This window comes from Strongylocentrotus purpuratus, unplaced genomic scaffold (genome assembly GCF_000002235.5).
Source record: "Strongylocentrotus purpuratus isolate Spur 01 unplaced genomic scaffold, Spur_5.0 spur5_scaffold_21, whole genome shotgun sequence".
NCBI classification, from domain to species: Eukaryota; Metazoa; Echinodermata; class Echinoidea; order Camarodonta; family Strongylocentrotidae; genus Strongylocentrotus; species Strongylocentrotus purpuratus.
The window spans coordinates 28144651-28216739 of NW_022145607.1; the positions used below are offsets into that span (position 1 = coordinate 28144651).

The following is a 72089-nucleotide window of genomic DNA, read 5'->3' on the forward strand; positions in this document are numbered from 1 at the left end:
TGCTTAACTTCGGCCCCTTGGGCTTTACTGTGATTTTAAGCTGATTCGGGTCATTATTTAAAAAATACTTATTTTGGCCAGATTTTATTTCTTCAAATTGTCACCAATATTTCTCTATTTTTCATAAGTTACTACAATATCAAAGGACATTCACGTTTTATGCTCGATACTTTTAGTGCAGCAATGGAATGTGTACATATGCATATTGTGTATAAGCCAACATAAAAACTGGAGAAACATTTAATAGGGGAAGTTTGGTAAATTGGGACAAAGAATAAGGTTTTGAATCTTTTGAAAATATACGTCACGAAGAACGGGTGTACCGTCAAATCGCTAATTGGTCGTTTGACGTTGTAGTCGAGCAGCTGTGTAACAAAGTGACACATAATTTCCTGATAACTTTGAGTATTTAAATAAAAGGCAAAGTTTTCCTGACATTTTGAAAGACACTATTTGAGATTCTCATTGTGATCTCTGTTCAAACCGTGTGAACCCCTTTAAAAAAAAAAATGATTTTCTTTTTTTTTCAAATTTTTACGAGCCTGTTTATTCCCCCTTTGCTCCTGGCAGTTGATGCAATTTGTTGTGAAGATATTGAAAGTCACACAACCGTGCATCATGTTTCATTTCTTCTCATTACAGAATAAAAAAAGATCAACATTCAAATAGCAACGGAAGTGCAATATCAGGAGAACCCCACGATACGAGCAAGGACTCACCCTATGATAGAACCCGCATACCCCATGCCCTTGTCAATCAACCCAGGAAGTGCAAGACGACCCGAACAAGATGTTTTCAAAGCTATTCTTCGGACGACTTTTTCACCTCTGCAGAGGACACTGTTGCCGTCAAGGACCACCGTGACCAAGAAGACGCAAGCGAAGAACGGAAAAATACAAAGCAATCGAGACATGAAATCACCACATCAGCGACGGTAGAAGCAGATCACGGCAAGGATGAAACGAGCCATATCAGAGACAAGGTCCCGAGGACTGGTGTGCAAAAAAATAAGGACACAGTCACAGTTGAGACGAGGGTATCGGACGAAAGGAAACCAGCGAGCCTATCATTTCAGGCATTTACCTCTCAGAGGAGCCAACTCAGACATCGACGAAAACGACTGAAGACGCTAAAGGTGGAGCTCGAAGAAGCTGGGATGCTCACCAGTGAAGATGGAGAAACCCAAATCAAAGCGGAACACGAACCACAGCTGGAGGAGAGTTCACTACAGCGCAGTTGCGATGGTACCAACACGGAAATGCGATGCGAAAATGTATATAGAGATCAAACGAGTGAATTACATACAGTTCACAGTGAAATCATTGCAGGAGAGAATGGCACCTTAAGTAACTCGCAAAGCTCTCGTGATGCCTCCTCGATGGTGACTGGAAATCTGGAGGAACAATCATCACCGAGTGAAGAACAGAGCAACGGTTATCCAAAGGAGGATGGGAATGTAAAGATTGTTAATGCATTCGAAAGAGAAAATGACGGAGCATCTAAAGATGCCGGCACTGATAGTCATACGGCTGACGGTGACGAGGCACATCTTCCACAGGAACCCATTTGTAGCTACGACAGAAGACCCAATGTAGATTGCTTATCTACAGAATGGATAGATTCTCTTCCAGTTGATGCAGGAGATGGCATACAGGATCAAACTAAGATTGAAAATCAACAGAGCCAAGAAGGCGCCATTTCTGAAACTGGGGATTTTGGAAAGCCAACTGAACTTGATCCTGAAGAGGCCGCTGTAGTGAACGTTAATTTGGGAAAGACGACAAGAATGAAACACCGGTCGCAGAAGGGTATAGAAGACAAGCTCTTATTGCATCGAAACATTCATTCGGAGAATGATGCCACCCTGAAGAAAAGTCTGAAGATGAAACACAACCATCAGTAGTCCTTCGGACCCACACAGCCAGGAAAACCACCATTCGATATGCAAACGATGCCTATTCAACTGTACAAACAGGTAGCAACTAGCAACCTTTCCAGGAATCCGAGGACCATGAACAAATTACTGACCCCAAGATCCAGCACTGTGGATTTAACTGACGCACTTGATCGGGTTGTCGCTAGGTTCAACGACAGCGATGCAGAATCGGACACACTGCAGGATTCCGGCCTACTGTCGGGGGAGCCTGACAGACGAAGCGACGAAGAACGCAAATCATTAGAAGAATCAGACAATGCCAAGCATGTCGAACTTGATCTTGACAGTGTATCCGAGGATTTCGAGCACTGGTGTACTATTACTGAAATTTCCACATTTGATCCAAAGGAGAACAAGCGAGAGGTTCCACATGTAATCGCGTCTTGTCAAGATATTGTCATAAAGAAAGAACTGAATGGATTCTTCGATGATTTTAGTGTTTTTGATAGCGTACATGCGTAGAACCAGAACAACGACATCATCGTCATGGCCGTAGAGAACAGTGGCCAGCAACGAAGGGGGGGGGTGAATAAACGTAATCTTAAAGAAAGAATCGCTATGGCAACGTGTCACCTGGCAACCATCGACAACGAGACTGCGAAAGAAGAAGGCAGATTGTTAGACCTCGTGCAAGAAGTAGGGGACGCCCGATTGGAGAGTGAGAAATCAAAACAACAACTACACGAGGAACAGAATCGTTACAGGTAAGAATGTGGGCGGGGTACAATAATCTTGAAAATAAAAAAGTATCTTGTCCAACCTGGGTTCCACCCTTAAATGGTGAATGATCCGAAAAAGCTCACAATATATACACTTGACTATTTGTATCATGAATATCTTGTAACACGCCACCGTGAGTGGTGGTGTTGGAATACTATTTCTACATGTACTTTTGTTAATGGTCATATAGCATGGATGGAACCAAATGAACAAGGCAATTGACCAAAGGTAGGGGGTTGGAGGAATCATCTTCATTGTATATTGCCCCCTTCATTTATCTAATTTATCTGTTCCTTCGTCTTTTTACGTCGTTCCCCCTAGTACGTTAAGCTACGGCGTGTTTCATAATATTTATAATCAATAGCGAATTACCATCACTGATATCCTGAGGGGCGTTTCACAAAACTTGTCATCCGTGACAGATGACAGTTTTTGTTATAAGCTACTGAAATCCTTGCTTCTGATTGGTTATCAACATATTTGTCACTGATTTTTGTCATTTTTCATTGAAAAAGGGCTTTGTAAAACGGGTCCCTGATGAAATGTTTTATGACACAGAGCACTGAACACTTATTTATGATCAGTATAAATCTCTTCCGTTCAATCCCGACAGAGAGTTCCTCCTTGGCTGCTGTAAGACCGCGGAAGACGACAAAGCTCTAGATGCCAGATCTCGAGCGGTCGAGTCAGCACTCCAAACCTTGAGACGTCGCAAATGGAAGACCGACATCATGCTGAAATCAGCCACGGGCGAGATCAAGCTTCTCGATCACCGCATCATGAAAGAACAAACTCTACAGAAAGAGCAACGAGACAGGTGAGAAAACAAAACAAACTTGGGGTTTAGAACATACATGTAGTAGTTCAGAGTTTTCTAAAGGTCTAAAGAAAACACCACATCTATCTACCATCTGTTTTTTTTTAAAGAAAATTCTGTAGAAACAGGTCACTGAAATGATTTAGGATAAAGATGATTTATCAGTTCACCGGTTTAGCCAACGGTTAACCCAAGTTTCTTCCTTTAAAAAAAAAAAGAAAGACGGGGAAGGATAAATTCTTCGCTTTACTTTGAAGTATGTGACATAAGTTTTAAAAGAGGGTGAGCTTGGGCCGCCTACCTTCTCCTTCCATAACCGCAGCAGGTTTTCTTTTCTACGGCAGTTCACCGCATCATATCTGAACGCGCCTTTAAGGGGACATTCGCCTTTTAAAGCCCCTCTGCACCAGTTTTGCCAGGAGACCTCCCTGCATGGTCACCGACAGGTGGTTATCTCATCAAATCAGCTCTAAATTAACATAAGAAAAAGGGGATCATGGGGGACCAATGGTCACCGATTAGGAATTGTTTGCTATATCAAGGGCGCAAGTAGCTATAACTCGTGCAGTGGTGTTTTAATATGTTACATCATTGTCCTTCGTTTAAATCAATTTAAGACGTGTCATGATCGATGAATTGGATTTTGACTAAACTTTCTTTAGGAGACTTGGCGACAAGCGACGTCGTGTTCAACGCACATCACTCAAGGTCAACACACTCGTGGTCCTCATCATCCTCCAGATCATCCTCATCGTCATCATCGCATTATGGCGCCTCTGATCTTAAGAAGCAAGACGACGTGCAACGATTTACAAGACCAGTGGCCTTGCTCCAAAAGATCACTCAAGGCATTGGATCCTAGACCTGCGCATTAGCTTAAATCGTTGAGTTCGACAGCTTCCTTATAATACAGACTGATTTCATCGTTGAGTACCACCGATTATATCTTTCATAGACAGACTAGTTTCATCTTTTTCATGATCGGTAACATGGCATCAGCCCTTCAGTATAGCCTCCTGACGGTTTCATCAAATCATGTGACGTATTCTGAGAGTAAACAAATTGGAACACTTGTCTTTGCTTCAAAAAGAGCAGTTTATCTGACGATATTGAGATAAACAGCGTAATGTAATAATTATGATAAATCACTTTGTACACGTTTTCCTGTTTACAGGCTATGAAGTTTGTATCAAAAATTCAGTCTCAAAACCATTTTTCTCTTTGAAAACTTGTAAGTGTCAATTTTGTGAAACTTCACATGAAGTTAATAATAATGAAACACATTGTGATTTACTAAATCTGGCTGCTATTTTGTTTAAAGAATAAATTAATCATGACTGTACAGATACATTTTAAATGTAATATGCGTACCATTCTCACCTCATGAATTATCTTTTTATCAAATCTTTTTATGAAATCTATTTTCACTGGGTAGCATTTTTAAAACAATACTGTTGGTCTTCTTGTTACATTATAATCTACGATAACATAATGATGAACTGTACAAGACCTTTTCGAAAGACGTGAATACATAAACAAATTGACCATTATATTTTAATTATTTAAAATGTCAATAACAGTTGAATTCCCACTGCAAAAAAATCGGTATCTATTCATCCATTCCGTCTACTAGCCTTGAGGCGTCGTGATGTAAAGTCAATAAACATTTGCAGTAATTATTGAATACATAATATACGCCGATCGTCACAAAATTAAAATCAATAGGCTATTTCCGTCATGTAACCAAATTTGACGCATACGTCTTTGTGAGGTGCGTCGATACAAATTATTTTCATTCACCTGTTCGTATGTTGATTCTGAATAGTCAGAATACGAATTACATTATGTTGCTAGGTAGGAAGAACATTGTGATTTACCCTACCTTACAACACGCAATGTTATTGTATGTTCATTACTTTCTTTCTGACCGTCTCTTGTTATTCATGGGAAACCGTTGTTGTCTTTTACGTTAGCAAAAAGGTGTTAAATGTAATAATAAATCGAAATTAGAACAAGCCATCGGTTAATTTCTGCGCAGAGTTGGCCATATGTACGTTTGAGCAAGCACCAATGGTAAAACTTAGTTCCCCACATTTTGAGTTTGCTATGAAAAATAAAGGTACTATGTCCCATTTGCAGGCCAAAAAGATAAAAAGTTTAAATTCCAACGGCATTTGACAGACAATACTAATTTAGAACTTCTCTCAAAACGAAAGGGCTTGAAAATTGATTTTAGTGGGAAAATACCGACCATTAGTTGTCGAATCGATTTAAATGATTGCAATCACCTAAGTGATAGTCTGATTTTCATTTCCTTTTACCGAATAGTCGTACGTTTTGTGCTGCACAAAGATTCAATCACTTTAATTTTGGCCATTACAAGTAGTGGGTTATTGATGTAGACAAACGATCGCGTATACGTTACAGCTCATTTTATGTAGGCTATGTTTTTACTAAAGATAAAAAGATGTCAGTCAGTCACTCAATTGCATAATTTTAATACTAGGACACTGTTAGTTTTTAAATTTCACAGATAGGACTTACCAAACATCTTCATAATTCCTGCAAATTTCTACAGAATTTGACGTTGGCTGCAAAAGGGTATCTTTAAGATAATTTATCCGTAACATAAAAGATAACATATTGTTTTCAGGAGTTGGGAAGATCGTATCTTCTCTTAATTGTTTCACATCAAATTCAATCTGAAGAAGCCTGGTGGGGACGAAAGCTTAAAGACTTTATCCAATGAAAATACAACTTGATATGAATGAAATCCAATGAATTTAGGCTGCAAATAATTATAATGAAATACAAAGTATTTCCCCTTTCATTATTGCGCAAAAGCAAATTAAAACCTAATTTTAAAACCTAACTCCAAATTACGGGTCAAAAGGGGTCAAATTTGCCGAAGTTACAGTGACGACATAACATATGGACCCGAAGGGTTCACCTATATATATAGCTGAGGCGATAAGCCGTACTTAATTAATGCAAAATCATTGTGAATATGCGTACTCTACATAAGATGATGTCATCAAGTCGATTTCAAGTTTTTAGGTCGACAACTTCAGATTTTCACAGGTTTAGATACTCCTCTGACGGACACTAACATGGCATATGATTGATATTATTGTAACCTATGGCTTATAAGCTTTCCGTTGATATATAATTCATCTATTTCATTGTTCACTTCGGATAGGCTCTTTAATATAGAGATAGCCTGAGTCATCCTTTACTGCCATTATAATTTCACACTATAAAATAATAGCTTTCTGGGCTAATTTGGTTCAACGACCCCTCACCCGTCAAAGTATTTTGCTCCTGCCTCACACGCCAAGCCAAAGAAGAATAAACAAAATCATGTATCCTAGGCAACTTATTGGATATCATGACGATGTGGTCGATACATTTAGCCACTGAAATATGTCACATGATAATCGATGGCACGAAACACCCAATTTGACATTGGTACTAAGAAGAATGGCCTCGTCGGGTTTTGTCCTCTCAAAAAATCAAATCAAAGGCAGTTGAGTCGGTTGACCCCCTTTTACCAAATGTATTATTATTGTCATGCTGAAATACAAGGCAACTTGAATTGTTGGTTATGTGAACTTCCCGGGAATGTGATTTTCTCTTTGAAATGCAGCTAATCGAAATAAACCGGTGCCCCCCCCCCCCCCCCATGCACCAGTGCCCTTCAATGGATAGATTCATACTACGCCACTTTTAAGGCATTTATATTATTCCATCGACTAATCAGCACCAATCTCATTCCCTCTGCCTGGATTTAGAGGTAAAGAGCGGACGATATTGATTTCTGAAAATTGTCACGATCAAAATGAAATTATGAAAACGGTTGTTTGGTTCAGAGAAGCCGTTCCGGCAGGCAATTTTCATTCATCTTCATTACTTGTATCACTCGCTCCCCCACATTTTCCACCCTGGTGGTTTTGATGAACCTGTTAAATGCCGACGTTGGTAGTGAATTGAAGTATCGATGATTAAGAAAAACTAGACTAGCGCTGTGGTGCAATCTACAAACGAAGGTGCGACCAGATTAGAAATTGAACGAAAGAAAATAAGAAGGAGAGAAAGAGAAGAGAAATATATATATATAGAGAGAGAGAGAGAGAGAGAAACGTCGAAAGTCAATGCTCCAATCAGGTAGGCTCTGCTTTGATTCCATTCCTCTCTGTGTGGCTCTCTTTCTATCTCTCTCTCTCTCTCTCTCTTTACCTCCTTACTGTTTTTCTCCGTTTCTTCGTCTCTGTCTGTCTCGCTCTCTCTCTCTCTTTCTCTTTCTCTTTCTCTCTCTCTCTCTCTCTCTCTCAGTCTCTACTTTTCTCCTTCTTTCTTCCTTCTTCCTTCATGATTATCATCCTCCTCCAACCCCTCCTCCGCTCTCCTCATTTTTTTTTTATAAAACACTGAATGAAAGAGAAAATGATGGGGAGCTAGGTTAGTCAGTAACTATAACAATGACAAGCTTAGCAATGCATAGTTTTTATCACCAGCTTATTTTTAGTGACGGAAAACGTAGGCCTTGATTCCTAATGTATACAGATTTGTATAGATTCTTAGCTATTTATCCCACAAACCCCGAGTCAGATGGTTGTATGTACGTCGTCAATGGTCTCTTATCTGTGAATATGATTATGTCTGCTACTTTTACATGAAAAATGCTTCCTCCGACATGGGTAGGGAGAGAGTTCCGATAGATGGACAGCAGTTGGAATAAGACTAATGTCTAGTGTACAGTCAAAAGGAGGAGGCACGGGAAGGAAAAGTATTATCAATATTATACAACTCATTCCCAGATCCTAATCAAATGATTGGTCATGCGCGGTCACGTGTGATTTATTTCCTGAGATCATTTAAGATGATGACGTGGATCCCAATCAAATGATGGTTGAGTGCGTACACGTGGCTAGGCATTTATTGTGCCTAACACGTAATTTTGATAATGACCAGTCATTATCAAATGCTAATGACCGGTCATTAGTAAAATCATGTTATAAAACATAATTTTATAAAATAAATAAAACATAATCTTATAAAACAAATAATACTCATCATTTTGTGTGATGTGTATTATTTGTTTACTATTTTACCCCTAATTTCGTTGAGGTGAAAATGAAATCGACAAGAAAGTTCCTATCTCTGAAAATATAATTTTTCTATTTTTTAAAAAGAGTGTAGGTCAAACTAAAAGAACAACATTTTTGAAAAAAAGTGATTCCTTTTGATTGCTTGTAGGATGATCGATTGGTTCATTTTTTTTTTTTATAGAAATCGTGAAAAAGCCGCGATCAGTAAATCATGCGACTGTCACATTCCCCTTAGACTGGAGCGATCAAACCTCTATCTATCTCTATGGTGATGATAAATATTCATGGTGAATTATTCAAAATGCAGTCGGACAAATCAATCTTGTTTAATGTTCTGGATCATTTGAGTTGACAGAATGAGCGCATATCGAAATCAATCCCTCATCAAGTGTTAAATCGAGGAGGCGCGATGGCTCAGTGGTAGAGCAGTGGTCTCGTAAACGGAAGGTCCCGAGTTCGAAACCAAGACAATGCGCTCGTGCCTTTTGGCACTTATTCTCATTACAAGTCCTCAGAGAGGACCTAAAGCCGTCGGTCCCCTGGTTGTTAACTTTACTAGCATATACATGCTTTCTTAGCAGTCAGGTAAAACAATCCTCGTCATTATTATCGTCATCATCTTGCAAAAAAATGAACAACTTCGTTTAAGAATTTCATACCGCATGATTTATTATGAAAATAAGGAAATTGACCCATACACACTGGTCAAACAGCAAGATTTTACTAACATCGTGATGTTAAGTTGTTATAAGCCCGGCACTGGCGTCTTTTGGCAAGACGCTAATCCACGTTTGCCACTCTTCACCCATGTGTAAATGGGTAAATGTTAATCGCGCGGGGGAGGGGGGGGGGCGGCTAATAATTACCCAGGGCCCTCAGGAAGAACCGCATTGAAGCTGATGAGGCTTCCGTGGATAAGCAAAATCCAATTATTTTAATTATCCTCATTATCATAATTAGTATTAGTAGTAGTATTGATGTTATTGTTGTTGTTTTTTGGAAGTTGCTTGTGCTTCTCGCAAGGATAACGATCGTGTCATCATTCAGGAAAAATATCTAGTGCCAGTAATATTGTTTTTAAAGTAGAGATGAACGTAGTCAGGTCACACATTTTAAAGGTTCGTTCAAATATTTATTTGTATGCTTCTTATACCAATTCACTGACGAAGACACAACTTATATAACATATAACCTCATGCAGACCTTGTGACAATATTTACATCATTGAAGTAGGCATTATTATGAATTTCTATCAGTATAAAATGACCTTCCATTTTAAAATGATTTTTTACAATCTTCTTAATGTAGAACTATGATATTCAATTTCAACTCATGTCTCGAATAGGTTCTTAGTTTCATCACGTAAGGCGAGATGTAGTCCATGCATACACCCCTCAGACTAACTTCAACTGTTACAGTGGTGTTTGTGATGCAGGTAGCAAAAAAGCATCATTTCGATTTCGTTAGTACCTACGGCTTCAGTAATCAAATGCATGCATTATCATGAAGACAATTGATGCGAGTTCTGCTAATTCAACGCATTGTTGCACTGTGCGATTCCATTCTCACAAGGCGCGTCAAGAACCGTGACGCAGTGATAGACGCAGTACTACAACATAAAATGACACGCTCTTTGTAACAAGCACAAAGGATCACTGGGGTCTATACGAGAATATCATGAGATGTTGCGTTCCGAAGATCTGCTAGTGAACATCGCAGAAAACCTTTCAGCAGATTCCGCGCTAAGACACGATAGGAACGTTTCGTCACCGAGTAGATGATCACATTACACAGAGGATTGAGAAGGAGTGGCCAACACACCAACGCCCTAATGATGATCGAAACGTCATCGGTAACCATGGCAACATATATTTGGCATATTGTGAAGGGTGCCCATGCCGCGACGTAGGTGCCCGTCACCAAAAGTGTCATGCGTATCGCTCTGTGGTTGACACTCTTCTTGGCCTTGTGGGGCCTGTCGTCCGGTAAGCCCGGCTCGTCGCTCCCGGCTGCTTTGGAGACTCGAGTTGTGAGTTCCTGGGCTTGAATACGTCTCACGTGTTTTCTGCTGATGCAGATGATCCGTGTGTACATGATGGCCAGGATGGGAATGAGAGACCAGATACAAACAGAAAAGATGACCAGGGAATACACGATGAATTTTGGCTCGTTGAAGGACATGATGCACGCGCCGAGTCTCGTATATTGGACGATTCCCGCGCCGAACGGGTTCACGAATGTTATGATGAGAAGGAACAATGCCTCGACGATGCACGAACTTGTGGCGATGATGATAGCTTTTCGCCGGTCCATGATGGCCATGTAGCGGAGCGGAGAGGCTATACTAAAGAAGCGATCCAGATTAAGGAGCAGCAAACTAGCGGAAGATAGACCGGCGACTAGCGTCATACCAAAACCAAAGATCTTGCAGACGACATCTCCAAAAGGCCAGTCGCCAACGATGGCCGATGGCAGAGCGGGAAGGAGAACGACACCGAGTATGAGGTCGGCGAAGGACAGGCAGTTGTAGAAGACTTTACTAGCGTCGTTGATATCAGGTAGGCGGGGGATGACGAAAAGGTTTAAAATGTTGGTAGCGATGATTAGGACGGCGAAGACGAAGATGATCAGGCCTTGAAGAATGAAAATGAGACCGGTAGTGTTGTCCTCCTCTTCTGGTCCAAGGGTGTCGTTCAGTGTCTCCATGACTGACTCAACCTGCAGAAGGGCAAATCACAACAAGAAGAAAAAGTTAATTAGCTGGATACGTTATATATACATTCATCGAAGGTTATTGGCTTCTGCATTTTCAACCAACAGCACTCAACTACTTCCGCATACTATTGAAATCATGCCCCTATGAACCCTTAAGGTATGGGAAGCCGTCGGAACCCCTCCCCCCCCCCCCCTCAAAAAAAACACGCCGCAGTTCTTTAAACAAATAAAATGAATGGCATCTGTGCGCTACAAAGGACGTATTCACTGAACTTTGTGTTATAACAGATATACTAGATTTGGTATACATTTATATAGAATTATTATTTTTCTTTTATCATAACTCATATATCATTAAGATATTGATTTTTTGTTGATCTCCTGAAAATTGTATGATGATTTTTATTTCTTTCTTTCAAGCTCATAGATTCGGGGTCAATCGAGATTATGACTTAAGAGTATAAAAGATGACGGACAAGGCTGCCGTGATGGTGAAGACAATGCTTTTTTTTTAATAGATGATACCCCCCCCCCCTGTCTCTCTTTCTCTCCCTCTCTCTCTCTCTCTCACTCTCTCTCTCTCTCTCTCTCTGTCTCTTTACTTCTCTCCTCTCTCTCTCTTCCGCTCTCACTCTATTTCACCTCTCACCTAACTCGTTATACCTCATATTCTTCTCTTCCCCCTTCTCACACTTTTCGGTTAGCTCATCTTTGTGATTCATCTTCTATTTTTCTCATATTGTCACCTTCCTCTCTGCCCTTTTCCTCTTTCCTCCTCAAATTAAGTTCATTTTTTTTCATTTTTCCAGCACCACTGATTACTTTCCCCTCTACTTCTATATTGATCTATAATTTTGTATATACATACCCCTTTTCCACGCTCTTCTCCATATCATACTCTATATATATATATATATATCTTTCATTGTAAAATACCTTTTCTTTTCTTTCGCTCCTTCCTTCCTCTCTCTCTCTCTCTCTCTCTCTTTCTCTCTCTCTCTCTCTCTCTCTCTCTCTCTCTCTATCTTTCCCATTCTCTCTCTCTCCCCTTTCTTATATTTATACGATTTTTTTCCCTTTATTTCATTTTTTCTCTCTCTATCTCTCTTTCGCCCCCATACATCTCTCTCTCTCTTTCACCCCTCTCTCTCTCTCTCTCCCTGCCTCTCTTCTTCTCTCTCTCTCTCTCTCTCTCTCTCTCTCTCGCTCACTTCATTCCTATATTCTTTTCTCTCTTCTCTCACCGTTACCATCGCTCTATCTCTCTAAAGAGCTACTTATTTCCATCCCTTTCCATTTTTACTTCATCTTTTTCGCTTTCCATTTTCTGTCATTTTCTGCCTGCATATTTCTTTTCCCTTTTTTGTTGTCGCTTTCTCCCTTCCATTCTCGTTCTCCCTTCCAAGTCTATTTCTTGCTCCCCGTCTTCCATGTATTTCTCATTTCTATCAAATCTATATGACTTGTATCGTTATCAAAATCAATTAAAACGGTTGGTTTTTCGCTTTGAATCGGCTTTGCTTGGAATCGAAATAATTTAGGTGTGTCAATAGGTCCCTCTCTTTTAAACGTTGCTGCGTGCGGTTCAACGGTATTCATTACGTCGGTCAAAAGCAAAAGCAATGCGGATGAAGAAAAAAATGCAGGGTTTGGAGAAGATAAGAATACATACTTGCTATTGAAAGCTGATATTTACATCGTAATGATCCGATTACATTCTGACGTTGATCCGATCCAAAACAAACAAAATACTTAAAAGTCGCTCTCCGAAAGCACATACTCTGGCACGAAAATAAACCCCCATCCATCAAGCATCTATTAGCGTTAAGTTTTAATCAAATACGGACTGCTTGGTGGATCGAATTCAATTATGACTTGTTTTATATTCACGTTACAACATGACTATGCTGTGCTCCTCCCAATGTTATCCATGAATTGATTGAATGATTCAATTGAAAGGGACAAATTTACACATTTGTGAATATTCCATGTGTTTAAACCCTATCATTTTACCACACTTATAAATAAGGAAGAAATGAAAAGTACTATCACTGTCTCAGATAGAATCAGTTTTCCTTTTCTCATTTAGATGCTTACTTCTTTCTTGTAGCATCGGATCATTGGGAATTTAAAGATTTTTTTTTTATTTTGCTCGGTCTCCACGCTCCCTTGCATAATAAGCATAATGATTAAATGCTCCACTATGCACCCCACCCCCTTTTTTGGGAGGGGGGCAGTGACCTGTCTATCCTGTGCGCCTCCTGTATCCTGGTCAGGCCGCTGATTTTTGGGACGAGATAGAAATAAACCTCTCAAAAGAGGTTAGGAAATTCAAGTTTGATTGAATATAATCTCTCTTAGCATGGTATAACCATCGCTCTTTTAATATCATTATTAAGTGTGTTTATTCCTCCTTAAAATGATACCCCATTTGTGTATGATATGTCGGTCATGGAAAATGCATTGCATCAAAATAAGGGGCAAAGTCAAACGTGGAAAGTTAAAATGCACTCCTCCTGCTCGGCTGTGCATTAATCTTTCTTTGAAGGTTGTTCGGCTGCCCACCGGTGCAATTTGCAACTTTTTACTGTTGGCACTGTCCCTTAGTCTGGTGTACAGCTCATTCCATTGCTGCGGAATCACAACAAATATGGTAACATTTTAAAGAGAGATACTGATTCTTTCTAATGATACCAGACAAAGCGAGAATTATCAAACGACAAGAGAGAAAAAATCGATCAAACTCGAGTTTTCAAACGGTTTAATGGGGGAGGGGATTTAGATAAAATGTCGATTTATTATCTACAATGTTCACCTAAAAGTCCAAACTGTTCACACGAGGAGACGTTCATGTAATTCTATGCAATCAATGGCAAAACTCGTAAGAGCCTTTCGAGAAAAATCGGAGTCCTGTTTTTTATATTTCTTAATATGTGTAAGTTGCAAAATGTGAACAAAAGCGGCTCACTGCATCTCAGAATGACTAAATGATTACAAAACAGGCAGTACAAAGGAACAAACTAATACCATCTCAAAATAAAAACAAAAGGTTAGGTCAGTGTATTATGCAAGAAACTCTGGTAGCAATTGAGTAAAAGGTTCATTGTTATATATTACATAAGAACCGATGTATACTGAAAGGGTATGGAGTCATCTAAAAATGAAGAAGAATAAGAATTACCCAATCTTGCTGAAAATCACAAACACTGTTCATAGAAAAAGTCAAATGGGACTTTACACACACACATTTTACACGAACATTTTGTTCAAACGTTATCAGCTATAACATTTCCTCATCCAAATATGTGGTGCAATGGTTTTCAGAGGACATTGTTACTACGGTAGGCCTATTCTTCCAAACTGATATAACATAATGAAGACAAAAATCATAAATAGTTTTCATTTTTTACCAGAACTAAACTATCTCTTTAATGATACTAATAATAGTTATAAAGTGCATTTTCCATATATATTTTCAAGTGCGCTTTGCAATTACATTAACGGAAGAGGTGGGTTTTGAGATATTTGTAAAGGTCTTTAACAGAGATTAAATCAAACGGAGACCTTTCCAGTCGTGATCGCAGTGATACACCTTATCGTGACAATTTATCCACCAGCTTAAGTATGATCACGATTGCTTTTAGCTGTCTCCTAAATCATTGAATTCATGTTCCGTTGCTTTTAATCAATACATGACGTCGGTGTATAGAAAACTGATTAAATAAAACCGATTATCTGCCTTGCGTATCTATGACGACGCTCTTATCATAATTGATTCCTATTACTCGACCGAATCGTTAAAGTCCATCATTGAAGCATTAATAATCCAGCTTCAGTAGGAATTTTTATGAGTAATATTTTTTCCTCCCCATTTACTACTTCAATGTATTTCCGTTATTGTTTTTGCTTTTCTGTTTGTCTGTTTGTTCTGATAGACCAATATGGCGTTAGATATATGGAGACGAATGACAATTCTATTTATTGCATTGTGTATCGGTATGATGTGTTACAAGGAACCTAATATGACACCTTAGACATGTTAGGTGATAATGGAAAAAATAAGAGGAGAAAAAAGAAGAAAAATAAATAAATTAGCGATTGACATTCAAGATCAATTGAATTAGCAACTCACAGTTTTGACACGATTCAGGTTACCCTCATTTCATTTTTAGATGATTGATGTCGTTCAAAAATTAACCTTCTTCAATACATTTTTTTTTTTACATGTTATGTTGAGGTATTATCTACCATCAATAATGAGTATTTAAATATTAAACATAGAAGAATGAAGATGTTTATGGATAAAGTTTTAAATAGTTGGGTAAACGTGAATGAAGAAGTACAAGAAAGCAATGACACAATAGTTGCCTGACCACCAGTTCGTAAGGTAAGTTCATTTTGATATCCCTTTTCTTCCCATTAAATCCCAAGCGTTTATACTGACCTGTTTCAATGTTGTTGGTTGTTTTGATTTTTTCGGCTCTAATAGTAACCAACTTCAGGTGTTTTTTATGACTTATTTCAAAGAAATTTTAAATCAGTGACAAATAAAGACCGAAGGAATTTAAAAATATACCGTCATTCCCATTCCCTTTCTCTACCATTACTTCCTTAGTTTTCAAATCCTTTCTTTGACGCCATCCGCGGTTTTCCTGTTTGCCTGCTAATCACCTGTTTGCCTGACCTAATCATAAATTGTGGTCAGGAGAAGGTTACCATTGATGGTAACTTTGCAATCAATGGTAATTTCCATGGAAACCTTGAATTGATTTGCTGTTGACTGATGTTACCATGGTAGTTAATATTGATGGAAAAGTTACCATCAACGTTTTACGCAACGGGGGTCACTAAAGTTGAGAAATTTGCTATTGGAAAAGTCCCACTAAAGACAGCCCTCTTTAAATGCCCTTATCCGTTGTAACATGACTAAAAAAGTACCTACCAAACTTTCAAGTCACGTGTCCCTACCAATACGCCAGTGGTCCCATTTACTCATTTCTGTGTGCAGTGAAAGTGACGTTTCAGCAAGACTAGCTGGGTTAATTTCTTCTTATTTCGGTGATTTTAAAACCTCACAGTACACACAACATTATAATAATACATAATCAACCTTTTGCCTTTTCAATCTGACAGTTTCTTTCACAATGTGATTGCGTGACTAGAGTTCAATTTTATATTTAAGAAAAGGGTTATCAACCTCACTGGCTAGAAATACTTGTTGTCATGAGGAGTGAAATAGATCATTCATAATGCAGTACGATATGACAGCTGAATTTCAAAAAGCTGTTGTGCTGTTTTTTTTTTAACTGGACGGATGTTTTGAAAGGGACCGCCCGAAATAATATTGATCGGTTTGAACTTTGATTTGATGAAGAGAATTGAACAGAAGTGACCCGTATTTGGTAAACCATGGATACAGTTTCTTTGTTCCTTTGTTTTTATGCTTTGTTAATCTTAAAAATACACTGTGCACCTGGTTAGCAAGGCGAAATAAATATTGTAAAGTGCTATATTGAACTGAATAGAATTGAATTTATTTTCTTCTTCAACATACAAATCAAATTGCATTTAAGCGAAACAACAATATATGAAAAATCTAAACATTATTATAATTTTTTATTTAAAACTGCGATTATTTCTTCATTTCAAGAAGGAATAATATAAATACATTCATAGGCGTCTTACAAATGAATAACTTCCGTAAAGTTCATAAATCGGAATCATTAATGTGAACAAAACGAAAGAGAAATTCGTTGGTAGTAATTCTCCGGTGAATGATCTTAAATCGGAATGTTAGAATTTGTGTTTCTTAAGTAATAGTAGTCTTGAATGCTTTAACAAAATGGTCTTGCCATTGAATAAAATTCTCTAGACTTAAATTCAAATCATCTTCCCATTTTCTTAAATGGTTTGTCTTTTCAAAACTCAAGGATATATGTGTCGCAAATACCAAATAACAAAATTGAGTAGGTTTCTTTTTGGACAAAAATGTACTAAGTTTGTTATCTTCAAAGCTAGGATTACAAATTCTTTGGGTAAAAACTTTCTTTCAAGTTGACCTGATTGCGTAAACAATAGCACTATAATTCATAAACTGAGTTAAATTCAGTTGAAAATCATGTTCAACGTCTGTAAATGTTTTGAAGCTACCATCTTCTTTCAAAATATCGTGTGTGTACTTCACTCCTGAATCATATCATTTTCTATAAAAAAAAAATAATTCTACCGTATACTTTGATGGCAGAGTTATTCCATATAAGTTGTAAACACAATATCCATATCGTTAAGACATCAAACCAAAATTGATTTATTGAAAAGGAATGTATATCTCCCGCCTATAAGTAACAGCTAAAAATAATTTCTCCCCCATAATGTTTCATTTGGCTTGGACAAAAAGTCCTTAAAATACCTTTATTTTGTTTATCCAAAACTCTTTTTACCCATGCAGTTTTTAGTGCACTACAAAAGCTCCTAAGATGAGTCATTTCCAACCCAAATCTTCATTTCTATTGAACATAATATTTCTCTTGTTCCGATCTGTTTTTCCACTCCATAAAAAAATAAAGCACATCCTTTGCAATGTAACAAAAACCATCTGGTAGATCTGACAGATTAATAAAGAAATAAACGGATTTAGATCTAACTAGTGATTCAATAGCTGTAATTTTCTCAAGTAAGGTCTGGTTTCGACAGTTCCACAAATTAAACAGTGTTATAACTTCCCTTATCTTAGCCTCAGAACTGATAGATTACATATCTGATAAACAATTAACTGGAATATTTATACCCAAATAATTGATATACTGACCAGAAATCCATAATATACCTGATAAATTTCCAAATCTCACAATTTTACTCTTATTATTTGAGTACAATGATAAAATACCGAAGTAATTCGAGAGATAAAGTTCAGTGGGTACAAGATAAATAAGAGTATCATTTTTGTATTGACTTATCCACACTTCATTGCCTTTGAATTTAAAACCCTCTTTATGAGTGCTTTGTCTCATTGTGATACCTAGAATTTCAGCGCCGATTAAGAACAAGTAGAGGAAAGGGGACATCCTTGCCTGACTCCCCTTTGTAGAGTGAAAACTAATGGCGAGTATCCGTTATTTATCACACAACTCTCAATATCTTTATCAAGTTAATCATGGATTTGAATGTACACCCAAATCCGAATTTGGTTAAACATATATCTAAAAAATTCCATTCTATCGGATCAAAGGCTTTCTCAAAATCAATCGAGAACACTATACCCCTTATTGAATATTGTTTGCCCAAATCAATTGAGTCTTTAAACAAATAAATATCTTCACCTATGATTATATCTACGTTTAAGAAATCCAGTCAGAAAATAATGTTGTATATAAATATCTAATAATTATCACTACCATAATTATTACGATATCTAAAAAAGGTTTCATCGGTGTCATCATCATCATCATTGAGCATCATTACTATTATCATTATTGTCGTTGTTATTGTTATTATAACGTCGATAAGTGTGAATAATGTTATCATTAAGGAAATGAAAGTCGATATTTAGAACCTATAGTAACCATTATTTCTGTAGATAAAAGTGCGTTTAATCTAAGAAGAAAGGATGTAAAGAAAGGATATGAAATGCGTTAAAAGTGACTGTGAAATGAAAATGGAAAAAATTGTTTTCGCTGAATTTGCTAGAATTATAACACGCAAGCCATTTTCCATGTGCTTCATGCATCAAAATTAATGTACTTCATGGATAATCGATTTTTCTTTTAGAACAAATATATTGAAATTAACCGGGTTGAAGTACTTATAGGAAGACCATATCGTCAAGACATCCAACCAGAATTGATTTATAGCATAAGAATGATTCTCCTGCCCAAAACAAATTCTTTTAGAACAAATTGTTTTGTTTCGTGCTTAGTTTTTTGAATTATTAAATTAAATAATGACTAAATAGTTATGCGTTCATCGAATATCAGCGTTTGGCGGTTGAATTTCAAATGTTTCTTTGAGCATCAGTGGCCTTTCGGAATGACATATTCTAACATCATGTTAAATATTTCTCTCCATGTTGATTTGTTCGCTTCGGGTTGGTTGCCATGGTGACTTCCTGGAAGCTTTATAAGTAGGCAGAAGGCGGGAAAACTATTCGTGCAGTGTGGTGTTTTGTTTTAATGCAGGAAGGTCCTATACCGATCACGCATCTATGTAAATACACGTACAAACAAAGTCCCTGGTAGTCGTGTTGCGCGTGGCTTGAACATAGGTCAGTCTATACATCAGATGGGGAATAATTCGGCCGAGGTGGTGGGGGGGGGGGGAGGGGGCAAGGGGCAGGAAAGATGGCGTATATACCAGAGTTGCTCTCACGCCATGAAGGTTGTCAAATTTTATTTCATTTGTATTGAAGTTTCAGGGGGCTGGGTGTGTGCCGGCTCCACCCTAAATATACTGCGCCTAGAAACAAAGTATTATAGGCGCGTTATAAACGTGATCTGTTATTATTATTATAACTGTATAGGCCACCTACTTGTTCGGGGGTGATTGTCCATTCAAATCGTTTTCAGACAGTCCGGCTATGCGACATTTCATCATACTAATAAACCCTTCCTTCTTACTTCATAGTTTACCATCAGCCTTTGGATTTTCACATTAGCGCGATCGCAACTGTATTCTAAAAATCTACTTAAGGGCAATTTCAATTCCCTTTTGTATACATCCCAAAGAAATCATGATCAGATTAACCCGTTGACTACTACATTATCTAATTCCCATAGACTTAACACAGAGACCACCAGGTTCCAGTAAGCAATGGGTTAAGTAACGTGTTAATGTAATGTATTCGCATATTTCAATGGGTGACGTACAAGCCCCATGAGAATGTCCTGGGTTTATTTTACGAAAATAGTTGCGATCGTGATCTTTAAACTGTTCACATTTGCGATTTTTTTTTAAATTTTCGGATGTATGTTTTTATCTTTAAAAAATATTCCCATCAAACATATCTTGTCTTCAAGCTAATAAGAATCGCCAGATTAGTATACTGCAGCCTTTACGTTTGATTTTTGTTTATATTTAGTTACCAATCTTTATCTAAAAGCCCTGGAGGCATCTGTATTTGAAATTGCGAACCGTCAGAACATAAAGAAAAACATTGCAATACAGAAGTTTGTATGAAATGTATAGCAGCTTTGAATTGGCAGAATGTCTAGAAACGTACGAAAACCGCCTTCAATCCCTCTGAAATATTCATGTTATCAGAAAAAATAATTTGTTTAGCAATACGAGAGAAAGATTTATGTTTATTCATGCAATATGACAGATATGACGAGACGTTCCCAATTGTATGTGCAAATATTGAAGTGGTATATCTATCTCGATACTCTCTTACTGGAATGATAAATTGGGCTGCTCTAAATTTTTAGACAGTTTCTTGATTAGTTTTCGCCGTTGCCTGTTTGAAGAACAGTATACAAACACCTGGAATCGAATAAAACGAAGTTGTAAAATGCGTTCAAGCGATGGAGCTGGCATGACATTGAGAATAATTTTGTTTTTTATTCTGTTTCCAGAGACACAAAGATTGAACGGAGAACTAACGTATACTTAATATGCATCTCGTCTGAATGTTTAGAAAGTAAGCTTGGCGCAATCGTGTGGTATATGGAACATACAGTGGAGATTTGTGGCTTTACGTTTCTCATTCCATTTTCACAGTAACAAAAGTATATAACCAAGGAAACTGGAACCAGCGAACTTCCAAGAGAGGCCATCGGGGAAACTAATTATTCGCGAAGTTCATGGGGGATAGTCAACCGATAATCGGTATCATAATTTGCCTTGGTCATTAAGAATTGGCGCCGATCAATTATTGTATGCAGTAGCTTGAGTGACGTTTACAGATAGCAAATCGATATCGGACTGGTTCTGCCTCTCTGCGAACAAGGGAAGGAATCGATTTATTAAAGTGAAGGGCAATTAATTGTTTATTTAACAACAATAATGATCAAAGAAAATACGAGCTGGGAATATGAGGTCAGAGAAATTCAATATACAAGGAGTTCAAGGCTGTTCATCATCTTTTTTTCATCTCTCTGCTCCTCTAATTTAAAGGCGGATCCAGGATTCTGTGAAAACGGGAGGGGGGGAATTCTTTATAAAAAGGTCTGACAAGCCCTCAAAATAATAACTATGATAACAATGATACTCCTATTATTAATAATGAATATTAATCATTGTAATCATAATTAATCATTAATGATAACAATGATAATAATAAAAGGCTAATAATAATAATAATCAAGAATGATAACGATGTTGTTAATAATGATGAGGATGATAATAATCTATAATAAAGATGACAGCAATAATACAACTACTAATAATGATAATAACATTAACAGTAACGAGAACAGTAATTATAATAATGCAGCTTGTCTTAATTTTTTTCAGATGACCATAGGGTCTCAAATTTAAAAGAGGGCACAATAATTAGGGGGCAATTACCACTCCCCAACCCCACCCCCTCCTCATCCGCTGCCTATCAAACCTCGGTAATTAATAGGTAACGGAAATCGATCGTCAGTGGTCGTCGAGCGATGTTTAAGACACGTAATCAATTTTCTTGCCAGTTCCGCCTTTCCCTTAAAGGAGGGAAAGAATTGATTACACAAATCCAAGCAAAGTTTCTGTGACGGTGTGTACATTAGCTTTCGTATCATAACTTGATACTGCATGAAAACTAATCCCCTCGTCCACATATTTTATAAACATTGCCTGCTCCGGCGTTTGATTTTACAAAATATGAGAACCGATGGATTCAGAATTCCCCGAGTGATTTTTATATTTTTTAACCGCGGCCGCAAGCCGATGTTGCTTTATATCAGCACGAGGGAACTTTGTGACTTTGAACATGAATATATGTTATCTTGAACAACGATGAGGGTGTTTTAACGATCTCATGCCTTGCTTCTTTGGAGTCGAGCCCTCTCATTCAGGTTGGCTTCGATATATATATATATATATATATATATATATATATATATATATATATATATATTACAAACCATAACATACAATTGAATAAAATAAACGTGTTCAATATTGATTGCTTTTACACAAACATAATTAAACAAAAAAAATGATTTGCAGTATATATATAACTTGGCAACAAACTAAACGTAATATATATATGTCAATTGTAAATGTTATTCACAAAAAATTAAACAAATATGGAGGTAATTTTACTGGAGCAATGCCTGCTCCTCACTGCCCCCTCCATGCCCCCCTCCCTCACACAAACACCCCACCCACCCACCCACCCACACACATACTCACCCACCCACCCACTCCCCCCACACACACACACTACTCACTCCGTGGATATCTGCTAACATTCTCAACTCAAGAAAAATATACTAAATAAGTAAGTTATCCAGGCCGCGATATAGAGTTACACTTTTAATAGGCTCACGGTGGAGAAGAAAAGAAATCTTAATTAATCCTCAGCTGCTCCCACTTTAAGAAATGTGATTCCAGCTTTCCCATTCTAATTGCTATTTTGTTTTCCTCATCCCTATACTTAAAAGGCTTTTTTCAGCTTTTCTAAAGTTGGTACTCCCCCCCCCCCCCGATCTTGACATAAATGTATCATTCTTCACCATGAAAATGATAGTATTACAAATTTTTATTCTATATGAACTACCTGCCAACCCAACAAATATATCTCGCCATTCTAAATCTTTAATTTCATCTAACTCAAAAAGTTGTACTAAAGCCTGCCATATCCTTTGAACGCTCCCGCAAGATAAAAATAAATGTTTGTATGTTTCTATTTCCTGCTTACAAAATGAACATAAATAATCACCAACAAAACCAAATCTATGAAGATGCTCATTAGTATATATATGGCTTCATACAATAATTTAAATTGAAATTCTCGTTGTTTCCTATTTCTAATGAGTATAGTAATTCTTGGTCTAACAAATATTTCTTTTAATTCTTTATCTATAAAATCATAATCATTTTGCCCATCCCTTACCAGCAAATCATACGTTTGCTGCAGTGCTTTGATAAAATAATCATAAATTCGTCGCTGTTTTCACGAAGTGACGGTAGTGGGAAAAAATGCATTCACTTTGCGTCACGATTTTCCTCACTACCGTCACTTCGTGAAAACAAGGACGAATTGTTCTTGAACCCACATCCAAAAACTGTATTATTTTACCTGAAATATGGAAATAAGTATTAAAGCTTATAAAATCAACCTCGAGGAATTGTATTAACCCTGAATCATCCTTCCATAACCTGGGTGTTTGGATCAGTGAACAAGCCGAGATGTGCCCGTTAGAATGTATAGTTCCTACTGGTGTAGGTATTTATTCAATCTGTAAAGATAATGCACAAAAAATAACATATTTTGAGTTATCTTGTTCATACTCCGAGTCTGACATATTCTTAATAAATGGTTTGAAATGTACAATTCCTTTTGTGACCTAGTTCTTATTTATGTTTTCCTTATAATTATATACATAGAAAAGAATCTACAAATGCCTGATTAATGAATAACCCATATCCTCTAAATTGCCTAAGTGTATGAGTGTGGCAGACAATATTGCTTGTTATCAAAAACCAATTTTCAAATCACCTTCATATCTTTAACTAAATCACTAACAACTCACTCACTAACACATTACCTTAAATTCCTTTACACAAAAATTGTGCTCCTAACTTCAACCTATTTTCACGTGTACATTATTTACCAAGAACTCTGACTTTTGTTTATAACTTTCCTTTTCCTTCTTGTTTTACATAATCACATCATCAACACATTATTTACATAATTATATCATTAATCCAAAGAACTTACTTCTGTGGCGGGACACAAATTAACATGCCGAAAATGAGCAAATGATGACGAGCTGACAATTCCTTCCTGTCAACGTGTTGAAATGAAAGTGAGTGACAACTGAACATGCCGTACTAAAACCACCGTGAAAGAAATTGCTACGGTATCTTCAGAAAGAAAAATCCAAAGAAAATACGACTCTAACTGTTTGAGCTTACAAAAGTAACGGGAAAAAACGATCTCAACATAAATACCTTCGCAACGATTGAATTTCCTTAATAATATGAAAAACAACAATTTCATACCAAAACATCCTCCCCACCCAATGAGGGAATTTGTCCTCATGATATAAATGAAGAAAATCTTACATCCAAAAAAAAAATGCAAAGATTAATCTGTTCTTAAGTTTACAATGTTTCAAACTTAAAGTTCTCGTGTAACCTAATCTTCGTAACCTTCTGCGGGATAGATTACAGCAATCTTCGTGATCGGGCGACGGTACTCAGAGTTCATAGTCTTTACTTTCACGTTCCGTACTTTACCGTCATCACCCGGAAACACCTTGATTATGCGAGCAATTGTCCACTTGCTACGCACAGAGTTCGCGTCTGCGAACATAACGATATCATCAACGCGTACATTACGTCGATGCACATTCCATTTTCTTCTAGGAGTTAACAGTGGCAATACGTCCCGCGTCCAGCGTTGCCAGAATGAATCTACGATGCGCTGAACCAGTTCTACTCTGTGCCTCGGATTTCGCGTTTCCAAGAATGGACCTTGCGCTACGTTCCCTGATGCTCGTCCCAGAAGCATGTCATTCGGTGAGATGTATCCGCCATCATCTGGATCGGTCGACAGCCTGCCAATTGGTCTCTGGTTGACCAGATTCGCCACCTCAGCCAGACAAGTTAAAAGCTCAAATGGTGCCAACACTTGCTCCCCAATTGCCTTCTTCAAAGCATGTTTGCAGCTTTTGACTAAAGCCTCCGCACAGCCGTTCTGATGTGGTGCTCCTGGAGTGGTAAATCTCCATACGGTACCTCTCTCAGCACAAAAGTCCTGAAGTTCTTCGTTGGACAGTCCCTCAGTCATCTTCCTTAACTCCCGTTCAGTACCGACAAACTGAGTGCCGTTGTCGCTTAGGATGCTGGCCGGTTGTCCTCTCACAGCGAAAAAACGCCGCAGTACCTGCATAAACTCCATGGCACTGCAATCTACTGCCAGCTCGAGATGAACGGCCCTTGTGTTCAAGCAGGTAAAGATGACTCCGTAATGCTTCGACGTCTTGTTGCGTCCCACTCGCACGGTTAGTGGCCCGAAGTAATCGCACGAAGTGAAGTGGAACGGTGGTGTATTCGGAGCTAATCTCTCCCTAGGTAGCTGGGCCATTTCTTGGGTCTCAGTTTTTTGCAGAAAAGCTCTGCATTTAGTACACCTGTACTTGAGCGTTTTGATAAGTTTATGGCCCCGTAGAATCCAGTACTTTAACCTTATCTTTGCCATTGTTGCAGCTACTCCACTATGACTCATCTCATGAACATGACGAGTAATCAACTTGGAAACATGATGTCCATACGGAAGAAGAGCAGGATGCTTGTGCTCGAATGATGTCATCGCTTTATCTATCCTGCCTCCTACTCGAATGACTCTATAGTCATCAATGAAGGGACTCAAAGACTTCAGTTCTCCCTTCTTGATTCGTGATTCCATGCCTTTCTGTACGTCTCTGATGATGTACCTCTCTCCCTCCTCTAGTTCTGCGGGAGTCATTCCTTTACTGGTCTCATTCTCCTGCTTTCCCCGTCTAGCCTTGAGTTTCTTCACAAACTTTAACACCAATGTTGCGACTCTGACCAGTTTCCTCCAGCTGGAGAACCTCTCATAATCGATTAGGTCACAACTTAAACCCACAGCTAGAACCGTCTTCTCATGACGCCTCTCCTTCTCAACGTCAGGTAGATTAGTAAGAACCTTCACTTCCTCAGGCCAATCAGATCTTGACTGTTGTAGGAAGTCTGAACCGTGTTGCCATGACCCCTTCAGTTCACTTGCCTTCAGTCCTCTTGACAACACATCTGCTATGTTGTCTACTCCTGAGATATGTCGCCATTTGCTGGGGTCTGTGTTGCTCTGGATCTCTCCTACCCTAGTAGCAATGAACGTCTTGAAGTTCCTTGCCTTAGACCTCACCCATGAGAGGGCTATTATACTGTCTGTAAAGAGGATGACATCATCTATCTCCATCGTCAGCTGCTCTACTATCGTCTTGTACAGTCGGCTGGCAAGAACTGCAGCCTGAAGTTCAAGGCGCGGAACCGTCAGTGGCTTGAGTGGTGCCACTCGTGATTTCGCTGCCACAAATCTTGTCTTGTAATCTCCATCCTCCGTCTCCCACCTCAGGTATGCACATGCTCCGAAGGCGTGCATTGATGCATCACTGAAGATACATAGTAGTGGCTTCCCAACTACATCCTTCGGAGTTAAACATCTCTCAAACGTTACTTCCTTGAGCTCTTCCATCTCTTGAAAGAATCTCTTCCACTCTATCTGGCATTCCTCTGGAAGAACTGCATCCCAGTCATAGCCAGCTTCCCACATCTTCTGTAGTCCTATCTTTGCTCGGATGACAAACGGTGCTGTGTAGCCAATAGGATCAAAGATTCGAGAAACCTGGCCTAGGATGATTCTCTTGGTTAGCTCCTTATCCAAGAACTTCTCAACTTTCACCCTGTAAGAGAACTCATCCCCTTTTCTGTCCCAGAAGACTCCTAGCACCTTTTCCTCTGCTAGACTCTCCATCAGAGTTTTCTCCATTTCATCTCCTCCTGCTCCCTTTAGCTGTGTGCTTGAAGTCCAGCCTTTCACCTTAAACCCACCATTAGCGAGAATATTGTCAATGCTCTCAGTTAAGGCTTGAGCTTCCTCTCTCGTATTTGTAGATGTGCAGATATCATCCATGTATGAGTCTCTCTTCAACACATCTGCAGCCTCTGGGGACTGAGTGCGTCCCTCTTCTGCAGTGAGCCTCAATGCTGTCTGCGCCATTGCTGAAGCCGGTTTGTCACCGAAGGTAACAACTTGCATCACATAGGTATCAGGCTTTCTATCAACTTGCAAGTCTCTCCACAAGAATCTGTGTACGTGTTGATCAGATTCCGGTATCAGCACCCTATGATACATTTTGGAGATGTCCGCACAGACTGCTACTGGCTTCTCCCGAAATCGTATGATGACTCCAAACAAATTATTCAACAGGTCAGGCCCCTTCATCCAGAAATCATTGAGACACTTGCCTTGGTACACTGATGAAGAGTTGAAGACAATTCGTATCGGTGTGCTCTTTTTCTCTGGTCTCAATACGGCGTGATGAGGGATGTAATGCACAGGACCGTTGTACGACTCCATCTCCTCAGCCGTTAGCTTCCTAGCAAAATCCATCTGAACCATCTCCTTGATCTGATGGTCATAGGCCTTTGCATGCTCCGCATCCTTCATCAGCCTTTTCTCAGTAGCACAGAGCATTTTCTCCACTAGAACCTTATTGTCTGGAAGTTCTCTAGGATCTTTCAACCATGGGTACGGTACCAGCCACTGCTGTCCTTTCTTCTGACAGGCCTTGGTGATTAACTTCTGTTCATCTGTCTCCATAGCTGGACATGCTACACCCATGGACTCCGTCGTCCAGAAATCCTGCAGGTCAATAGGATTTCCAACCACCTGTACATTAAGTACACTTCCACTGCTCTGTCCTGGCTTGCCACCAAATACCACCCAACCAAGTGGAGTTCGCGTAGCCACTAGATGTCCTCTTTCTCTTGACTTGACGTCACCAAGATGTAGTCTTGCATAATCAGCACCGATGAGCAGATCAACTGACCCGTCTCCTCTGTTGAGCTTATCAAGATCGAAAATCCTTGCAAGCTCCCGAACTTCAACACTTGTGATGTTGTCGTTGATCACATCTAGTCCAATAGCTTTCACATTAACAACTCGATGATTGTCCAAAGACTCTACCTTCACCCGATACCACTTAGAATTAGTAGTCTCTCTATCTCCGCCGATCTTTGTGATCACTATTTGAACCGGATCACCCTCCAGGTTGAGCTTCTCTGCTACTCCATTCCTGATGAGTGTCACCTGAGAACCCGAGTCCAGTAAACAGTTGCCAATGACCGCTCCCTTTGGACCACGAACCTTGACTGTAAGAATTGGCAGAAGAGTTTCACTCGATCCGGTGCTTGCAACATCCACAGTAGATTCCTGGATCTTTATGGTTGAATGTAACAAAGGATGGTGAAAGGAAGAACATCGATCACACTTCTTTCTTCTCCGACATGTAGTCATCCGATGTTCCTTGCCAGCCCGTTTCAGACAGCTAAAACAAGCCCTGTTTTCCTTCATCAACTCGTACCTCTCCTGCTGGCTCATCTTAACGACCTTCTGACACTTATCGACCCAATGATCATTGGATTTACAGAGCCAACACTTAAAGTCTGGTTTGCGACCTTCATTTCCTTTGTCCTCCTGTGTCAGATGGTGTATGAAGGCACCCTGCCTTGGCTTGCTATCTGACCTTCCTTCTCGAATCGATGCAGTTGCCCTGATACGAGTTTGCAACTCCTGGCTCAACCATTCCATTAAGCACTTCAAAGTTGGTGACTTCTGTTGACGTAACCAGATCTTACGATCTTCATTCGTAAGCTTTCGCTCTATCAATGACAACATGTGAGAATTGTTCATGTCCTCCTCCTTGTTGATTTCCTTCAGAGTGTTGTAGCTCCTCCTCACTAACCCTGCTAGTTCAATGAACCCTTTATCATCTCCTTCTTTCAAGTTCTTGAACTTCGTGATGTCGTAGATAACAGCATCTGCGACATTCCTCTGATCACCGTAGATGACATTTAGTTGCTCCCAAGCTGCGTTGTAGTCTGTTCCTATGCCTTGAATCACTTCAAGTGCTTTGCCTTGTAAACTAGTACGCAGAATGGTTATACAGTCCCTCTCCGAGTATTTGGACTCGATAAGATGTTTAAAGTCCGATTTGAAGGTCTGGTACTCTCTGATGTCTCCTGAGAAACGTGGCAACTTTGGTTTCTCTATCTGTACATGACATGTTGTTGTGTTTCTCACTTCTGACCTTGGGCTTTCAACCTCTCTTGTGGTGTCAACCGTGTCATCCGCGCCGGTACTATTGCCTACATAGTCCACAACCTTCAACTTCATCTGCATGAAGCTATTCATGCACTCCTCCATCCACGCCTGCTCTGCTTCATACGCGGTGTCATCGAGAACCTCAGAATAGGCATCATGCTTTGCCTCCACATTTTCATACAGTTTGCGGAATTCGTGATAGCTCTCATCTACCTCCTTGATGGATCTTTCAGTGTTCAAAAGGGCCTGTAGTTGGTTCATACCCCTTGTGAGCTTCCCTTTTGCCGTTCTCCTCTTAACTTTCAGCTCGCCTGCAGTTTCAGCCATCTTGTCCGTCTGATTCCAATCCCGGAGTTTCGTGAGAAATTGAATTATGTTTGGATCAGTGAACAAGCCGAGATGTGCCCGTTAGAATGTATAGTTCCTACTGGTGTAGGTATTTATTCAATCTGTAAAGATAATGCACAAAAAATAACATATTTTGAGTTATCTTGTTCATACTCCGAGTCTGACATATTCTTAATAAATGGTTTGAAATGTACAATTCCTTTTGTGACCTAGTTCTTATTTATGTTTTCCTTATAATTATATACATAGAAAAGAATCTACAAATGCCTGATTAATGAATAACCCATATCCTCTAAATTGCCTAAGTGTATGAGTGTGGCAGACAATATTGCTTGTTATCAAAAACCAATTTTCAAATCACCTTCATATCTTTAACTAAATCACTAACAACTCACTCACTAACACATTACCTTAAATTCCTTTACACAAAAATTGTGCTCCTAACTTCAACCTATTTTCACGTGTACATTATTTACCAAGAACTCTGACTTTTGTTTATAACTTTCCTTTTCCTTCTTGTTTTACATAATCACATCATCAACACATTATTTACATAATTATATCATTAATCCAAAGAACTTACTTCTGTGGCGGGACACAAATTAACATGCCGAAAATGAGCAAATGATGACGAGCTGACAATTCCTTCCTGTCAACGTGTTGAAATGAAAGTGAGTGACAACTGAACATGCCGTACTAAAACCACCGTGAAAGAAATTGCTACGGTATCTTCAGAAAGAAAAATCCAAAGAAAATACGACTCTAACTGTTTGAGCTTACAAAAGTAACGGGAAAAAACGATCTCAACATAAATACCTTCGCAACGATTGAATTTCCTTAATAATATGAAAAACAACAATTTCATACCAAAACACTGGGTATCGCATCATAAATATCAATAATCATAAGCAAATTATTACCTTTCATACCGAGGTTCATAAAATATTTAACAGACTTAACATGGCCTTTCTCAACCAAGTGATTCAGTTGAAAAATCCCTCTTTCAAACAAATATCTATCAAATATACTTTTTCCATTTATACATATATTCCGATTATTAAATATAATTGGATTAATATAACCCTCCAAATATCTTAATCTACTTGTCTCTTGCCATGCAAGCAACATTTCCATATAGTATGGTGGAATATCTAAAACGAGTTTAATCTTTTTAAAATCATAATCACATAAAAAAATAAATCTACTACCCACAAACTGTAAGCAATGATCAAAAAAAAAATCCATCCCAATTTTTTTTCTCTATATAAAAGACGTTTTATCTACATAATGCGCTGTATTTTAACAGACGAAATATAGTTTAATTTAGAAAGATATGTATGTTTATAAACACACACACACACGCACGCACACAATTATATAGTGTGTGCTTTGGGCTTTGGGCTGATTTTGTCTGTGTTAGTAACACAGACATATCAGCCCCATTTAATTCTAAGGTATTCCACATATTACATTCGAAGAGAAGAGTCTACTGAGCTCTGAAAATGCTTAACACGAACCCCAACTACCATGACAATACAAATAATCATAATATCCCCCAACAGTAAATACATTTCATATCACACTTGACGTCATCAGATGCATTTTTAACATGTCTAGCTACAGCTGAAGCAGTGTGATAACATCTACATTTACACGACACAGGTCTCTTGTGCATTATGCCGGGTCTCGTATGACTAATGACTCATGTATCCCAGAAACTTTCAGTATATATATACCCATTAAACTCACCTGGGCAGCATTAAGGTCTCAAATGACTCAAGTATCCTATAAAATTTCAGTATACGTACGTATACCCACCAACCTCACTTTGGCGGTATGGGTGGAGTGTAGTAAATGTAAGTAAAGTGTCTTACCAATTGACATTACTGTCGTGGCAGCATGGTGAGGCTTTCAAGCATCCAAGTTATTTTGGGGGGATAACATGTTTAGTTCCCCGTTGCATAAAATTTGCTTTACATAGATGGTAAATTTTCCATTGATGGTAACTTCCATGGAATCCATGATCTATTCTAATTGGTTGTTAAGTGATCTTAATGAGGGCTGCGGGCACGTCAAGCTACTTGGCCTATTTCTGTAGACCTCCTGCATCTAATGTATGCTTATTATGCATTCAATTTGTTTAATTGCGTTTATTATCTGTATAAAATTATATAGACTTAAACTATTGTATCAAACCATATTATGTTCATGAAAATGTATGATGAAAAAAAAGAAGAAAAAAGATACAGAAACCAATAAATCAAATCAAATTAAATCTTGTCATTGTATTTAATATTGATGGCAAAGGTACCACCAGGTGCCTATTTACATCACCTGGGTGAAGGGTGGTTATTGTATTAATATATCTTGTCACAGGGCATTGGCGCCGTGCCAGACAAAGTTCACGCATTCACGGAATTTCCTCTTATCGCTATACTTACCTCACCTGGGTCCTAAGTGGCAAAATATGTAGATTAATGTCTTGCCAAAGGACATTAGTGCCTTGACAGGGATGCGAATCACATACTATGTTATACACTTTCCAGGGACTTATCCACTAGGCCACGACACCTCTGAGCAAAGCCAGGAAGTGGCTTGAGTATGACAATTGAAAAGGAAAGCACCTTGACCACAGAAAATACAGGTCGATAGAAGATTATTACTGACCGCACACCATTCATACTGGTCAATCCATCATATTGACGTTGTCAACATAAGTATGTATATGAGCACCATGCATCGACTCTATTGCATTTCATCAGTTCTTTCTTAATTTCAGATGGAGGGGAAACTGTAATTCACTGACAATAAAATGAGATAATTAAGTCTTCTTATCAACTATGTTCAGTGTTGTTACTCTTGAGATATTAATCAACTATTGTACATATTTTTGACATTTTTTATATTGCCATCAGAATGATCTTTCTAAGATTTTAAAATCGCGCCTGTTTATATAAATCTACACACACCTCTTAAATAATCCAAAGACACGAAAGGTGAATTTCAAAGCTTTACAAAAATGGTGGTAGCTATCATTTTGTTTAAGTCACATCGTTCTTGGAGTGGCTTTTAACGTCTGAATTGTATTTCAAAAGTTGCTCTTGACGTAGGCTCAAAAATGATTTTTATCTACAACTTGTCGGGAGAATTTGTTTTTAAGGACTAAATTTATCACATATTGTTCTATAATTTAGCAACAATAACATTTTTGGGGTCTGTACATTGTAAATGTCTCTGAAAAAAAATTATATGATCAAGAAGGTTGTTGAAAAATTTAAAAAAGGAACAATTACGATCGAAGACTAACAATGATTTTTAATCTCTCAACGTGTTGCCAATTTAAGATTTGTTTTTGAAATTCCTGACGTCACACGCAATGTATTCATGAAACAAATATATATGCAGTGTGTGCAGAATTTGTCCGTCTTTCTACTCATGTATCTAGGATATTTGTGTAGGGATCTGAATCAAAGATATGGTACCCAACCACAAAATATGAAATTTGCTGTCTCGATCAGAAACTTTTGTTTTATGAATAGAAATTAAAATCGATTGATTTCTTAGACATTAAAATGAATAAATTGATAATAAAGTTACGCAGGTGCAGGCGCAAATACATGACGTTGCATGTATATTCCCAATAAAATACTGATAGAAAAATACAGTATATCATTGCATTTTTACCCTTTTTTTTGTTTGTTTATCGGAGAACCTTCTTAACGTAATGTTTTGAAAAGTATCACGAGATATCCGAATTCGAGATGATATAGCATAGGTTTAAACTCCTTCACACTCACCCTAGATTTCAACTTGGAATAAAATTTAAAAAAATTATAACCAACGTGTTTGTCCACTTCAATAATAATTGGGCAGTGAGGAACAACACTGGAAAAAAGTCAACTATCAGATTTTAATAACGCCCAACTGATCACTTTCATTACATTTAGATTTCTTGGGAGCAACCTCTAATACTACTTTCGGCGAGCAACAAATTATCTTTATATATAGTTCAAGGGTATCGTTTATTGAAAGAAAAGTAGAATGGTGATTATTCCGAAGCAGCCGAAAGGAAATTGAATCCTTTATATCTGTGAATAATATGAAAATTGAAGAGCAAGCGAATACGACATATTAAAGATAATGTCTAGACACGATGATTTCAACGATTTGACCTTTAAAGGTATTAAACTCCTTCTAAACAGATTCTAAACAAATTCCTGTATTTAGTTCATGCAGCAATCATTATTATAAACCTTTAGGTCAGTCAGGAATCTCATGACTTTCACAAGCCGATCGCCAGTCTGATTATAAAGATAATTTTGATTGGACATCAAAATTTCAAAAATCGTTTTCACAACGGTTTTTTATAACAATACAGTCTAGTGGGGAAATTGAGTATGGTAAAAGCCGGTCACTAAAATATTTTTTGAGGCACTTCATGATCATTTTGAAGAGCAATTTGTTTAGGTCTTCAATATTACAACATAACATAGAGACTGTTAACACGTACGGCCATGCATCTCAGATTTAACATTGTTAAAGGAATTAATTTACTTCTAGTAAAATTCCCTTGGCCCGTTAAAATTTGTATAATATATGTCACAAGTTTTGTCTTTTCTTTACTCTTGTCGAGGAATTTCATCATGATGTTGTTTCTTTGCTTGAACATCTTTATATTCTCTGTTTGCTTAGTCTACTCTTTAGTCGGCAACTATCACATGACCGTCACGGAATTAACAACATCCCAACGATATACTTCTTCGTAACAAAACAAGTATCAGGACCAGGGGTTCCACTTTCAAGGAAATTTCCCTATTTATTGGAAAAAAATAAGGAATTTCGAAAGTGTGAAGGAGATTTTAAGGCAAATTGATCAATTCAAGGATATTAGGAAATTCAAAGATATCAAAGAAAACTCTCGAAAAATCTAAAGGAATCTTAAGGGAGTACGAGAAAAAGCAAAACTTTTTCCTTTCATATCATCTTTGATAATTGTAAAGTTTTGATCGATCGCTCGCTAACAAAATTTGAAACTAAAACTCGATGTTTCTAGTGCAACGAAGGTCATATGACGTGAGCCTTCATCGAATTCCAGATAATTTGGTGTTTTATTTCAAGAAATTTTATTTAGACGAGTGGAAAAACTGATCAGGAAAAATGAGTTGTGAAATCGAAAACCATATATAACCTAACCAGTGCTGTAAAGTAGCATGATAGATGAGTGACTTCCGACTATCATAATTTGACGTGTAAGGCGTGATCACCGTTGATGGTCCAAGTTAACCCTTTGAATGCCAGCTATGGGATTTCTGTGCAGAGTTTGGCGGGAAGTACCAGGTTGGCACGGCAAGTGTTAACGACTTCTCACGTTGTGAAGTTGAGACTCATCATTCTTAAGAAATTGACGTGATTGTATTTACTTCGGAAGTGCATACATTTATATTACCGATCGAATATATTTGTCATCTGCATCAGTGCTTCAGACTCGATTCCCTATATCCGCACGATCATGCGGGATAAATCAATAGTAGATGTGAAAATGCTCAAAATGAGTATGGCCAGATCATTTTCTTTCTTTTTTTTGCCAATAATTATCGGCTTCCTGCTGATATTGTGACATATCTCTGTACAATGCTCGTAAATAGGAGGACAATGTTTTGAATTATGCATTTGGAAGAAGTTTCTTCCTGCACTTTTCGTGTGCTTAGAAAAGAAAATTACAATCAGCAATAATGAAAAAGTATAAAGGCTATTACTCTTAACACTGTACGACACGAAATGGCTGTTGCACAGAATAGAGTTGCTGAAGTTGTTCAGTATGGCTTACTTCGTTTCATCGGGTATTCGCGTCTTCGGGTTACACGAACTTTCGTGAATCAGCAAGCCTTAATTCCCAAAGGGTCGGGCATTACGTTTGTGAAGTACACCCCTCTTATCGTTAAAGTGTCGGGTCCAGTTTACCCGACACTTTCTGAAATAATTACAAGAAATCTACGAAAAGTCGCGTCTCTACCCGAAATGTTGTAATACGAGACAAATAATCACAAAGAGTATATAGGTCATGGATAGACACATCGTCATTGTCTTATTTCACAATGAAAAGTACATGTAAAAAGATTTGCCTTATCTCAAGGACCGTCATAGAAGAAAATATGATTATTTCCATTCGGTGTATGGTGTACCCGACCTTTCGTGCATATAGGGGCATGTTTTTTGTGACAGGTCGTCTAAACCGGCAACCCAACCCGATGCGAAAACCCGAGGGAACGATAAGCCCTTCATTACTACGATTCAATGTACAATTACCGGAGAGTAATAGCTGTAGAACACCCCATAACAAGAGTGCAGTACGAAAATACATTTTTTGCAACCGTAAGCATTCATGAAACATCATGCCATGATGAGCGGACACAAAGGGGTTACAGAAATATGGAGTAGAAATTGGAAGGGATGGATGATGAGAATTAGAGTAGCATAAAGTAATTGAAACAGAGGGGAGTTAAGAATATTACTTGAACTGAATAAGTTCCTCGAGACATCTGAGGGGATAATTTCCCTATCTTTGCCTAAAAGGCCATCGATAGTTGTGTTGAACCCATTAAAGGGGCACTTTGAATCCAAGATAAAGTACACTGAATTATTTTCATTACGTTTGTATAATTATGTCCTGTCCTTCGTATTGAGAAAGGTTTCTTATTTAACGACCTTCTCACCTGCGCTCATATAGTCGTCCTCTTGTGCCTCTTTCGAATTCAATAACTTTTTGCTTTGCTTTTTAAATTTTCTTTTGCAGATTACCTTCTAAATAATGAGATGAGGAGGCGCGATAGCTCAGTCGGTAGAGCAGTGGTCTCGTAATCCGGTATCCCGGGTTCGAAACCAAGGCGATGCGCTAGTGCCCTTTGGTAAGGCATAAATCCTCATTACCAGGTCCCTCGGAGAGGACCTAAAGCCGCCGGCCGTCTGGTTGCTTACTTTCAATCATTTGTGCTTTCTTAGCAGTCACGTAAAATAACTACCACCACCACCAAAATACAGAAAAACCTAAATAGGGGCGGGTGTGTCAGGAGGGTTTTAGAATTGTGGTATCGTTTTATTCCTTAATTCAGTCTTGTTATATTGACTATTGAAATATGGTTTTGTTTTCTGAATTATTTATTTAAAGTGTATTGGAAAATAAGACATCCGACGAAAAAACCTAGTGGTGTATTTCAAAAAAAAAAAAAAATTAATGTGCTATTATGATAATGTTGGACTCCCTCTTATGGTATATTATGGTGTAACGCACTAAAAACACATTTTCAAGAAATTAAATTTATGTTTTGGCACAATAACCAATAGAGTAACTGGCTAAATCTTTAATTTATACTTTTTCGAACATATTGCAATATATGTTCATGCAATAAAAAGGGTTATTACACTAAAATGCTTAACCCAAACGGTGTCATTCTCAGGTACTGGCATTTGAAAGTTTGGAAATTTCTTGAAATCATAAAACGTTAAAAAAAGACAATAATGATTTTGGTTTGGAAATGAATCAAACATAATGTAATCAAACCATAATAATAATAAGGAATTTTATTCGGGTGGCATTTAGACGAAATTTCAAACCCCATTTGACATTGGTTCATAGCACTGTATTGGCCAAATATAGTGCAAATATTTGATGTGATTTAGTTACTAGAATAAACTGACATGTAACCAGACTTCCTACTGCTAATATTATTATTTCTTTCAATGCCTTTCCATGTGCATTGCATTCGTGATTGACCAAGAATGTCAAGATACATCATACTTATGCATGTACGTTGAAAACAATACTTATACGAGTATAATGAAAAATCCAACCGTCACGAAGCATGTAATTCAAATACTTCTATGATGATTTGATCATATTTATACCAATGTTGTACGGTTGATATGGGTATTGATTCGGGGAGGAAGTGGTGATAGAGGTGGAGGGCACATAATTTTGGAAAACTAATCTATATCTTTCCCTTTTCACTCGCTTTATTTCGCCAAATGTATGAGGGTCCGACGTCTGATGTTTTTTTATGAATACAAATTAAAGTTATTTTAGATACCGTGATACCTAAAATTTTGCTCAAAGATCAAATGGTATGAGGTGTTTCTTTTTGTTTGGGAAATTTTGAACATCACCATTATCTAGCTATACCACGTAGACAATTATTAGAGATGGGGGTGCCCAAGTTGTGAGCATTTCTGAAAATTCTTTTCACCGTAATTTCCCCCACGGTTTCTCCTAAACAGCTCCTTATCATGCATTACCAAAGTATGAATCAATTCCTTAATTAAGCCCTTTTGAGTTTTATTTTGTCTACTGACGAGATTATAAAGCCAGTGCATAAGAGTGTAAATATTAATGGGGGTCTCATGTACATGTAGGCCTAGCAGACATTTACCTTAAATTCTCAGAGTATCAATATTTTGAAACATTTTTTGAGAAAAAAATAATTACCTTTAGGCGATATTGCTCCAGAGGCCATATGTTGTAAACGATATCGGAGAATTCCAGTTTCACTGTGTAGACTATAAAGAGAGCTCAAGTTCACGGCAATGTGGAAATTAAAGATTTTACACCATGTAGGAATGAAAATCGTCTAATACAAAGTGTCGAAGATGATTAGTCCAGGGATTTCATAGTAAACTCAGCCGTACGAAAAATGAAGTGTTGCTTCAAACTCGGACATTATCTGTATGGAAACGCTTAACATCATTACAAAATTAGACGTCAGTACCGTTTGCGATCGAGCGCTTTTACCGTGAAGTTGTAATGGAGGGAAACTTTTGTGATTATTCGTAGGTGATCTTTTTTTTGCGTCGCTTGAAAGATCCTCTTCCGATGAACAATCATGTTGTTAATTGGTTGAAATCTTGAGTACGTGCATCGCGATGTTTCACAATTTAGTCATTGTTTCGAGTCCAAATTGAATAATATTATTCCAAATTCTCGAATGGGAATGAAAATACATGTAGTTTGTGAACGCTTTACCTCGGACGCCAACTGTGGTGATTTTTATCCGTTGATGATCTTTGCGACGCTTCAGTTCAATAGAACGATCCTCTTCTCTTTTGCAATCATGTTGTTTACCTGGTCGAAATTTTGAGTGCGTACACCGAGATGTTTCACAATTTAATCATGTTTCAAGTCAAAATTGAATATTATCATTCTGAATTCTCGAATGGGAAAGAAGTTAATTTGTGAAGGCTTTTATATTCCTCGAATTTATAATGGAGGCCAACTATTGTGATTATTTCTCGACGACGCTTGAGTTCAATTAAAACATCCTCTTCTGTTCGTCAATAGTATATACATGACCTAAATCTTGCGTGCGTACACCAAGATGTTTCACAAGTAATCATGTTTCGAGATGAGTTGAATATTATCATTCTGAATTTTCGGATGGGAATGTAGTTAATTTGTGAACGTGTTTACCGCGAAGTTGTTATGGAGGTCAACTATATTGGGATTATTCAAAGACGGTTTTTGCGACGCTTGAATTCAATTGAAAAATCCTCTTCTGTTCGTCAATCATGTTTCTCGGTCGAAATCGTGAGTGCGTGCACCGAGGTGATTCACAATTTAATCATGTTTCTAGTCAAGGTTGAATATTGTCATTCTGAATTTTCGGATGCGAATGTAGTGAAGTGGCTTCCTTTGTTGCTGTTCTGTTCCAATTTGATTCGCTAGCAATCAGGAATACGTTCATGTGAGGAACTGCACTCTGTGGCGCAAAAGAGAAAGCAAAAGATTGCTCATTTATTTTTAAAAGACAGATATTCGACGAGCAAAAGTGACCTGATAAGCGAGTCTGATGTCATCGTGTTGGCTTCAAGTACTTAGATCACCTGAGCAAAGCGATTTTGATGCGATGGCCAGTTAGTGTTGGTGGTGGTGGTGTTGGTGGGAGAGGTGGGGGGGGGGGGTACTTGACGACGGTACGTCACGAGAGGGTGTTAGTAATGAGGTGAGAATTGTCAACTGAGGGGAGTTTATTGTCATGAAGGTTCGGTATTTGAAGAGACAGTTGTTATTTGAAATTATTCCAACAACTTGAGGTACAGTTTTAAAGCGGTAAAGCTTGCGAGCGTTTCCAATTTCAGCACCCATGAAAGAAATAATGAAAGGGAGGAAAATGGAGGAAGAGGGAGGGAGACAGAGAGGGGGTGGAGGGGGAGACGGGGAATAGGGATAGAGAGGGGAAAGGGGGAGATTGGGGAGATTGGGGAGATTGGGAAGGGAAAATTGAGAGAGAACTGGAGAAAGGGAGAGGAAGGGAGAGATTAAACGTTATTTTTAACGGATCGCATCACATGATGTATTAATTTATTTCACCATCATGCCCATCGTACCGTACCTGCAATTAGTGTGATCGTTATTATGAGAATGATAATGTGAGTGATACAACAGTTAACGTCACGAAGCGTGCAAAGGCCGCTTGTAGACAGAATAATAAATGATATTATTTGCATCGCTCTTACATGCGATAAACAAGCCAGGGCAATACGCCGGTCGCATCAACGAGACTGACATCAGACCCACAACAAAAGACCGATCAAAATTATATTACCCCCGATTGCCCTGAATGACCAAGCGCCGGGTCGATGAGGAGTCGATTCGGAGTCAGTTTGGTGGTGTGACAGGGGCGTTTAGATGATATTCGAATTTATTCAACTAATTATGATTATGAAAAAGGAAGCATCACCTTCAACGCTCGCTTATACTTAGACTTATAACTTGTTCACTGAACCCTCTAACATGTTTTTTTTTCGGTCAAGTTGTAATATTCTAATAACTCGGATAGATTTTGAGTGCTAAACCCGCCGTTTTAACAAATATAGGATAAACGCCTCTCACGGTAGAATGGTCATTTGTAGCGGTGTTGTGATCAAGGGAATGCGTGTTCGGACTGTGAAATACGAGGTACGCGGTTCGAATCCCTGCCACAGCACCAACATCCGTTAAAAAGACATTAATCTACATTTACCACACTCGACCCAGGTATATTTTGTGGGTATCTGGTAGGATTTATTCCTTGAATGCACTGAGCTACCATTGCTGGAGCTTTACAAAAAAGCCGGGGTTATAATATTAAATTCCTTTTTAACCGTAAAGAGACTTTATATCATATGTGATATGCACTATACAATAGCGGTATATCATTGTAATATTTTCATTTCGTATTTCTCCCCCTTTTATTATTTTGCATTACTAACGCCATTTTCACTGTCATCCAATCTGGGTTTGGGTGTAAGGGGGGAAGGGCCCGTGAAAACATCAGTCTGAGTCATTAATGATCCATGTATTTCAGCAAGAAATTCAGCTAATTCTGCTTTAATTTATGTACAAAATGTGTCAAAGAAATAAAAGGTAGTATCTATATGTCCTTACTTACGCTGGAGCATTAGTATTGAAAACAATAACCTGAAAAGTATGTGAAATAGAGTTAAAGGCATTTTGTTTCCCGCTCTCTTCGTTCTCTTTAGATTCCACTCGTTAATTAGTTAATGTCGGCTTTTTGGTCATTCTTGCGTTTTTACTCAAAATGAGTGAAAGAGTCAAATACTTAAGTATGTCTTTCAAAGATAATCTTCGAATTTATCTTCAATTTAACCCTTTTTTCATAACTCTTTTGACAAAGATCACGCACACCCATCTCAAAGAAATGACGGCAAAGAGGAAGTAAATATTTCTCTTTTATTTTCCATCCCATTGTCCACGTGTAAGGAATTTACTTGATGGGCCGGAATATTAATGAGGCCATTGTCTTTCAAGTAAAAGAATAATTGCCGCGGTCAAACTTCGACGTTAAGCTTAGCCGTAAGCCGCGTGGACCTGGGAATATTGATTGCTGGGTATTTGTAGACAGTAATTTTTGCCTATATACGATAGAGTTCCAGGAGGGACAATTTTGTTTTAATGTGAAAAAATTCTAACACTGGCACGAGGGAGGGGGGGGGGGCTCCCTCCACAAGTCATCCCCACCCATCCTGGTGGTCTTAAAGAGACCCCTACCTGTAAAGACACGGGGTCAATCTAGAGCAAAAACATAATTATTCACCTTCTTCATTTAATCTTCTCCTCTTCACTCTCCACCTTCCTCTTATTTTCGTATTCCTTCTTTGTTCACGAGGGGCAGGGCGGGGGTGGATAGAAACGCCCTTTCGATCCCTGGATCCACCCATGAATTGTTTGGCAAAAGGCCAAGAGGTCAATCATCCCACTAGACGATGATATCACATATTGACCCCATTTCAAATTTCCCCTGAATCTTTCTACTTCTTATTTTCTGAATTACGACCTTTTTTTTCTTCTTCATTTTCTGAATTATATTATACCTTTTTTCATTTTTCGGTATTATGACCCTTATTTCATTTACATTACGGCCTTTGGAATTATGAATCCTATTTTCACTCTTGGAATTACGAACCTTCGGAATTAAGAACCCTATTTCATATTCGGAATTACGAACCATATTTCATTTTTCGTAATTTTGGGAAGTATGAACCTTCGCAAAATCGACATCTAAAACAACTCCATCATAAAAACATCAGATTAGAAGTCCCTCTTTCAACTTGACTAGCCTCTTAATCACCCGTCAAAGAACGAAAGGGTCAGCTTGACCATTTGGCATCTTAAAGTTTTCTGTTGGATTGATCAGATAACGGACTCAAAGTACCGGACTTTATACGATCACTGATCAACTGGAAATATAAAATAATTATTCCGTCTAAAACGGTTGTATAATTGGCATAAAGACTTTATGCATTGTTGACTGCTATTTTGTGATGAGAGTATTTCTTTTCCCCGGTTATTCTTTGATTCAAACACCCTTTGAGTGGCTTACTTTGAACCATCGGGTCATCGCGTCAGGTCAGGTTGCCGCGTTACCTGACCTTCTGTGAAAACATTCCCCTTCACTCACGAAATGTCGGGGGTTATGTTCGTGAAATAAACCCCTTTCATCTACAAATGGTCAGTTTGACTATAATTAATTTGACATCTTAAATGTTTTGGTTGGATTCTATACGATTAAGTAACCAACTGGAAAGATTATGACTTATTCCGTTAAAAAACACGTTTATAATTGGCATATGGTTCTTTTTAGTCTTGACTGCTATTTTGTGACGAGAATATTAGTTTATTTCTTCAATCCCTTTTTTTTCTTTCGCTTTCATGTAATCCCCCTCTCTGTGTCTCTCTTTATATCTGTCTGTCTCTCTGTTTCTCTGTCTCTCTCTTTCTTTATCCCCCGATCCTCCCCCTTCTCTATCTTTATTTTCCTGTCTCTCCCTTTTCTTCCAAATCAAATTTCTTTATCTGTTACTTTCCCCAGTTTCCTTCTTTTCTGTCTCTCTCACTCGACTCCCCTATCCCGACATTTTTATGGAACTCTTATTTGTTTATTTATGTATATCTGTCCAAACAACGTAAATAGTCAATTTCTTTGCATTCATAAGTGGGATATTAATATTATACATTTAATGCTTCTACTGTTCGGGTAGGGCAACCATAGTAATTATGCAAATTAAGGAACGAAAAATTTGCTAAAATATGGATAACATAACTCTCTCCTCCATCATTTTATAATATTTCAACGAAACGAAAGACAAAGCTTTTGATTCGATTTGTATTTATTTATTTCCGTTTCAATATGAACATATTTAAACATAAACAAAGTACATATGAATTCAATAATGGCGACAAACATTGTAATAAGATATATATTTTTTTGATAATTCATATTTTTGCAACCTTCAGTAATATGTGAGAACATAATAAACATATGCTTTTAATGAATTCATATGATTAAATTGGCATTTTATAATTCAAATTTAGTGTAAATCCCATCGTCAATTTTTATGGGTTATCATGACACTTATTAAAAATGATAAATCTACTCAGTAGCGTAAATCTTATTTGTAATACACACGTCTATGGCTGGAACTGTATGAGGGGAATAATCCGAGAGACCTTCATTAATGTATGAAATGGAGATAAGAACGCATTAAAATATAGCACATTTGCCCTGTTGTAATTATTTTGAGAGAAACCAGTTTTACATGAAGTCAATGTGAATTGTTTATTACTAAAATGGTGACTTGAATCTGGGAAACATAAACAAATTTAGGAAAACCTGCGAAAATCAGAAACAAAAGAAAGTATCTACATACATGCACATATGCGGTTGATTGTTAAAAAGAATATCAGCGTGATGAATGTATTTTCTTTCCTCATAATTCAGACATTGTTACATCTTCTATCGTATCGGTATAAAAACATCTTTCAATGTATAAAAAAAAATTGTTCCGATATGTTTGTGTTTACTATTTTTGTATTTGCTTAAACTACTATTTTAAAAGATGCCTAATGTAAACAGAAAGAATTAAATTAACTTGTACTCTTTTTATCACTAATTAATTTGCTCCCCTCGTAACAAGTGGTATGTGTACTGCGTCGCCAGATCATTCGTAGAGGGCCGAATCGTCTGCAGTCCTAGGGCGCGTAGGCGTCGAAGTGAGCTATGTTGTGGACGAGTTGAAGAGAGGTAAGCTGGGAGAAGAAGACCTCTTGCGTATCCAGGGAAACGGTTGCTATGATGTTGGCCATGGAGTCGGCCACGCGGAAATTGTAAAAGAGGAGACCGTGGGTTTGGTCAATGTTCACGATAGCTCCTCCATAAAAAGGAGCGAACATACCTGGAGAAAAACAAGGTGATAATATAAAAAAAAGTCATATTTAAGTACAACAAACGGTTGAAGAAGTTACGGTGATCGCATTTTTTTTGCCACATGAAATCAGCAAATTTTGCGAGTTTTATAGACTGTGAATCTAGAACATCATATGAAAAAATAGCTTGATCATGGTTCAGGACTTATACAAATATAGCTAGCAAGTTATACATCATGCAGTCACTCTGCCAATTAAACCAACTTCAGACCGACTCCAACTGCCCGATTCTTGGCCATAGACGTAATGTAATATTATCGTTCGGTCTGTTGTCTGCCATATGTATCATACATGAGGAACGAGTAGAGGGAGAGAGAGAAGGGGAGGGACAGGGAAAGAGAGATGGAGAGAGAGAGAGACAGACAGACAGACAGACAGAGAGAGACAGAGGAGCCAGAGACAGACAGACAGATAAGGGGGAAGAGGGAGAGAGTATAATACAACTGGATCAAAATTATGAGTGAGTGACACGGGCTACGGGGAGGGTTGCTTTGCAGTCAGATTCATACACTACTAGAATTCCTTAATCTGAAATCCCCTCGATGCTCTTTCATCTCTGAGCGAATGTTACCTGAGCAAATGGAAGTGCATGGAGCTAACATTGGGTCATTGAAAGGAAATGTAAAAGGGGCAGGGAACCATTCTTACCCGATGATGCAATCTGGATCACCGGTTTGACGCTACCCGTTACCGGATCGACTACAACCAAATACCAAGGTGGATACTCTTTAGGAAAGAGTCCGGGCGAAACTGCAAATAACTGACCTGTATGATGTGCGTGAGAAAGCAAGAGAAAGATGCAGAGAGGTGGAAAAAGGGGAAAAGGACAAGAGAGAAATAAGAGAGAAAAGAGAGGGGAAAAAGAGAGACAGAGAGTGAGGGAGAGAGAGAGAGAGAAAGAGAGAGAGAGAAAGATAGAGAGAGAGAGGGTGAAAGAGAGAGAAAGAGAGAGAAAATAGAGAGAGAGAGAGAGAGAGAGAGAGAGGGGTGAAAGAGAGAGAGAGAGAGAGAGGTGAGAAGGGAGATCAACATGATTAGTATAATCAGTAAAAAGCTTTTCATATAATTATCTGCACATTATTTTTGTTTTTGGCTAATATCAATCAAAACCAGAAATGTCAAACATTTTAGAGCATTAATTACACACAATTGTTGATATTATTTTGTTCTGCTTACATAGATATCATGTTGACTGGTAAAATCTGAAAAATATCAATACTTGCAAAATGCAACAGTGTCAGTAATTTCGATATTTTGTTCCAATGTTCTAGACTTTAGATGACCTTAATAACATACCTGTCTTTTCGTAGGCCTGGATCGAATTGATGGTGTATTGAGATACATCCACTTCGGTAATGTTGGTGACATTCCTGGAAAATAACAGAGTTATGATGTAAGAAAAATTGATTAAACATTACAATGTAACATGTAGGAGACTATGATGGGATATCCTTCAAAATAATAGCGACATTTAGACAAACACACTCCAATTAATAACTTAAACAGGATGAAGTAGCATTCCCGCAAGGATGAATCGGAAAGTCACCTTCCAAGTGTTCCCCTGAGCATGATGTGTGTTTAAAGGGAGTGTATCATGGCAAATACTGGTTAACGCCGTCTACGTCTTCTTTTGGACAACTGCACGTAAACGATTGGACTTGATTAATTTGGGTCAGCGCGCACTATACTGGGTCAGTACGCGCTAGTGTTGGCGGAACAGACCGAAGTTCTCCTCACGCTTCGGTTTCGCATAATTATGTTGCACGCACGCGAATGCTACGGTCGCGTCGTCCGTAGTCGTACTAAACCCGATTGGCCCCGGGTAGGGCCACGGGAAAGACACATAGTCTCGTCATGACACACTCCCTTTAACAAAGATATTCAGAAAAGAAAGAAATACAACATGGCAGATTACCCCCATCGAACGATAATGCTCTATTTGAGACGATGTACCAACATGACTAAAAGCAGTTTGATTGAAGAAAGATCTAGAATAGTGATCTGATATCCTACCAGGCTACCACTAAAAAAAGAAATAAAGAAATGTCAAGGAGAAGAGGAAGAGGGGTTGGGGGGAGAAAAAGAGGGGGAGTGCTCAGAAAACTATACTTGCCATATTTATGCAAAGAAAGTAACCTCCTGCCACGGATATTCATTTGGAAAAGAAAAAAAAATCTTACTTCGATGTAATGTTAAAGCTGTGTATCCTTGCGGTCAGTGCAGTATGCGCGTTCTCATTGCCCATTAAAACGTAATACATTTGACGCTTGATGTCGACCGTCGCCCATAGGAAGTTCACGTAGAGATTCTCTGACCCAGGCTCGGTGAAGAGGTGAATGTGGTTCCCCATGTAGTCCAGGGTGCCGAACATCAATGTGAAGTATCCTGCCAACACGCAAGGATATTAAACAAAATTGTCATTTTAAAATGACTTGACAAACAAAAAAACATTCCAAAAGCTATTATAAAGAGGAAAGAAACACTACGAAGAGAGAATAAATTCTAACCATACCCAATGTAAAGAGAGAAGATAGTTTTGTTTTTCTTTTCACTGCGTCAAACTCTTAACCTTATTTGTAAGTTTAATTTCCATTGCCTAACGAGGCGGGGGAAGAATTCGAGGTGTAGCCCTGGCAATGAAAAGGGCCGCAAATATGCAAACAACCGTCACCTTACACATCAGGCAGCGGGGGGAGGGGGATGTGTAATTTTGTAATATATATTTTGATTACTGTATCAAAGTGCCAGCAATTTGTGCTTCCCCACAAATTGTAGAAATTATAACAGTTTAAGTCAAGAGACGTCACCCTTTATCAGCAAATGTGTGGCAATGTCAAAGGGTATTGCTTAAAGTTTGATGAACGATGTGAAACAAAATGAGGAAAAATCTCATTAATTTTTTCTCACAATAATTAGTCTTCAACATATCATACGCCATTGTTTTATGTATCCACACTGCACGATGTAAAATATGCAGACATATACCTGTACTGTTTGCAGTCGGTTGGAGCTCAAACGTCAAGAAGTTCGTCCTTTGGTACGTATTCAAGGTAGCGATGTGGATGTTAGGTTCTAACCCCTCGATCTCGTACTCGCCAGCGATGTCCATGGCCTGCATGTCGATCCAGAGAATTTTGTTGGGACGAGCGTCTAGGTCCCCGTTACGATGCTCGAGGAGGAACAGGTAGGGGATATCCCGGGAGTAACAGGCGATCTGATCCAAGACGAATTTATCGGACTGTGCACTAAAATAAAAATGAAAAACAGATGAAAAGGCTTTTTCAGGTATGACGTAGTAAACCGTTACGTTTTTCTAATATTGTTTTTGTTAACGTGTAACTGAATTGCAACTTTGCGCAACAATGGCATTGTGTTATTATACGTTATCATAAAAAACCGCCGCGGTTTGCAGCCTCATATCGGAACAATTAAGCCTCAATGCGGTCAAGTTAGATATGTTTGACCGCCATTAACGCCCTAACGCCAGTCGCACACGAGGCGTCATTTGCCTGACGTTGGGATGCGTCAGCGTCAACGATTGATGCGCGGGTCTTTGGCGCTTCACATGACGGTGGAATGGTACGAAAATTATCGCAAACTGAAAAGTGCCCATATAATTACGATGGCTCGGCTTTCACAGGCTTGATGAGCGTAGCCACAGGCCTAACGACGCAAAAGAAATGACGCCTCCTGCGCAAGCTACATTCCCTGCTGGAAAGAACACACTCATTCACACTCATTTACAGTGTGAATCACAGTGTGAAATCACAGTTCACACTGTGAACACATTGTGATTCACACTGCGAATGAGTGTGTTCTTTCCTTTTCCGGTTATCCACACTGTGAACCACAGTGTGAAACGAATCGACCACAATGTGAAAACGCCCCAATTTAACATTGTGAATCACACTGTTTTCATACAATGTGAATGAGTGTGAATGAGTGTGTTATTTCCTTTTCCGGTTATCCACACTGTGAACCACAGTGTGAAACGAATCGACTACAATGTGAAAACGCCCCAATTTAACATTGTGGAGCACGCTGTGATTCAAAGTGTGATTCGCACTGTGAATGAGTGTGTTCTCTCCAGCAGGGTATCAGTGCAAATTAACGCAAACATAGATTAAAGTGTGACGAAGTATGGTCAGATACGTCTAAATTTCTGGAATCTACACAGTAAAAACGCTGCTTAAAAAAGTGATGTTCACTTACACAGTAAAAACGCTGTTTAAAAAAGTGATGTTCACTTACAGTTGTACACTATCTTAAACAACAGTTGAACAAATTGTAAACAATGTTGCTCGAAACGAAAGTAATTTTGTTAAACATTCGTTGTTTAAAATTTAATGACTGCTATATTTACTATACGAGAGCTTTTAGACAGTGTTGTTTACATATGACGTCATGTGTCTCGTGCCAGTAAAGTGCGCGCTGGCTAAAAGCTTTATTTCACATTGTTATGTTTAGAAACAGGTTCCTTGAAACTAACATGCAATTGAAATTAACATGCCACTTAGAAATGCAGTGCTGCTGTTCAGGCACAGCTCATTGTTATTCATATTAGATGCATACACACAATGCAAGTATATGCAAGGGTCTTCTGTTGACTACACAGATTGATACATATGTAAAAGCACATGGACATTGAGTCTGGATTAAACTACCAAAGCAACCACACGTGTTTCTGCAGGCTCCATATTGTTTGTCTCTATACTTACATTTATTTAGCTTAATAGTTTTTACTTTCCAACCCACAACACAACACACATCATGGCCGACCAAGCTACCGACGCGCTTCTAAGTGACTGGGGATTCAATGTCTTAATTGAAATCACTTTTCTATTAACCAATTTGAAGTTTTTAACTTATAGCGTAAGTTCACAGTTACAATTTTCAGTATCTGTACGCAAATGTCAGAATAAAGGTAGACTTAAAATCGTCGCGTCATGCAGTGCGGCACTGATCGCGCACTCGTTTATAACGTGTGCTAAATTCCTTGCCATATAGATTGCATGTATCCCTATATATGCAGTTTATACGTGCGTGCATGCGCGCTCATGCAAAATGGGCACTGTTTTGGCGCTAATTCATGAATTGCAGAATTACCCTACCATATTGTAGTCTTGTAGTCTTCATATACCTATATAGAGACCCAGAAGTAGTGGTGCACTTATTCAGAGTATCAAACCCAAATTATACCCCATTATACAACCCTTTTGTTGTAAACAACCCCCACTGAACAACAGCTCCTTTTTAAACAACTTTCTTTAAACAACCCAGTTGGTGTAAACAATCCCCACTGAACAACAGCTCCTTTTTAAACAACTTTCTTTAAACAACCCAGTTGGTGTAAACAATCCCCACTGAACAACAGCTCCTTTTTATACAACTTTCTTTAAACAACCCAGTTGGTGTAAACAACCCCCACTGAACAACAGCTCCTTTTTAAACAACTTTCTTTAAACAACCCAGTTGGTGTAAACAATCCCCACTGAACAACAGCTCCTTTTTAAACAACTTTCTTTAAACAACCCAGTTGGTGTAAACAATCCCCACTGAACAACAGCTCCTTTTTAAACAACCGTCTTTAAACAACACCAGTTGTTTAAATTGTGATTTTAAACAAGTTGTTCAAAATGTTGATCAACTAAGTGTTTAAACTTTAAACAACTCGAGTTGCTTAACATTTTAAACAACTCTTAGATCAGGTCACCCGTTAATCAAGAGTTGTTTAAACTTTTAAACAACTTGTTCACAAAAATTTTAACTGTGTACAGTTTTACACTATCTTAAACAACAGTTGAACAAATTGGAAACAATGCTGCTCGAAACAAAAGTAATTTTGTTAAACATTCGCTGTTTAAAATTTAATGACTGCTATATTTACTTATACGAGACCTTTTAGACAGTGTTGTTTACATATGACGCCATGTGTCACGTGCCAGTAAAGTGCACGTTGGCTGAAAGCTTTATTTCACATCATGGCCGACCAAGCTACCGACGCGCTTCTAAGTGACTGGAGATTCAATGGCTTGATTGAAATCACTTTTCTATTAACCAATTTGAAGTTTTTAACTTATAGCGTAAGTTCACAGTTACAATTTTCAGTATCTGTACGCAAATGTCAGAATAAAGGTAGACTTAAAATCGTCGCGTCATGCAGTGCGGCACTGATCGCGCACTCGTTTATAACGTGTGCTAAATTCCTTGCCATATAGATTGCATGTATCCCTATATATGCAGTTTATACGTGCGTGCATGCGCGCTCATGCAAAATGGGCACTGTTTTGGCGCTAATTCATGAATTGCAGAATTACCCTACCATATTGTAGTCTTGTAGTCTTCATATACCTATATAGAGACCCAGAAGTAGTGGTGCACTTATTCAGAGTATCAAACCCAAATTATACCCCATTATACAACCCTTTTGTTGTAAACAACCCCCACTGAACAACAGCTCCTTTTTAAACAACTTTCTTTAAACAACCCAGTTGGTGTAAACAATCCCCACTGAACAACAGCTCCTTTTTAAACAACTTTCTTTAAACAACCCAGTTGGTGTAAACAATCCCCACTGAACAACAGCTCCTTTTTATACAACTTTCTTTAAACAACCCAGTTGGTGTAAACAACCCCCACTGAACAACAGCTCCTTTTTAAACAACTTTCTTTAAACAACCCAGTTGGTGTAAACAATCCCCACTGAACAACAGCTCCTTTTTAAACAACTTTCTTTAAACAACCCAGTTGGTGTAAACAATCCCCACTGAACAACAGCTCCTTTTTAAACAACCGTCTTTAAACAACACCAGTTGTTTAAATTGTGATTTTAAACAAGTTGTTCAAAATGTTGATCAACTAAGTGTTTAAACTTTAAACAACTCGAGTTGCTTAACATTTTAAACAACTCTTAGATCAGGTCACCCGTTAATCAAGAGTTGTTTAAACTTTTAAACAACTTGTTCACAAAAATTTTAACTGTGTACAGTTTTACACTATCTTAAACAACAGTTGAACAAATTGGAAACAATGCTGCTCGAAACAAAAGTAATTTTGTTAAACATTCGCTGTTTAAAATTTAATGACTGCTATATTTACTTATACGAGACCTTTTAGACAGTGTTGTTTACATATGACGCCATGTGTCACGTGCCAGTAAAGTGCACGTTGGCTGAAAGCTTTATTTCACATCATGGCCGACCAAGCTACCGACGCGCTTCTAAGTGACTGGAGATTCAATGGCTTGATTGAAATCACTTTTCTATTTACCAATTTGAAGTTTTTAACTTATAGCGTAAGTTCACAGTTAAATTTTTCAGTATCTGTACGCAAATGTCAGAATATAGGTAGACTTGAAATTGTAGCGTCATGCAGTGCGGCACTGATCGCGCACTCGGTTATATTAACGTGTGCTAAATTCCTTGCCATAGAGATTGCATGCATCCCAATGTGCAGTTTATACGTGCGTGCATGTTTTGGCGCTAATTCATAAATTGCAGAATTACCGAACCATATTGTTAGTCAAACTTAGTCTTCATATACCTAGATAGAGACCCAGAAGTAGTGATGTACTTATTCAGAGTATCAAACCCAAATTATACCCCATTATACAACCCTTTTGTTGTAAACAACCCCCACTGAACAACGGCTCCTTTTTAAACAACTTTCTTTAAACAACCCAGTTGGTGTAAACAACCCCCACTGAACAACAGCTCCTTTTTAAACAACTTTCTTTAAACAACCCACTTGGTGTAAACAACCCCCACTGAACAACGGCTCCTTTTTAAACAACCGTCTTTAAACACCGGTTGTTTAAATTGTGATTTTAAACAAGTTGTTCAAAATGTTGATCAACTGAGTGTTCAAACTTTAAAAATTAATCAAACATCGTCAGTCAATATATTCACTTTCATTCGAACTTACGTTGGTGACACTGTCCCGTATTGCACGTTCGGCCCCATGCCGAAATAAAGTCCCAATCTCGAATTGATCGCTCCAGTATTGAAATCGATATTCACCAATCTGCTCCCTGTCGTCTGCAATGGATCCCACATGATACCGTACAACGAACCCGAAGGCGCCTTCGGCCTGGCGTCGGCGGCATGGACTTCGTTCACGGTGGCCATTTTGGTGATGGGTTTTCGGTACAAGCTCATGGCTCTCTTGAGACTTACTGGAATAGTTTCGCGAACGTCTTTGTCAAGATTCTGATGAATAATAAGACATAATAAAGGAAACAAAGAAACTGGCTAAGGTAAAGAATCATCTTCTCTAGAGATAAAATGAAGCGCTAGATTGTTGTATCAATCAGGGTAATAATTAGTGCGCCTCGGAATTTTTTTTTTAGATAGACGGCGCTATAGAAATGCCTATTATCATTATTATTATTTCTTCTTCTTCTTCTTCTCATTGTTGTAGCAGTGCTCTGAAATTGTTTTGATTAACAGGACTACTTATCAGAAAGGCTACTGGCTGAAGGTTAGGCGAAAGAATGAAAAACAAGTTTTCCGACTTTCTTCATGTTTTCAGAGCACGAACGCAACCACTTTCGCAAAATCAACTTAAAGGGAAAGTCCACCCCCAAAATAAGTTTGTTTCGATAGAGGCAGAATAATAAGAAAATCAGGTGAGTGAAAGTTTGAGCAAATTCTGAATGAAAATAAGAAAGTTATGAATTATTGAAGTTGTGATCAATCAAATACAAATTGGCAACTCTGTGACTTATCATACGAGCTCTCCTTCATTTGCTTTGTGCATAATATTCCATAAAATCATGTTTTCTTCGTTATTGATGACGGAATATATATTTGTTCCTTGCAGGGGGAGTATAGAAACATATTTGCAATTATTATATTTAGGGTGCATGTATGGTTGAAATTTTTCTTGAGGGAAAATGAAAATTTTAGATTTTTTTAGTACTGAGCAAATGGAAGTTGAGCTCGGATGATACGTCATACAGTTGCCAATTTGTGTTTGATTGATCACAACTTCAAAAATCCTAACTTCCTTATTTTTAATCGGAATTTGCTCAAACTTTCACTGACTTGTTTCTCTCATTTTTCTACTCCTATTAAAACTAACTTAATTTCAGGGTGGACTTTCCCTTTAAGGCATTATCAAAAGCCCTGTTCATCACCCTCTGAAATTAGCGAACATTACAATGATGCAATACGTCATGCGCACATGAATTCTCCATGATATACAATAGGGTATTGATTTTGCCCTTGAGTTAATTTTTTTGAAAGTAATTGCGATCGCGTTTCAGAACATTGATAATTTTCGGTAGGAATATATGGTGCATTATCGCACACACGCCTGAGTTCAAATTTTGTCTTGAGGTTCGTTACGACGAGTACGCCTTTATCCTATGCATTATGCACACGAGTCGCCCTTTCGATTACGTCCTAATGCCTTAGTCACACCTTTGCGTATTTGGCTTGCTTGCGTTCTTCTGGTACTAAACAGTTAACAGTCCAAAGAACTATGTCTAGTCTGGGAGAAAAGGCGTTTATTTCTGCAGCGCCATCTCTTTGGAATGCTCTTCCACTGAGGATCCGAGCACTAGAATCCCTAGAAACATTCAAAAAGAATCTAAAGTCATATATGTTCGCATGTTATTTTAGTTAATTATATGTTGAATGTACATCTATGCATTTTTCTTCTTTAATTCCCCCTTCTCATTTCTCTATGTATCTCATTATAATTCTATCCCTCTACGCCTCAGAATAGTTTACTAGATCGATGACGCATAATAAATGCTGTATTATTATTATTATTATTATTGCTGCGTATTTATGGCAAGCCGCTTTAACAATAATTGTATTCCTATTTCTAGATATCAAGATTTACCATTGCTTTACAACGGAAAATCATTTCTTGATATCAAGAAATAGGAATAAATGTTAAAACGGCTTGCCATAAATACGCAGCAATACGCAAGCTAAACACGCACAGGTGTGACCGAGGCATTAGCTAACCAAGCCTCTGAAAGCAATTAATACATTCGGAACTAATTCAACGCATCGTTTGCAATCTTCATTTTTGCACTTTCTTTGTTCAGAATTTTGCATAGCGTGTTTAAGGTCTCGGAACTCGTCATTGACGCAGTCCTACGTCAATAAATAGGTACTTTTAGATTCTGCACGACGAGAACGTAGATGCCCTTTTAAGGCAATATTACGTCCTTTTAAGGCACTTGCAGTGACGTCAGATTCCCTTTAAAGGGCAGTCCACGTTCTCGTCGTGCAGAATCTAAAAGTCCCTAATGACGCAGTCATGCGTCAATAAATGACGCCTCGTGTGCGTCGGGTATTACAGCGTACAGTCTATTGTCGGGTACGTGTTTCAAATTATTTCTTCTCGGGATATTGACTAGTCAGTTACCTCTTCGGAGACCGACGTCGACTTGGAAGCCTTGATGGCGATGTCGGAACACTGGTAAAATACCTCCTCTCCTGGCTTGTGGCTGACATAGCGCATGCGTAGAACACAGTGGTCACATGACATGTTCGGCATGGCCTTCAGTTGGCAAGGGGAATCATTTTGAGAGATAGGGGGGGGGGGGGTCAGAACAAGAGATAAAGAAGAAAACAGAGTAGATTTTTATTTGCATGAATTATCACTAGTCTAAGTGAAAAGTTGAAAAACCAAGAATTTAGATTATCCGCACTCTATATTGAAGAACTAAGTCACTCCCGGCCCTAATCAGCAAACGTAATTTTAGTGGCGGATCGGATCCAGGGTTCAGAAGAAGAAAAATTATAACAAGCAAGAAGAGATAGAAAACAAAGTTAAACAAATCAAAATTTAAAAAACGAGGTAATTCATTGCCCTTTGTTTAAGAACATTATGTCAAATGGAATAGTTTAATACAAATTGGATATCATCCCTGATAATGTATTGATTGCAATGTTTGTATAGGGACATTATATCAATGTGTAAATCTGGATCGAGAAGACATTTTTGTAATACTTTGTTTTATAAATTCGTACTCAAGTTACTCTAGATAACTTAGTTTATTCTTGGGCAGGTTTTCCCCTCCCCTTTTGTCATGCATTAATGCGCCGTCGAATATATTGGTAGGCTTGTTCTTGATCAAATTTACTCAAAGTGCTTGTAAACATATTATCCATCGATTTTACGATTTCCGTCGGTTTAAATTCCTTGTTGATTTCAGTATCGTAAAATATATTAAGAGAGAGAAAGAGAGGGGTGAAAGAGAGAGAGAGAGAGAGAGAGAGAGGGGGGGGGGCGGGGCTGATAGAGAAAGAGTAATTACAACTCACAACTGGAACCGTGTAGTTTTGCTGATTCCATTGTAAGTGTTCGTTTGTGTCACCGAGCAGAGTGAGTGTTTCGAAATCCGTGGAGTTCACGTTGGGAGCCAGCGAAATATCCATATAACCTAGAAAACAAAGTCCGGTAAAATCATAATGACATGGCATGTATATCACTTCCAAGTTCTAATACTCAATAAGGAACAGAAAAATGATTACTTTAAACGTTGGAAATTAATGGAAAATTACCACTAAAATGTGGTCAACAGATTTTCGTTTGCAGTGGCCATTTACAAATGACATAATTTTCAATTTTCATTTCATTTATTTCCACAGATTCATAAAAAAAAAAATCGTCTGCATTATGGCTCAAAGCATGGACACACGGAAGATTTTGTTTTCTGTTGGGGACCGGGGGGAAATTCAATAAATTATTGATAACTTATTGCATTTGCTTATGTTTTGTTTTTTTATTTGTGGGAACTGCCCCCTACCCTAGCCCCCGCTGCGTACAGTCATGGTTCAGTGGCAAAGCAATGGACTCGTAACTGTATGGCCCCAGGATCAAAACCGTGTCGATTTGCTATATTAGTGCCCTTTTGTGAGGCATTAATCCTCATTACTGTCATTTATGACTTAAGGGCGTAGGTCCCCTAGTTGATAAGCTCAGTAGCATACACATGCTTAAGCACTCACGCAAAACAAACAAAACAAAAGAATGTAGACTATTGTCTTGATCTATTAGGAATAAATCATTGTCAAAATAATTCCATAAATTGGGGTAAAAAAAAATATTCCAACTTTATGAGCAACAGCGTATAATAATTTGGTATACAAGAACGACATATTTTTTTTTAAATCATTTTTTGTTGGTATTACTATTAATATAATTATCATTAAGAATAATATCATTATTATTATACTATCATTATTATCATCACTAGTAGTATTATCGCATCATCGCATCCATACAATCATGTATATATTCAGGCAGTCAATTTAAATTCTTTATTAATTTGATAGCAAAAAACACCATCAATCTGAAAAGGCGTAAAATGTTTGCTCGCTCACTACACTTGGTCTAATTTTAGAAATTTAAAAAGTTTATATTCCGGTTAGAGCAGTTAGCTCTCCTCGACCACCTTTGGACGATGCACCTATACCCCCCCCCCCCCCCCCCAACTTTGCTGGTGCCGACATTAGGGACTTTTAGATTCTGCACGACGACAATGTGACGTCACTACCAGTGCCTTAAAAGGACGTCGCATTGCCTTAAAAGGGCAGTCCACGTTCTCGTCGTGCAAATCTAAAAGTCCCTAATATCACATCCATACCTGGTAAGCCGACTTCGTAATGGTTAAGGTTCTGTTGGAACCTGATGAGGGCGGTCTTCCCACCCATGTACGTCATCTTGGGTGACTCGGCAGCCTGACCCCCGCAAGGACTCTGGTGTCGGAAGCAGGAGCTACTTGCGGGCTAAAAACAAAAATAATTATTCCAACCCGTTAATTTTAGTCGCATATAGGAAAGGGGGTGCATGCCAAAAGGATACATACAAATTAATGATACGTACCCCCCCCCTCACTTAATAATAATAGCTCACATTTATAATGCGCCTAATACTTTGTTTCTAGGCGCAGCACGTACATTACCCTGGTCATCGGATTCAGGCTTACCCGCAACACAATGTATGCACATTTTCCACTCCCTGGGGAGCATTCCAGCCAGTCGCCATTTTACAAGCGCCACATGCTACTCCAACATTAACTTTCGCATCCTACCGGGTACCCATTTAACACCTGGGTGGAGAGTGGCAAATGTAGGTCAACTGTCTTGCCAAAGGACATTAGTACCGCGGCGGGATTTGAACCGCGGACCTTGTGATCCACAGTCCGATGACATATCCACTCGACCACGACACATCTATACTTAACCACCCCCACCCCCAGGCACGTCATTATACCTTGTTTACGGTGTTTTTTAATTCACAAAGCAACGGATGGTGTGTACGACATTAATGTGTGTTACCAAACAACTTCGAGAGACCCTGGTGTTACCTTCACCGATTTCAAGTGCAACGATGGAGTATAAGACATGGAATACTATTTCCACAAGATATTATATGTTAGAATCGTTGAGCATCAACATTCAGAGGCAATGACCATGCGTGGTATATAGACCTGCATGTATACATACCGTAGATATATCGAATGCCCCTCTTTGCCGTGGAGTTATTATGCAGATATGGCCTCTAGAATCTGATACAAGAACCATCAAAGCCACTACCAAGATACAACTCCATCTCTGCATCATAGTTTCCATTTTGTTGTTGTTCTGTCACAATATTTCCAGAGCAGTTTTCCTGAAGAAGATTTAACCTACAACATGAAGCACATGACGTTCAAAACATTACAGGAGCAGCATTTGCTAGATATATCAAATGCACTATGTTAAGCTTTGATTCGTTTGTTGACGGTAGGACCCGTGGTATGGACACTAGATAACGAGAAATCAAGGTACTTGCGGATCAATGACAGATTATATTGGTATATCACGCAACAATGCACACAGTAATTGTATTTTTAGTTTCCAGAACTGCATACATGCGCATATTATTAGTAACTGTATAAAATACGAGTGCAGTCATTTTCCTGACCGTAGTAGTGCATGCTACATTGTGTAGTATTTGAGCTATGAATACGTAGCGAAACTAAGTCAATATTCCAAAGTACTCATATTTAATGGCGCTTTTATATTGACAGTGGCGTTTGTTTGTATGAGTTTGATTTGTTTACATCCGTCATGGATCAAGCAAACTTTTAGGAAGATCTTTCCCTTCGATATGGAGGGGAAACATACAGGACAGGGAAGTGGGGTTAAGCCCGGGATAAGATGGAGAATGATTTTAGAAGAGGTACTGGGGGGGGGGGGGAGGGGGAGATAAAGACACACAGAAGGGGGCGAGTTTGGAAGTCAACGAGTGAACGGTTTGGAAGAAGAAGGAATAAAAGAAGAAGAAGAAGCAGGAGAAAAGAAGAAGAAGAAGAAAAAAAATAAAGAGAGGATGGATAGTGTGAAATAGGTAGGTCTAGGTGGAGAGAGAGAGGAGAGAGAAAAATGAAGAGAGGGAGGGGCAGGCGGGACTCGAGAGAGAAAGAGAGAAAGAGAGGGGAGAGAGAGAGAGAGAGAGAGAGATAGAGAGAGAGGGAGAGAGAGAGAGAGAGAGAGAGAAGGAGTTGAAAAGTGAAAGAAGCGGAGACGTTTTCGACAAGAATTAGATCCACAGGTTACAGTATGTACAGGCAATCTCAATGTTAAAAGGTCCAGTATATATTCCACTTGCAATTTACTAGCACTCATTTCTTAAAAAGATCAATACGTTCAGACGATCCTTATCATATTTCTGTTGAAAATCCACATTTTAAGCAGCTGTATTGGATACTACTTTGATACACATTCTTGAACCTTCATTGGGCAATACAGTCACGTTTCGTGTTCACGCCCACTTTTATCGGTGTCATGTGAGCGTCGTGGTCACCTGATATAGCGAGAGAACCGTTAGCACGTGATCGTACACTAACACAAGTTGGACACACCCCCTCGAACTATCATCAAACAACTAATACTAATAATGATAATGAAGCGCATTACATAATAAATTAACAAAGATATGAACACTTAGAAAAAATTCTACAAATCCTACAACACAATGAACTACAATGTATGCGTTTAGAGATACTTTTTGAATGATTCAACAGAAGTGAAGTTCGTAATTTACGTGGTAATAATTATATTCCATATTACCGGGCCACTGTCGTGAAACTTTGCTCTCCTATCTTTGAATGTATAGGCACTTGAATAGCTGTTGTATTTTTATTTGAACAAAGTCTGAACGTAGACCGACTGAGAGAAGGTAGCAAGGAAGATAACATATTCAGGGGCAATGGGGTAGGTACACCTCTAAGCAAAGATAGCAGTACATTTTTGTCTTCTTCTGTAAACAGAATCTCGTGGATGCAGAGGTTGAATAATAAATTCGGCCTAGATCCTGCAGTAGTTGAACAGTTCGGACATAATATAAGCCAGTTCACGGTTGCAGTCTGAGCATGAGCAGATAAAGGTCATTGCAAAACAAATTTTGAAAAACACGAAGACGAAATACTGGATACATGCTAATGAAAGTTATGTAATCATTATTCATTTATGCACAAGCAGTGCACTCCGTGGTACACAGGAGGAAGTATTCTTTAAAAAGGGGAAACAAAGGCTATTTATTTAGCACCTCCATCGCTGTAGGAATGATTATTTTAAAATGTACAAAGTGGGACCTCTTCATGTTTTGAAGATCTGTGGATATTCGGGGTCATTGCAGTAATGTGCTAACCGTGAACTGGTCTATTAAAGCCTATCTGCCAGGGGCGGCGATCCGGGGGGGGGGCGTCCCCCTCAAAATTTGAAAAAGTGCAAAACAAAATGTATAGCAAATACTGACTAAAGACTGCAACACACTTCTAGGCTCTGGATGGCCCAAGAGTGCAGCGTTTAGACAATTAAAAATGCAAAAAAATCTTCTCACTCGGAAGCTACGCTCCCTCGCATAATATCCTTCAAAATGAACAAGTAAATACCGAGAAAAGTGAAGTGTGAAACAAGTTATTGCTTGTTTTATACTATAGTTTTGCTAAGGAATGTAATTTTTTAATACAACAAAAACCTGTGAGGGGGTACTTTTGTCACCTTCACCCCTCTCATTTACTATTTTCCCTCGCACTTGCGTACTGATACTGATAGGGGGAGGGGCTTGGGGCAGTTCCCCCTAAATAAAATTCAATCGTGTTTTATTTCTAATTCGATACCATTGATTTACAAATGTTGCTGAAATGGCATGATTATTCCCTGAGCTTCCGTGGGCTCTGCCCCCTGGACCCCCCCCCCCCCCTCCCCCGGTCATGAAAAATCGCCGCCTCTGCTATCTGCACTAGTTTGGTCACGGAAGAGATGTCTCAAGGATTTTGGCACTTGTTTTATTTATTATTTATACATGTATATAATGCATGTATATTGGAGAAGGGTTGGGGGGTTATTTCTGTTCACTCCCGGTTTTGCTATCTTTTTTATTTAGTTTAATTCTTGTGTACAGTTGTTTATGTTTCTGGTATGTTTAGAAGTGACCGTTCTTCCTCTTTCAGAATCCGACCTGGTTTAGGTTAACATAATTTCACCCGAGAGAGGGCGAAATACCGGTTCAAACAGAGCTAGTTTTTTTTGGGTACAATATTTTTTTTCCGTGCAAACCAGTGTGCATGGGCCCGCAAACCCGTTGACAAGATTTTGAAATTTGAAATACGGGAGTTTTCTTAGACTTGTCAAATGTCTACAAACACTAGTTCGCTACGTTCGCTCACATAATAAATAAAGGTTCTCTCGCGAGATTTTGCTTAAAGTTACTCGGTAACATTGTTGAAGGTTGATGAAAAAATTGCATAATATTGTTTATGAAATGTTCCTTATTATATTCCTTCTACCGTACTACCCCTCTAAGATGCAACAAATCCTGAAAACAATTCTCAAACCACAAAGATATCTATGGTTTTCTTTAAAAGGCGTCACTGTGCAACACCCTCTAACAGTAAATTCTCCCAACCATTTTTCCATGAAAAAAAGACATAAGACAGGCTTTTAAAAATCTTTCTAAATGGCTAGAATGATATAAAGAGCCAATTCATTGTTTTTTGACGATTTACATTCACATTTAATTAAATTGTAATAAATAGTTGGTTAAGGATTAGATCAGATCAGTTCTTCCCAATTTCTATCATTAATAATGGTTTGTTTTCACTCAAACTTTCAGATTATCTTTAATTGTACATCTTGTTGAAGTCACTACCTTAGCACCACTTTCTCTCATCTGAACAATGTTACCAATTCCCTTTAATACCCCATCAGGATTTTTTGAAATAAATTTAATAAAAATATACCTCACAATAAGTCGCTCGATAGCAGATTAAATTATTAGACCATCCAAACTACTGCAAAATATGGTGCTTCGTGAAGCAGTGCCTTGGACCACGTAAAAATAAACTCTTGAAGATCATGGTCTCTGATAATGTTTACAATGAATGAGTATGCTCTAAAATTATTGGGGGGGGGGGAGAAAAATAAATTCGCATCATCACCACTCTTATATACTACATGCAGGCCCCTGCGGAACGTTTTTTTTTTCGGGGGGGGGGGGGGAGTGGGAGGGGGGCTTAAGTATTTACAACCAGGTAGAACGTAGCGAGCGAAACGATCGAGTGGATCGAACATAAATTGGCATGGGGTCCAGGGGCAAATTCCCGGGGGGGGGGTCAAGGTGTGGAGCCCAGGGGTTTTAGACATCTTAATTACGGTCATATAAAATATTTTGATACCTTATTTGTGACACGTACTGGCAAATGACTAATTGGCGTGAGGTCCAGGGGGTTGAGCCCCATGAAGCTCAGGGGGTTTAGGCATTACACGACGGTCAGATTATCATCCAGGGAACTGCCTTAGGCCCTTAGTGGGTGGCAGAGGGCAGAGCTCAAGAAAGCTAATGAGTTTTAGACATTTATTTACGGTCAGATGAGCAATCAGGGCCCGGTGGGGTCACTCAATGTGACTTCCGGACCGCATGACCGTTACCAAAATCGCGGAAAAAGGGGTCAATTTCAAGCAATGTCCGCGGACAAAATATTCCTCGAAATTAAGAAAATAGGGGGGCACATGTGTCCCCGAAATTGATAAATAGGGGTCAGGAAAAGGGAAAAGAGAAAACCGGGAAGGGAAAAGAGAAAACGGGGAAGAAAAATTCTCGGAGCCGAGTCTTGTCCTTGAAATATGGTAAAATAGGGGTAAATTTGCGAAAGTGTCCTTACAATCTTATAAATAGGGGTATTCCAAAGTACGATTTTGTCCTTGTTTTGACGTAAAAAAGGGGGTTAAATTTCACAAAATGTCCTTGAAATTGACCGCAAAAGGGGGTTATATGCATTGGTGGTAACGGTCATACGTGTCACTCTTTGCAGGGGAGTGACCCCACCGGGAATCAGGGGCCCGCCTTCGGGTCCTTGGTGGGGTCCAGGGGGCAGAGCCCCTGAAGTTCAGGGAAATATCATACCATTTCAGCAACATTTGTAAATCACTGGTATCGAAATAGAAATAAACCACGTTTGAATTTCTTTTGGGGTAAACTGCCCCCCAAAGCCCCCCCCCCCCCCCGAGTGCGAGGGAGCAATAGTGAATGAGACGGGTGAAGGTGGCGGAAGTAACTACCCCCTCACAGGTTTTTGAAGTTTTAGCAAAACTATAGTATACAAACAAGTAATATACTTTTTTCACACTTCACTTTTCTCGGTATTTACTTGTACATTTTAAAGGATATTATGCGAGGGAGCGTAGCTCCCGAGTGAGAAGATTTTTGCATTTTTATTTGTCTAAACACTGCACTCTTGGGCCCTCCAGAGCCTAAAAGTGAGTTGCAGTATTTAGTCAGTATTTGCTATACATTTTTGTTGGCCCTTTTCAACTTGATGGGGGACGATCCGCCAGGGGGATCGCCCCTCGGCCCCCCCCCCCCCATTCATGGGTCGGAATGACCGCATGCGTGTTGCCAAAATATCCGGTAAAGGGGTGCTTTTCGTGCGACAAAGTCCGGCCCGAGAATTGTAAAAAAAAGGGTTGTATTTGACTTTTCACCCGGAGATTTCTTTAAAAAGGGGGTGTTTTTCCTTTTTTTCTCTCATCTCTTTGGACTCCTGAGAAGTTATTCAGAATTTAGGGGGGTACATTGAGCATTTTTCCTGATTTAGGGGGGTCTCCAAGGCAGGAAAAGCCCGCGAAAGGGGGGTTCGGAAATGTTGGCAGTCCTCAGATAGGGGGTGCTTTCAAAAATAGGGAACGAGCATATGCGTACCCTAAATAACACTGAGTGTGTGGGGGGGGGGGGGCGGGGATCGCCCTCCCTGGGTTTTAGGCATTCACGGTCAGTTGAGCATCCAGGTCAGGGGCCCGGCGCCGCCCTGAGGGGCATGCATGCAGATCGAGCCCCCTGAAGCTCAGGGGTTTTAGGCGTTTGATTATAGTCAAATGAGCATCCAGGGGTATTATGGATTGTTATCGACACCTCTACTTTATTTTTTAAAAATCATTAGTGTCTTAGTCGAAGTCCTTAGATCTGAGTAAGACAAAAAAGTGAGACTGAGTAAAATGGGGCACGAAACATGATGCGAGTATTTTTTCGTAGTACACGTAGTATGAACATGGAGGATGAATGGGGTCTATGACTCATCCGGGAACTCTCCTGACGTCACTAACAATATGGCTGCCATCAGCGATGCGAAAGGAGCGAAAAGGAGGGTGTGATTACCCATCTATTCCCAGCATTTAGTTACATTTTCACTAAGTTTGACAGATTTTGAGCTCGTCTATTGATTGCAAATTCTTTTTATCCTAATCTCGACACCTATTATCAGTCATGGAGGGTTCATTCTTGAGTCCAGCAGAGCAGCAGTATTACCCCGAGCTCTTCAGCAGATCAGACAAGGAAAGCTCCGGCCGAGTTCCGGCCCAGCGTGCGATGAGTTTATTCAAGTTGAGTCCGCAGCTCTCCGGCGACGTAATTCAGAAGGTGTGTATAGATCTAATTCTAATGGTTATTGATAATAATTATTACAATAATTAATGATAATCATATCTATTCCTTTATTAACTTTCTTGTTTTCAGTTTCTTGTTTTGCTGTGGTATTTTGATGTCACGAATGAGTAAACTGAGCTGAGTTAAAACTTTTTTTAGTTTTAAAAGTTTTATTTTTAAAAATCGACGGTTCTGTCACTCATGGCACTGCACTAGACTAGAGTCTAGGCCTACTGAATAATCAATAAAACAAAATAGAAAATGACATAAATAACTGACTAGACTAAGCGTCCAAAATATAGCAACAAAAATGTATATGATTATGAATGATGTAATCATGTACTAGGCCTAGATCTAGACTCTAGAGACAGAGTAAAGGAGGGGGTAATCGACCATCTCCAGTTTTCGGCCGATTGGTTGGATGCATGGTAAAATCACTCTAAAATACATCGCATAATAGCATATCACATATCCCACACATACTATACCATGCCAGAGTCACTGAAGAACCACATTTGCAACGGAAAATATATCCTAAAATATCACATTTTAGCGATGTAATCGGCGGTCCCGCTACCCGAATCTGAAAAATCAAGTATCTTACGCGTGTCTGTAAGAAATATGGGTTCCATAAAATGAGCCTTATTTCAAGTATTTTTCAGATTAAGAGCCAGATTTTGTGCGAGTCGCAAGCTCAAAAGTGTCTCGTCGCATGGAATAAATCAATGCAGATGGACACCGCAACGCACACACGATATCTCTGTCTAATTCAGATTCCAATTTCCGATCAATGCAGTGCTAGTTTTCGACCTGGCGAGAACCGGGGAGCTCCGGCGTGGGATACCTGCTCCGCCCGCTAGTGCTATAGATCAGCGCGTGCGCGCGCTTCCTATTGACTCTGTACGTGCGGTTGAAAACTGGCTCGCTATGTCGATAACTGCCTCCAAAACAGTGAAAATTGAAATGAAAATTGTCATGGCAATTCGTGATTTTTTTCTGGAATTCTTTTTTTGTTTAAATAATAATAATATTTGCTTAATGATTTAAACAAGTAATGATAATAAATAGGAAGTAAAGAGTCCCAAAAATAGGATTTTGTCTTAAATGATAAAAAAAAAACCCCTCCTTTACTCTAGGTCTAGATCTAGTCTAGACTTAAAGTAAGGAGTGAAAAAAACAACTTGTAGTTTTGTTGTACAGTAGCATTTCATTCATGCAGTGGGGGCGCTGGTTTGAGAATAATGATCGTCTTCATAAACGAGGATCATCTTCAGCGCTCAAAATACACGGGGGCGGTGGGCGATTCGCTCCCGTGAGCTCCATAATCGCCCCGTCAGGTTGCTCACGGGGGCGATTGCAAAATTAAAAATCGCCCCCGTGGAATTATAACTTTAACACAATATTGAGTATTAATTTTCAAACCTTAAACTAATGAAATGGAACTTAGATGGCGCTTTCTCTACCATCTCTACGAGTATTCCCGATATAAACAACGGAAGCTCACGGTGCGGCCGTCAGCACAGTGGCTATACTGCGCTGGTAGTATCGGTGTGCACGCTGACGCCCAATATCTGCTGGAGCTGGAGATCGACAATCGCGCAAGGACTGAAACATGGAGAAGTTTTTCGTTGTGAAAGTTTGAATCCTCTGAAATCTGGTTATTCTTAAAACCAGCAAATAATGTAACCCGACCAGTAAATCAATATTGAGAAGAAGAAGAAGGCATAAGATGTTGCAGGGGCGGATCTAGGCGGTTTAGGGAGATTAACCCCCCCCCCCTCCCCCTTAGGCTGCCAAGGAAAAAATGTGATGTGCACAGAAAAATGCTATCATGTGTCCGGACCTACACAGTATTAGTAGATGTCAGTAGATGCCAGGAAAACATCACTAACGGGGGTTCAAAATAGCAACAACAAAAATCGCTACGCGGCTCGTGGACGATGCTCCACATCGTATTTTGGGTACCCCCCCCCCTAGCAAAAAGCTTGATCCGCCCCTGTGTTTTGGAAAAGACTAAAAGTAAAGAAAGAATGTAAATAAGGTTGCTCCGAATAATGAGGAGGAAATTATGTGCAGAACGGGAAGAAATGGAGAAAATGTCCTCACGGGGATAAAAGTCAATAACAGCTATGTAACAAGTAAATTTCTAAGAGGAAAAATACTGACTTAGATAAATGATAATGATAAAATACCAAGGAGTTTCACGGGTACCAATTCAATGGAAATTTGTATTAAAATAAGAGCCCCCGTCAGCACTAAAAGCGCCCCCGTGAGAAGGCTTATGGGGGCTCTTTTTTTTTGGAAGAGCCCTCGTGGGCAAAAAATTAATTTGAGCCCTGATCATCTTTGTATAGATTGGTTAGTGGAGCCAGATATAGTTTGGCAGAAGCCAGAACAACCATCAATATCACCATCAGCCTTTACACACACAGCTAAAATTCATCACATCTAGAGCTGATTAGTTTAATGCTGCTTAACTCAACAGTTTTAAACAGCTTTAAAGAAAATTTTCCCTGTGTGAACATCGTTTATACGATGTTCGTATAGATTCGAAGTTCGTATCTAGAGAACTTGACATTTTGTGTGTGAACGGTTATACGTGTTTAGACTGGATGGAGCGGGCACTTTGTTTGATAGGACATGACCTTCAATGCGCAATGGCACTACTGTGCATTTTAAGAGCAGTAATAAATCACGAAACGACTAACGATCGCACTAAAATTTCTGTGTGTGCAACTGAATGATGTCGTATGGAAAGCCGACTAGTTTAAAGCGCTTTAATCTAATCAGCTTTAGAGAATTTTACTTGTGTGTGAAAAGGCTGCATGATCACTTATCAGAGACTATAGCTTTTAGCTTACACTGTAGTTAACTGCTTGATGATTTTGATATTGATGTACATACAACTGTACAGTACTGTGTGTGTGTGTAATTGACTAATTGGGTCTTTACAGATCTATTTGAATCAATCAGATATGATTAATTACATCTTGTGTCAACCAAAATGACTCGATTATGAACTGGGGTTCCTGAGCCAGTTTGAAGGTGAAGACAGAGAGCTGACCTAGTAAATGACCATTTCGCACCTTCCTGATGCCTGAAGGATGTAATAGCCTAATTACATCCATGCTAACAAAACAAATGTGAACGTAATCACACACATTCCTCCAAGCAGACTCCTAGCAAGTCTAAGCTTTTGGTCTACAGTGTAGGTCCTAGTTCACTGCATGATGATTTTGATGATGATGTATTTTTGTGTGCAATTGGGTCTTTACAGATGTGTATCAATCAGATATGAATTATTTACATCTTGGGTCAACCAAAATGATTCGATTATGAACTGGGGTTCTACCTGAGCCAGTTTGAAGGTGAAGACAGAGAGCTGACCTAGTAAATGTACCGCTAGACCAACTTCCACCTTCCTGAACCTGATGCCTGATGGATGTAATTGCTTAATTACAGCCTTTTAAACAAAAACAAAAATGTGAATGTTATCACACACATTCCCGCACAAGACGACCCTTGCAAACTACATTCAGAGTTCTCTGGAGCAGTCTTGTTTTTTGTTAGATTTGCCACTCTCCACCCAGGTGAAGTTAATACTACCTGGTAGGAAGGAATTCCTTGAATTAGGGCTGCAACGAGTAGTCGAATGCTCGAGTACCCGCACTGTTGACAACTACTCGAGTACGACTTCTCGTACTCAAATATTCGGCCGCAAAAAAAAAAAAAAAATTCTGGTCACCTGGCACTGTCCAGGCCGACGCTTACCCGTGCCAGGGAGAGCGGCGCCCGCTGGCATGGTACCGTCGGTAAAAATGTTTCCCAACTGAAGCACTGTCATACTCACCACTCAGAAACTGGGACCAAATGTCCGCTCATCTGTTTGGACTGTGAGGAAAATGGATTATTCTGCCATCTTTGGTTTTTAAAACAGCATTGTTTACCTGGGATACTGCTCCAGTGGTAAGGTGGTGGCAAAAAATAAAAAAATAAAAATCAACCCCCCCCCCCAAAAAAAAAAATCAAAAATCAAAAATCAAAAAAATTATTTAAAAAAATGGCGTCCGAATATTCAAGTATTCGCTTGTAAGCCTGGGAGTGTACTCGGGCACCTCATTACACTGTTGTGCACAGCCTTTATACCTTGAATGTCTATCACATGTGGTAGCCATATTAAACATTAACACAAAATTTGCTTTACTACATACATGTATTAAACATGAAAGATAATTAATTTTCATAATACCACCCTAATTGTTATTTAGATACTTGTTAGCATCTTTCTTTCAATTGCTTTAAAAAAAAATTAATCTGAATGAACAAAGACATGGATTGGTTTTCTTGGTGCACTGTGTATGTATTGCAGAATATAGTGTATAATGTACCATGTTTTATTAAAGTTGGTACTTTTGATTGAGTTCAAAGGCAGGGGTATGAACAAACGATTAAGCACTATGCAGTAAATTCATTGTATCTGAAAATGTTGTATCTTTTGAATGTTGTTATTATCACTCCAACTCAAATTGCATCAATCTCTATTAAATAGCATTCTATTTGTATGATAGTGTTTAATGTAAGTGGCAAGTCCAGACTATTTTGTCCGACACATTTCAGACTGCATACAGTGTACATGTTAATGTATAAGATTTCAGTATCTGATGAGTGATGACTGTATCAATCTGTTAGCTCTACTGAAGCTTGAATTAGACAAATCATCAAATAAAACAATATATTTATGTTATTTTATATTAACACAGTTTAATAATGCTCAGTAACATAACTATTTGTACATGTACTTTGGACTTTCTCATAAAACAAGGCATCTATAAAACACTTCAAAATATTCCCACATCATTGGAGCCAGACTAACAAATTAAATCTATTATTCATTTCATTCAGAGGCTTCTCTTAAACCTGTCAATAAAATCTGTTTGATTCCATCCATTTCTGTGCAGATTAACGAGCTTTGTGGAGCCGGGCGGTTGGGTTACTATGGCAGGAGTCAGTTTTATTGTGCACTCAAGATGATCGCGATGGTACAGAATGGTCTTCCACTCCCCAGTTCTGTGGATTTTGTAATGCAAGGTAAGAGATCAAATTGAAGTACATATTTCAAATGCATATATGATGTTATTATTTCTACGTAATAAGATTTTTTTTAGTTACAGTAATTGCTTTAACCTGTTTATGAAGTGGAAAAGTACCTGCGCAAGTCAAAGATATGTTTCTGAGTACCTGCCTGCGCAAGTCAAAGATATGTTTCTGAATGATGAATTTCTGGAAAAATGTTTTATTTTGCACAATAAAGTAAGATGTGGACGGCCAGTCAAAGAAAAAAATACATGTACAGTAGACACAAGGTTAATGGAAGTTAACTCTTCTCTTTCTCTATTTGTTATGAGTAAAGCTGAAAAAAGAAAAAAGAATTTTTAAACTTAAAGGAAACCTATATGTTACCTTGACATCGTACAAAAAAATGATTGTGAATATAAATTATCAGCAAGAAACATCCTACACTGCATCAATGTTAAAAAAAATAAAAGAGAAAATAAAAATATGAAATTGAGGATATAACAAAATTATAATTAGCACAGTGACATTGATTGCCCAGTATACCCTACTTTATACATACTGATGATCAATCTACATGTACAGTATGTACAAAGCCTTCTCAATTTTACATGTAGTATGATAATTTAATTGAATTGCACATTGTACTAAATAATTAGATTATAAGTTGTACGCACTTCATGCAAATTAATTTATATAATAATAGGTGTGCTAATTCAATAGTAGAATATGTGGGATATTGATTTTTTTCTGTGTTTTTATTGGTTTTTGTTCATGTACATGTATGAACCTAATCATACTGTACATACACAATTATGTTAAATATCTATAAAATTTGTTATTTTTAAGTCAGGCATGTGATATTGCCAAATAGGAGTTGGGCCTGTTGGCGACAGAACATTCACTGCTACTGCTCACCGACTTTGGGACTCCCTTCCCCACTCAATGTGAATCTCATCTACTCTAAAATCATTCCAAAGAAACTCAAAAGCCCAGTACATGTATGTCAAATTAAAATCTTTCACTTAATACCCATAATTTTTTTCTTATTCATACACATTGTTATCTGAATGTTATGTAATTTTCTTCAAATGTTTGTTATTTTGTTGGGTGTCTTGAGCATTCCTTGGGGCACTTCTCAAAATATATTAATGAATATTATAAGATGATGATGGGGATCCTAATCAAATGATTGGTTGAGAGTGTACATGTACACGTGACCAGGCATTTATTTTGCCTAACGCGTAATTATCCAATGGTAATGACCGGTCATTAGTCAAATCATGTTATAAAAAATAATTTTATAAAACATAATTTTATAAAACAAATAAAAAATAATCTTATAAAACAAATAAAACTACTTATAAAACAAATAATACACATCATTTTATTCGAGCATTAGTAAAATTACCCACACTCTGTACCTTCAAAACAGTCCAAACACCCTCGGCTATCGCTTCGGGCATGTTAGACTGTTCCAAAGGTACTTTGTGTGGGTAATTCTTACTAATGCCCTCACTGCTGTGTATTATTTGTATACTATACCTGTACATGCAAGCTCCAAAGAGAATACCCTCCTGCATGGGTCATTCATGAATTCACAAACTGCCAATTTAAGATTCGCATAGATTTACAGTGTAAGATTTAGTAATAGATCTACAGTGTAGGAGTGTCGTGGCAGAGTGGTTAAAGGCACTCGAATAGAGATGCGAAGGTCGAGGGTTCTAATCCCGACACAGCAATAATATCCTTCGGCAAGATATTAACCTGCACTTGCTACTCCCCACCCAGGTGTAAAATGGGTACCAGTAGGATGCGACCGTCATTGTTGGTTAGGGCTGCGACGAATCGTTGAATGCTCGAGTACCCGCACTGTTGACAACTACTCAAGTACGATTTCTCGTACTCGAATATTCGGCCGCAAAAAAAAAAAAAAAAAAATTCCCGGTCACCTGGCACTGTCCATGTCGACGCTTACCTGCGCCAGGGAGAGCATTGTTTACTGTTATTGTTATTATTAAATCGGCGCCTTCAACTGCAACTCGAAGTAAAATTGCATGCGTTTTTCGGCGACGGACCTGGGATATTGCTCCAGTGGTATGGTATGGCAAAAAATCAAAAAAATCAAAAAAATTCAAAAAATTCAAAAACTTCAAAAACTTCAAAAAAATTATAAAAAACATGGCGTCCGAATATTCGCTTGTAAGCCTGGGAGTGTACTCGGGTACCTCATTACACGGTTGTGCACAGCCTTATTGTTGGTCAATTAGTTTTTGAGTTTCCAGTTACGGCTGGCTGAAATGCTCCCCAGGGAGTGGAGATTGTGCACACTGTGTGCAAGTATTGAATCCAATGACCGGGGTGATAGTATTTAAAACGCTTTAGAGTTAGAGACATTTGTATTATTAGCGCTATATAAAAGCGGAACATTAATATCATTTAAAACATTCATAAATTTCTTATTATTGGTACGATTAATTTCAAACTGTCACTGTTATAATTTTCTGATTTGTCTCATTTCAAGGGTTGGATTGTCCTTTAAAGCAAGTGCTGTTCATGTACACTGTACAAACACTACAATGCACACACTGATACAAAACAATTACAATAATGTTCCGTTATGTCCTAACGTCTTTTTCTTTGCAATAGAATTCAAAATTCAATGATAAATCTCAACAAAATTAATACGTATC

The 72089-nt window shown here is 38.5% G+C and overlaps 4 protein-coding genes across 8 annotated transcripts in view; 1 reads left to right on the top strand and 3 right to left on the bottom strand.

Annotated features, from left to right (window-relative positions):
• Positions 1-10243: 10243 nt before the first annotated feature.
• Positions 10244-12549, bottom strand: LOC115927937 (beta-4C adrenergic receptor-like). The gene is made up of 2 exons (XM_030994303.1): positions 12541-12549; positions 10244-11299 (listed from the first exon to the last, which is right to left on the bottom strand). Exons 1-2 carry the CDS (start codon positions 12547-12549, stop codon positions 10244-10246), a joined length of 1065 nt encoding a protein of 354 aa, XP_030850163.1.
• An 11052-nt stretch (positions 12550-23601) lies between these two features.
• LOC100891966 lies at positions 23602-30506 on the bottom strand. Of its 2 annotated transcripts, none has more exons than XR_004065790.1 (2): positions 24159-30506; positions 23602-23676 (listed from the first exon to the last, which is right to left on the bottom strand). XR_004065790.1 is itself a non-coding variant. In XM_030994110.1 (2 exons), the coding sequence occupies exon 2, from the start codon at positions 29616-29618 to the stop codon at positions 24579-24581; it is 5040 nt and encodes a 1679-aa protein (XP_030849970.1). In that variant the 5' UTR covers positions 29619-29740; positions 30223-30506; the 3' UTR covers positions 23636-24578. The 2 variants fall into 2 exon arrangements, 1 of the variants encoding a protein (XP_030849970.1); XM_030994110.1 differs by having other exon boundaries at positions 23636-29740; positions 30223-30506.
• A 13281-nt stretch (positions 30507-43787) lies between these two features.
• LOC100893915 lies at positions 43788-58351 on the bottom strand. Its single transcript, XM_030994111.1, has 10 exons — positions 57864-58351; positions 57002-57143; positions 55677-55795; positions 54775-54909; positions 52315-52598; positions 47377-47636; positions 46572-46776; positions 45688-45761; positions 45040-45156; positions 43788-44360 (listed from the first exon to the last, which is right to left on the bottom strand). The coding sequence occupies exons 1-10, from the start codon at positions 57987-57989 to the stop codon at positions 44158-44160; spliced, it is 1665 nt and encodes a 554-aa protein (XP_030849971.1). The 5' UTR covers positions 57990-58351; the 3' UTR covers positions 43788-44157.
• Positions 58352-63990: 5639 nt separating this feature from the next.
• The window catches only part of LOC592824 (ralBP1-associated Eps domain-containing protein 1), a 64238-nt gene continuing 56139 nt past the window's right edge, over positions 63991-72089 (top strand). For all 4 annotated transcript variants that reach the window (XM_030994113.1, XM_030994112.1, XM_030994114.1 and 1 more), the window contains exons 1-2: positions 63991-64317; positions 69282-69411. In XM_030994113.1, coding sequence (XP_030849973.1) covers positions 64165-64317; positions 69282-69411 — 283 coding nt within the window. In that variant the 5' untranslated portion in view covers positions 63991-64164. The remainder of the gene's footprint in view (positions 64318-69281; positions 69412-72089) is intronic.

Coding starts and splice junctions, on each gene's coding strand:
- LOC100893915 (XM_030994111.1), bottom strand. CDS start 57,989: ATGGAAACTATGATGCAGAGATGGAGTTGTATCTTGGTAGTGGCTTTG. Junction 46,777..47,376: donor ACCGACTGCAAACAGTACAG/GTATATGTCTGC, acceptor GCGTGTTGGCAG/GATACTTCACATTGATGTTC. Junction 45,157..45,687: donor CCAGGCCTACGAAAAGACAG/GTATGTTATTAA, acceptor CACATCATACAG/GTCAGTTATTTGCAGTTTCG.
- LOC100891966 (XM_030994110.1), bottom strand. CDS start 29,618: ATGGCTGAAACTGCAGGCGAGCTGAAAGTTAAGAGGAGAACGGCAAAA.